Source organism: Electrona antarctica, assembly GCF_951216825.1.
Source record: "Electrona antarctica genome assembly, chromosome: 23".
In the NCBI taxonomy this organism is placed as follows: domain Eukaryota; kingdom Metazoa; phylum Chordata; class Actinopteri; order Myctophiformes; family Myctophidae; genus Electrona; species Electrona antarctica.
In genome coordinates, this window is record NC_136804.1 from 29,999,746 (window position 1) to 30,051,025 (window position 51,280).

Sequence of the window (51,280 nt, forward strand, 5' to 3'; positions counted from 1 at the left end):
TGAATGGGTTCCAGGTGGTCCCCAGCTAAATGATGGAGTTGGTAGCCAAATGGACCCTTTGTCCCTTATATAGATCTTTACCTCTTGAGAGTGTATAATGAAACCTGTGTGTAATCCACGTAACTCGAGAACCGTTCGCCCCACCGGCTTTAAATTTGACACATGCGTGTCACCCCACCGCAGGGGGTGCAGTGCCCGGTGTCGAGTCGGTCGGACCCATGGTTGTCCAGAACCGGCCAAAAAGGCTTCTGCCCGGGCTCTGGACAGGGCCCCTGCCCAGGGTCCATATATGGAGCTGGCCTGTTCTGACATCATTCTGACGTCTGCATATATACTCCATATTTGGGCATGCCTTACAAAGAACTCCATATATGGCATGAAAGGGACACATACATAATATCTGGGTGGGGCATGCATTTCCAACGTGCATCGTTCCAAGTAGGCCAGTGCCCAACGGGTGCCACTGCAGGCCCCACGGGCAGTATATTATAATAACGTTAAACGTGGGTGTACTTTGTTAGGCTGAGTCTTGCTGACACACAGTAACACCATGCACCGCAAATGAAACACACCCACAAATAATGCTGTATACTTTATTCAGCCGAGTTTACCCATCCAAATGTCTGCTTTGAATTTGAAATAGGGTCACTGGAGCTGAAAACCACCCACTGCACCTAAATGTAGTCAGGCCACTACAGCAGTGGTTTTCAACCCTTTTCACATCAAGTTCATTATTTATTCAGCATTTGAGCCACGGACAACCATTTGATGGCATTTAGCCACTCAAAGTCTCAGACCAAAGAGAGACACACACAATTCCATGCTGTATTGATGTTGGTACCATTAGGAGAGATAGCAGGCAAACCTGATCGAAATAACAATTCCTCTTCATTCTCTAATTGTGTACACTTCTTGTAAATTAATTAAAAGTAATGCAGATGCTTAACAACAATTGAAGCGTAACATGAAACCAAATGGACCCATTAGGGCACTCGCAAGAGTTCAAGATCTATAAGGGTCCATTTGGTTACCGACCGAGTCTCCATCATTTAGCATGGGGACCACCTGAAACTCCCTCAAGAACCACTGGTGGTCCCACAGGACCACTGTTTGAAAACCAGCACTGTACTGAGAGGACAACCACATTAGCCCATGGGGTAGCCTCCCTAGCCTACCCACTGTGGACACATTTTCCACAAATCTAAATATGTTTAAAAAGCAAATCTGCCTAATGATGATGTCACTGGTGGGTTTCTGAACTGCCCACAGCCCTCCTATGAGACACAGATTGAGTATAGGGGGGGAAATGGTGCTATTTTATTTCATCATGAACATTAGCGAGGACCAATTATATGAAAAGTGGTGAAGTGGTCCTTTAGTTTACAAGAAGTCTACAGAATTAGAGAATGTAGAAGAATTGTTATTTTGATGAATAATAATGTTCTCCTAATGGTACCAACATCAATAATACAGCATGGAATTGTGGACAAAATCTTATCAAATGACTTTAGTTTTGGGTCAGAGGCTCAAATGCTGCATACATAATGGACCTTGATATTAAAAGGTTTGAAAACCCACTGACTTAGCCTATGGAAGTGGGTCGAATTGTTTTTTTAGGATGTTGGTGTTATGTGTTAGTGTTCATATTAGGCCTCTATGTTTAAATTTAAGGACTGTTTCACATCACATGTCCATATAGTCTATGAGTATTACAAATATAAGGCATTTATTCATTCGTAGCAAAGTCCGGAGTTCCTATATACCAACCCTGCTACAAACATTTGCTTCCTACTCAGTTCCGCAACATTGGAGCACCGTCCACACCTCGAGTCGTAGGCAGCAGGCTATTTCACCACCGAACAGTTAAGCTTAACAAACTGTCATATTTGTAGAAAGAAAGACAGCATTATGCATTCACCTTTTGAAAGCAGTATATATCGAACTCTGCATGCTGCTTTTCCCCATGCAGTAGCCCAGATTAGAAGCGGCCTAGCTCAGCTGTAAACAGAGTTCGACACAACATCGCTTGACGGGACAGTTAATGACCCATTGCAGACAGCTGCCGATAACGGTTACACGCTACTTTTTTTTAAGTTTTGACGTGTTCGATCTTCTTACCTGCAGAGCCGGCGGAGGAGAGGCGCGTTGCGACCGCCCCCCGCGGGCTCGACCGCGCCGTCGTCCGCGATGGACTTCCAGTTGTTCCACCACCTCCACTTCCAGGACAACAAGAAACCCGCACCACTTCGCTGCCGTTGTTGTTGTCCTGACATTGCAAGCAGATGACATTCTCGTTGTGTTCTCCTCCTCCTCCTCCTCCGACTTTATTATTACAGCCAGTCCGCTGCTGCTGCTCCACCGTCCCCGAGGTGGTGGTGGTACCGGTGCCGGTGCCGCCGGTACCGCTGCAGTGCTGCTGCCCGGCCGGCTGGATCTTCATCCCCGTGTTGATCTGCTGGACCAGTCGCATGTCTTCTTCTTCTTCTATGTCGTCTGCGGTTGTGGTCCCACTACTATCCTCAGTCATACTCCATTAACATCATCATCAACCTTCACCTTCTAAGCTATTTCATATACTATAATAAATAATGACTATTGAATTGAATGATTTTTTGCTGACTGTTGTTGCAGTTGCACTCATTCATCTTTACAAAAAATAAAAACACACACGACCACCATGCGTTCTTCTTCCTATCCTATCCTAGGTCATATCAACTTTTCATCGTCCTGTCCTGTCCTGTCCCGTCCCGGCAGCCAGCCCAACTATACCGTTATACCATAGATCCTCTATTCATAATCCTTAATTCGCCCCCCTCTCTCTCCCTCTGCCTCTCTGCCCATGATGATAATGCCGGTAATGCAGTCTAAACTGTCTGACTGCTGAACGAGAGAAGCAGGCGTGGCCGTGCGTGCATTGCACCGCACGCCACGCACGTGGTGTGTGTGCGTGTGCGTGTGTGTGTGTGTGTGTGTCCAGGGGCCACAAGGGGGCGCCCTTCAGGCGTGTGGGTGCGGTGTGTGTGTGGGTGCGTGTGTGTGTGTGTGTGTGTGTGTGCGTGTGTGTGTGTGTGTGTGTCCAGGTGCCACAAGGGGGCGCACCTCAGGCGTGTGTGTGTGTGTGTGTGTGTGTGTCAGTGTGTGCGTGCGTGTGTGTGTGTGTGCGTGCGCGCGGATAGGACGTATAGCCGCCCTACATACAGACCCGAGAAGTCCCTGACTGCAGCCCTGTACAGAACCATAACTCTCTCTCTCTCCCTCTCCAGAGTGCGTGCGTGCGTTGCATGATGGCTGAGTTTGGGGTTGCAAAATGAGCCTATGAGGGAGTGGGACGTCAAATCAGTGAGCAGTGAGCACACACTCTCAATCAATCATCCATCCATCCATCCATCCATCCCTCCATCCATCCAGGCCTATACTTGCTGTCTGCAATGACTGCATTTCAAAGCCTTTCCCCTTCAGTTTATTTTACCATATTGGCAAGGGATGCCAATGGGCGGCGGTGGCTCAGGGGTAGAGTGGCTGGATGCAAGGTTGCGTGTTCAAACCCGGGCTCCCCCAGAGTTAGGGCCGATTCATACTCCTATTTTACCGCTGTTTCGGCGCTGTAGTACCGAAATGATTTCGGCTCGTCAGAAATTTTCAGTAGCACCGAAGAGCCGACTTTAGGACGGTACCCGCCCCCCCGAACCTAAAATGACATCACATTGTAGGCTCTACAGAGCCGAACCGACTTTTATTCGACTGTGGCTCAAGGTAGAGCAGGTCGTCCAATGATCCATGGGTCGGCGGTTCGAATCCCGGCTCCTCCTGTCTACATGTCGAAGTGTCCTTGGGCAAGATACTGAACCCCAAATTGCTCCCGATGTGCTGGTTGGTACCTTGCATGGCTTCCGCCGCAATCGGTGTATGAATGTGTGTGTGAATGGGTGAATGTAATGCACAATCTATGTAAAAGCGCCTTGGATAAAGGCGCTATATAAATGCACCATTTACCATTTACCATTTTATTCGGCTCTAAAATAGGAGTATGAATCGGCCCTTAGTGTCAAAGGGTCCCTGAGCAAGACACTGAACCCCTAATTGCTCCTGATGTGCTGGTTGGTGCCTTGCATGGTTTCCGCCTGTTTCATGTGTGTGAATGGGTGAGTTGATGCACAATCTATGTAAAGCGCCTTGGATAAAGGTGCTATATAAATGCACCATTTACCATTTAGATGCAAGCTAAATTTTGGCCTGCACGAAAGAAAGAAAGTTCGTCGACTACTTTTTTTCACTGACGAAAACTAAATGAAAACTAAGCTTATGATGACTAAAACTAAGACTAAATATATCGACAATTTCGTCAAGAAATAAAAACTAGACTAAAATGTTAGGAAGGGACTAGTGGACAAGAGATCCAGTAGGAGTCATTTTACACTTGGTTGCATGCTGAAAATAGCTGATCTACAAGCTCACAACGCGTCACAGCGCGACGCATTGTGAGCTTGTAGATCTGCTATTTTCAGCAAGTGTAAAATCAGCCATTACGACGGCATCAAGGCCCGCCAAAACACATTTTAGTCGACTAAATCAACCGTAGATTTAGTCGACTAACATCGCATGACATTTAGTACGACTAAAACTAGACTAACACTAAAACATTCCCTGTGACTAAAATGGGACTACACTGGTAGCATGCTACTTAATTGGGACACTGCAGGCCTATGGGGTCTGATCAGCCTCGGTCGGGTCGCCTGGAGGAGTCTGTTGTGAGACCTGCAGAAATTATTCCATGGTTAAATTATAACACTGATGATGGTGATGTGTCCAAGTTCATGCATCAGATTACAGCAGTGGTTTTCAACCGGTGGTACGGCCGGACCACCACCAGTGGTCATTGAGGGGGTTCAATCCAGGTTAACCTGACTCTGCCAGATTGCGGCAGTATTGAGTTCACAAATTCCCTCCTCCTGTGTTGTCCAGCAGGGGGAGTGGTTCTACCAGGCTAGTTCCAGGTGGTCCCCAGCTAAATGATGGAGAGTGTATTGATAACCAAATCCGACCCCTATAGAGCTTTAACTCTTGACAGCATAAAATGAAACCAAATGGACCCTTAAGGTGTTTTGTTTTTAAAACCACCAATGAAAATCTTTCAAATTAAATTCAGTTCCATTCAGGCACTAACTCCAAATCAAATGTCATCTATACAGAAACCAAATAATTGAATTCAGTCAATGCTACATAATGCATTGGATTATATGTCTCGTGGTTAGATCAGGGTATATAAAACTATGCCACTAACTACTTGGAAACTCTCTCTGCGCACGCGCGCGTGCGTGTGTGTGTGCGTGCGTGCATGCTTCAGGCTGCAAAACAGTGAAGGGAGGTCCTTCCTTTCTGCTCAAGGGAAACAGCCTAGATCTGTCGAGTAATAACTCAGATTCGGCTTAGAATGATCCTTTACACTGTTCCACATTTGCAACAGCATGCTGTGCACTGTAGACCTCAAAATTAGAGCGTTTCAGCTGAGCAAGGAAGATCCACTGCATGTCCTGCATGTCCTTGATAATCCCAAACGGTTTGAAACAAAACGAAGGGCTACTACTGCAGCCAGGCACACCTTTGTTCATTTATTATGAAGAGCATTTTGCCATTGCACTTTTTTCTTTGTTGCAAGGTAATTTAATGCGCATTTTCTGAAAGGACAATCTACGTCACGTTATAAACGCAAAGCAGGCTATCCTGAGAGGTCGGTACAGATTAACCACTGTGTTTTTGGGGTGATTTCGTCAGGACTAACCTGATGTCTATACTTACCTTGTCTATACTCTAGTTGCACCATATACTTACTTACTTACTTACGCCTGACACCCCTACTGGGGTATAGGTGTCAAGTTCATTTCCTGTTCAACTCCAAAGGACTAGAGACAACTCGAGATTTCCAACACAATCCAACTTTTTATTTTCCAACTTTGTTGCTTTTGAACTGTTGGCTTCATTTTGTTGATTGGTTGATCAATCAAGTAGGTTGTAAACCTTTGAAGACAGAAAACAAAGGTTACAACAATGCCAAACAGATAATTATTTTTAAACAGCTTATCTCTCAATAAGTTATTTTTAACCACTTGTTTTTAAACATTAACGTATTTTAAGAAAGCAAATGTCTTTTAAACAATCACATGTATCTATTATACATTTGAAAACGTGTGCCCAAAACCAGGAAAGGAACATAAAGTCACCAGCTACTACGTCACTGACACGCTGCAACACGCTGCAACACACACTGCAACAACACACTAACACGACACAGCCTTACCCTCCGCGTCGATCCACGGCTATCTCCTCATGTCGCGCCGCACGCCCGCACTCAACAACACCCGCGTAAAAACTGTCATTGCACTGACACTACAGCCGCCTCCCGTCCAGACTCACAAACAATATCAATATCAATAATAAACACAAACACGCCACACGCACCGACACCCCCGCCTAATTTGTTGCCAGGTCTATGAAAACAAGCCCAGAAAAAATGCCATTCAACACGCTACTTACAACTCGCTTACAATTCGCGGACCTGGCAACACTGCATCCTGTTTTCCCATTGGCTACGCTTGCTACAACACGCATTTGCACTGCATCTTGGGAGCAACACAGCTTAATGTAGGGGTCACCGATTGCTGTGCTACATCCCCCTCATGTTCTCACCACCCCGTTCGGCTACACCACACACACTAACCTACACAATTCTCCACATGCAACACAGGGCCCTTATTGGCTAGCCCCCTCACATGGCGATCCCCACACCCGAGGCGCATATATGGATACGAACAACAACAGCACACGCACACGCGCGCGCTGCAACAACAAAAAGCTACGTACAGTGTGTGTGTGCGCGCGCGCGCGCGCGGGGGGTAAATTGGATCGCCGCGCGATGCAGCGCAAATTGCACTACACTACACAGGGCTCGACAGTGCGACTACGTACTCGCATTTGCTACTTCACATATCACCGTGCAAGTTGTACAATTCACTTTGTAGCACCGGTGCGACTACACAATCCGATCTTTAAAGCTAAACGTTGCGCAGTTTACATCCAAAAGAATGTGTCACTCTCTCGGTTCTGCACCGCTGCTGGAGAAGTATAGCACTGTCGAAGGCAGCGCAACTACTCCCCCCCCCCCCCAGCGAGGGAGGAGAGAGAAGACAGCGAGAGAGAGAGAGTGGCAGTGGCAGCCAGCAGCGATGTAAGATGAGCCTGTGCATTTCACGCTTTTCACCCTATATAACTTTAACGCATAGGCAATCAAGTCAAGACCATTAATTAATGACTGCTGTGTAGGGCTGACGAGTGCGTGATGCTTATATGTACAGGATTCTATAGGTCACCACTTTTGGTGTGACACACACACGGCTCCTGTCTCTGTTTACAATGCGTTGTCAAGATTTTGGAGAAGACTGATCGTTCCTCCTTTAGTAATTACGCTGTGGAAGTATTCACAATACACTACTTTTGGATTTATTGGGATTGGCAATTTGGGGAAAGGAGGAGGAGGAGGTGATCAAGCTCCACAACACCACATTGGTGGCTCAAGGCTGCATTTATTTCCCTTTTTTTCCCTCTCCACGGTGCATGGGATGATGTGACCCCCTCCAGCAGGCTAGGGAGCCCCGCTCAGGTTAGCGGAAAATGACCGCGGGGTGCGGGTTGCCAGGTTTTTTTATAAGTAAAGTATTCAAAACAAAACACATTAAATTCCAAAACATATATATATAATAATATATTTGAATTCACGTCATATTTTGCGGAATTTTGACCTACTTTCTCTGTTCATTGTCAATGGCAAATATTGACACATGTGGGGACTAAAGCTGTATATAGGATAGGAGGGCCCTCACACACATGATTTCAAAACTTTTCATCGTGCTCCTAAAATAATTTGCGTGCTACTTGGAAAAATGCAAAGCGTCGAGCCCTGCTCACACACACTACAACACGCTTAAAACTCGCGGACCTGGCAACACTGCATCCTTTTCTCCCATTGGCTATGTTGATAATTTGTTGCCACGTCTATGAAAACAAGCACAGAAACAATCTACACCTGGCGTGGAACAAACGGGACGAACCAAGGCGCATATATGGATAACAACAACACCAACAACACTACACGCACACGCGCGCACACACTGCAACACAAAACAGCTGCATACAACGCGTGTCACTGTGGACTTCTGTACCTGTGGACTTCTGTATCGCAACGCGGGGCAACGCAACTCTGGGATGAGCGGGCCAAAGGCCCGCGAAATTCTAGTTTTAAACAATTCAATGTTAAATTAAATGACTTAACCTCCAAGCCAATCCAATATTTTAGACAAATTATTAAAGTCAACATTTAAATGAAACACTTCAAATTAACCATTTAAAATCAAGTAACCATTTAAGCAGTTGGCATAAATAAATACGATAAATAGCTGATCCTTGAGCTTGTAGATCAGCTCTTTTCTAAATAGGCATTTTAAACCTTCAACATATGAACCATGAATTGTCCACATTTTTAGTAGTCTTTTAAATTCTTAAAGTAATGTAAATTCTTTTAACAGTTTTTAGCTTTGTCTTATTCTTTTGTAATTTAAACACAAATTAATTAACTTCCAAAACACTGTGTGAAGTTGTGAACACAGAAGGGTGCCCAATTAATACACACAATGAATGTGTTCTAATGTGTTCCTTAAACCAACTTAAGTCAAACCATGAACACATTAAAGCAGCATTTCAAACAAGTAAATAAACATTTCAACAGACCATTGGCATCTTTGTGCTGAACTCCTGAAATAACTTGTAGTGTCTTCTCTGCCTCCGATTGTTTGAATGGCCTTTTATAGTCTCCAGGTGCTCCTAATGAGCAGCGGCCATCTTTTGTGTTGCACTCTGGGAAGGTTAGTTTTTTGAGATTCCCAGCAAAGGTTCATTACTGAGTTTTGACTCAACAATAGGCCGTCGACAAGGGTCCTCCAGAGTTCTACTGGGGTATAGGCTGTCGATAAGGGACCTCCAGAGTTCTACTGGGGTATAGGCCGTCAACACGGGTCCTCCCGAGTTCTGCTGGGGTATAGGCCATCGACAAGGGTCCTCCAGAGTTCTACTGGGGTATAGGCCGTCAACAAGGGTCCTCCCGAGTTCTGCTGGGGTATAGGCCATCGACAAGGGTCCTCCAGAGTTCTACTGGGGTATAGGCCATCGACAAGGGTCCTCCAGAGTTCTGCTGGGGTATAGGCCATCGACAAGGGTCCTCCAGAGTTCTACTGGGGTATAGGCCGTCGACAAGGGTCCTCCAGAGTTCTACTGGGGTATAGGCCGTCAACAAGGGTCCTCCCGAGTTCTACTGGGGTATAGGCCATCGACAAGGGTCCTCCAGAGTTCTCGGTCACTGGCATTCTTCTCTTATCTGCGACCAGGTGCATCTTAGCCTCTTGGTGTCTGCCTGGAGATCCCGCCGCCAGCTGTTTTTGGGCCGGCCTCTGTTTCTCTTCCCCTGAGGGTTCCAAGTCAGAGCCTGTCTGGTGGTGTTTGATACTGGCTTGCGCAGTGTGTGCCCGATCCATCTCCATCTTCTTTGTCCAATTTCCTCTGTTGCAGGGAGTTGTTTAGTTTTCATCCAGAGATCGTTGTTGCTTATCTTGTCCGGCCAGTGAATTTTCAGGATTAAGTTGCACCATACAGTAATGACATAATGCTAGTCCTGTATATTATATACCTTCCAAAAAGTCACATAGCCAGGCCCAGACGCAACCTAGCTATTCCTCCCCAAAATTACACACAATTGGCATACTGTGCACTGTAGACCTCAAAATTAGAGCGTTTCAGCTGAGCAAGGAAGATCCACTGCATGTCCTGCATGTCCTTGATAATCCCAAACGGTTTGAAACCAAACGAAGGGCTACTACTGCAGCCAGGCACACCTTTGTTCATTTATTATGAAGAGCATTTTCTTGCATGAAGAGCATTTTCTAGCATTTTCTTGATGACATCATAAAGATGTGTTTCACCTTGTTAATGATTTTTTTCAGACCTCTAGTTCTAGGAAACACAGAATGGGGGGACTTTTTGATTATTTCCACACAACAGCTCTAAGGTATATTAATGACATAGTAAAATGTTTAAATAGGGAAATCATCTCCATTAACAGTTACCGTGCGCGTGCGCGTGCGCGTGCGCGTGCACGTGCGCCTGCCCGCCCGCCCGCCCGCCCGCCTGCCTGCCTGCGTGCGTGCCTGCGTGCGTGCGTGCGTCACTTGCTGCGACTACAACTGCCGTGGTTTAGGCCTGAAGCAGTTCCAGGTGGTCCCCAGCTAAATTATGGAGAGTTCGTAACCAAATGGACCCTTATATAGATCTTTTTTGCCTTTATTAGTGAAGACACACAGGAAAGTGGGAGTGAGAGAAGGGGAGATACATGCAGCAAAGGTCGTCATGATCAGGACTCGAACATGCGACGCGCTGTCAGGCTAGAGCCTATAGGGCTCCATTGTCGTCACCGCTAAACCCCTTATCCCTAAACTTATTTGCCTTTTTTTACTATTTTGAAAAACATTTTTGAATAGTTCAACTAGCCAATCTACATTGACACGTTGTGAGCTTGTAGACTGGCCATTTTAACTATTCAAAAATGTTTTGCAAAATAGTAAAAAAAAGAAAAAAAAAAAAAGGCAAAGAAGTTTAGGGATAAGGGGTTTAGCCGTGACGAAAATGGAGCTCCAAATGTGGCATGCGTCTGGACCACAAGGCCAGCAGGCGCCCTAGAATTGCTATTTTGGTCAACAGTTATCTCTCCCATACGGTAACACATCAACAGCATGGAAATGTGGACAAAGACTTATCCAAAGACAACAAAATATTATTTAGTTTTAGGTCTGAGAGGCTATAAATGTCATCGAATGGTGGTCCGTGGCGTGCGTGGCTCAAATGCCCAATACATAATGGACCTTGATATGATAAAAGGCACTGCTCTAAAGACCTGTTGCTCATTCAGCAACTCCCTGCCATGCAGGCCGGCCCCATGCAGTCTGTATTTTCCCCCGGCCGGCCCACGTACTGTCCTAACCACTCCCTAACTGTTTGTAGCTGCACTGTAATATGCAGTATAGGAGGGGTCAGGGATGGACATAAAATAAAACTCCACTGGAGTCAAACCTAACATACAAATCAGCAGGTCAGTCAGTGTGAAACAGGACGAAGGAACAGGAGCTGTGTGTATGTGTGGAGAGCTGATGTTTAGCCTACAAAGGTAAGACTGATCTATCTAGTGCTTCTCGTATACTGTACGTATACGTAACAAATATTATGTTGAACGTTGAGTCATGTTTAGTTTATAGTATTCAAATTGAGGATTAGTATAAGACACTGTAGCACAGAAAACACACATGTGAGAGGTCAGCACATTTTGGGCACATTTGGGCAAGTGGCTATATGGCCCTGTTATTAGCCCAAGGAGTGTTTTTCGTGCAAAACTAATGGATTCAGAATCATGAAAAAAAAACGTATATAGGATGTTAATGATATGGTCACATTATAAAGCCCTATAAAACAAATTTCTCAATACTGACAGCCGGTCAGCAAGTGGATTCATGAATGTATGTATATTTTTTTTTAAAGAAACAAACAATATACCAAATTTCCCACTTTAATCCAAATAAACCTGTTGGCTGCCGGACTAACTGGATTTTCTATATTCACTGAGCCATTATTATTATTACATGTAGCCATAACATGTAGCCATTGTGTCTATATTCACTGAGCCATTGTAGCAATTATCATTATTATTATTACATGTAGCCATAACATATAGCCATTGTGTCTATATTCACTGAGCCATTGTAGTAATTATCATTATTATTATTACATGTAGCCATTGTGTCTATATTCACTGAGCCATTGTAGCAATTATCATTATTATTATTACATGTAGCCATAACATATAGCCATTGTGTCTATATTCACTGAGCCATTGTAGTAATTATCATTATTATTATTACATGTAGCCATTGTGTCTATATTCACTGAGCCATTGTAGTAATTATCATTATTATTATTACATGTAGCCATATGTAGCCATTGTGTCTATGTTCACTGAGCCATTGTATAGCAACAATAGTGTTAATGTTGGGACCGGGGCAGAGCATTTCAAGGGCAGTGAAAAAGAACTTGAACTATAAACTAAATAGTACTTTGTGAAAGTGGAAGTAGGGGTATATATTTCAGGGATCACCAACAGACAAACTGTCATGTGGTAAGACTTGGCCGGGGGTGGCTCAGGGGGATGGTAACCGCAAGGTTGCCAGTACGAAACCCGGGCTCCCCCAGAGTTAGTGTCGAAGTGTCCTTGAGCAAGACACTGAACCCATAATTGCTCCTGATGTGCTGGTTGGTGCCTTGCATGGTTTCCGCCGCCATCGGTGTATGAATGTGTGTGTGACTGGGTGAATAGTAATGCATGTATAGCATATGTAAAGCGCATCTATGTAAAGCGCATCTATGTAAAGCGCCTTGGATAAAGTTTACCTATAATTTACCTCTGTGTCTGTGGTACAGACGTTAGCAGTAGTTGTGCAATACAGTGTGCTTACATACAGGAAGGGGTTATCTAATCTATCTGAAACTATTTAGGGAAGCAGTCCAGTCCTTGTGACTGCCATTGGGGATAATGGTTGCAGGGAGTAATCATTGGTGTGGTTTGGGCTTTACTCACGAGTTTGTCAAGGCATATAGCGTAAATATTTGTCGTTTCTATCAAAGTGAGCGGTATTTTACGCTGATGAGAAACAGTGTTGATTTTGACAATGTTTTAGTGTTAAATATAAATGAATATAATAAGATTTTAGTCTACTAAATCTACAGTTGATTTAGTCGACTAAAATGTGTTTTGGCGGGCTTTGATGCCGTCGTAATGGCTGATTTTACACATGCTGAAAATAGCCGATCTACAAGCTCACACAACGCGTCGCAGCGCTCTGTTCATGATCTGTTCTGATCTGCTATTTTCAGCATACAACCATGGGCAAAATGACTTGTCTTTTACTTATACTGGATCTCTAGTCCACTAGTCCCTTCCTAACATGTTAGTCTAGTTTTTATTTGACAAAATTGTCAATATATTTAGTCTTAGTTTTAGTCATCATAGCTTAGTTTTAATTTAGTTTCCATTTAGTTTTCGTCAGTGAAAAAAGTCGTTCGTAGTCGACAAACGCTTTTCGTCATAGTTTTAGTCGACGAAATGAACACTGAAGTGAACCCTGTAGAAGGCATGTGGAAAGCCATGTCTCTCCAAAGGTCTCCTTCTCTGGGGTTGCTAAAGTTCCTGCTTTGAGTCAGTCTAGGTGTAATGTAAGGTACAATCTTTGATGAATTGAGTGCATGCAGGGTAGGTAGTGGTACCCTCACAGAAAACGTGCAGTAAAACTGGTCTCTAAACTGTACCTCCCCCTGGCCTGATGAAGGGGAAAGGAACTGGTTGGAATAACGTGTTCCTTCCACGCTCTACGTCCAACCAGGGAAAGTCCCCCCCTGTCAGGTGAAAAGAAGCAGCTTGGACTCCTCATGCATAGAAGGAAGCATGAGGTCAGTCCGCTGCCAACCTGGGGAGCCAGGTTGGCAGAGAGAGTGTAGCGTCCAGGATTACATTAGATAATTGACACTGGGTGGAAAAAGTGGGTTGCAAAATCGTGGGATTAAAATGTAAGAGAAGAATTGACTGCATGCAACAGGACACCAAAATAAACAAGAAGCCGCAGGGCTTCTTTTCTTTTATCAGACATTGTATTGTATTGTACTTCCCTGTGGGAACCACCCATCCTGTCCGAGGCATAGGAAGGAGAGGAAAGACACAACTGGTTTGATGCCAGGGCTGTGGAAGGGTTGTTTGCTCAGATTTCAGTGATCAAGTAAGCCGCAGGGGTTCTCAACCCGTGGGTCGCGACCCCTCGGGGGGTCGCCAAACTATTTTAGGGGGTCCCCAAATTATTTTCAAAAAAAAAAAAAAAAAATATTTATTTTTAAATTTTATTTTCACTTTTTTTCAAAAATAGCAGACCTACAAGCTCGTAGCGCGCCACTCGGTGGCGCGCTATGAGCTTGTAGATCTGCTATTTTTCAATAGCTAAATTATAACATAATGCTTAAAACACCAAAAGGGGTTCCCGCCCAAAATGGGTTAAGGTTATTGTAGCAGTCAATTTATATTGGGGGTCGGGAGGGGGCGGGGCGGGGGTCCCGAGACATTGCCAAAGCATTTTCGGGGGTCCCCGGCCAAAAAGGTTGAGAACCCCTGAAGTAAGGGACCAGCAGATTCAGTAACAGCTCAGCGGTGGTCACACTCAATGCTGCTAAGAAATGATCTGTTGCTGCAATACATGTTTTTTCTCTGGTGTCTTATAAGTTAAGTGCAATTACGGGTTTGTACAATATAACAGCTGCAATTACTATTATTAGTGTGTATTGTACAATATGCTAAGTGCAATAGGGGTTGTGCAATGACAGGAAGTATGATTGTGTGTTTGTTAGTTTCATATATATTTTAGTGAATTGAAATATGAATTGATGTACTACAATGACAATAAAGATCTATCTAGACACACACACACACACACACACACACACACACACACACACACACACACACACACACACACACACACACACACACACACACACACACACACACACACACACACACACACACACACACACACACACACACACACACACACACACACACACACACACACACACAAGTTTGGAAAATGTAAGTGGGCTGTTGATGTCGGAAGTGGTGGAACTTGGAAGTAAACATGTGAAAGCAGGAGATAAGAGAGGGGCGTCACTGTTGATCGGTGGGCCAGGCGCAAAATTGTATAGGCCACTGTTTGTTGTGTTGTGGCGGGAGCAGAGGAAGGATGCCAGTGGGGTAACACCGAGAACAGTGGCCTGTGATGAAGTTGTCGCTAGGGGGCGGAGGTGTGAGGTTGCACGTTTTCCCATGTAAGTAGATGGGGCAATTTTAATTCACTAATAAAGTTAAATGGGAAAAAGGGGCTTCGTTAAGAACATAATATTATGGTCAATGCCTGTGTGAAAAGTGGGAGCAATTGATGCTGGCAGTGAGGAGCTACGACAGTGTTTCTGACAGACATCCATCCATCCAACCATCTTCAACCGCTTATCCGTAGTTGGGTCACGGGGGCAACAGCTCCACCAGAGAGCTCCAGACTTCCCTCTCCAGAGCAACATTAGTGACTTCCTCCTGGGGGATTCCGAGACGTCCCAAGGCCAGTGAGTCGATGCGTTTCCTCCAACTGCACCTTGGTCTGCCCCGGGGGTCTCCTCCCAGTGGGACGTGCGTCGAGGACCTCCCTAGGGAGACGCCCGAGAGGCATCCTAACCAGATGCCTGAACCACCTAAGCTGGCTCCTTTCCAGGCGAAGGAGCAGCGGTTCTACTCCGAGTCTCTCTCGTGTGACTGAACTTCATTCAGATATTGAGTTAATTATTATAGTATATGATATGATATGATAAGTCAGCGTAATACAAACGACAGTCTTTGTTCCTATAAAGTCAACAAACCGGTTGCCTCTTCACCTCAGCCACACCTGTGCTACCGTTTACTCACTTTAGCCTGGCCAACCTTGGCCTTGACAGCCTTTCAGGGATGTCATCAATAGAGAGTATGCGCATGCTTAAAGTGAATGGCACATCGAGTGGCAAATCGAGTGGCAAAGCAACATGCAAAGTGAGTTTAACATTGTTTAATGTTGTTTAATGCAATCAGATAGGACTGTTCTGTTTGGATGTATGGGCTGTCAAGGCCAGAAAGTAGTTTTTTGCCACTCAGTAGGCCTTCCTGCATAACTTCTTGGTTTGATGATGTCACGCGCATACCCTCTATTATAGAAATGAAACAAACAGAAAATAAATGGCTCTTACATTCATGATTCAACAGCAGCCTGGATTGCTTGATGTAATTGCTATGCCCTATATAGTAGGGTACTTTCAGTGGTGGAAAAAGTACTTGAATGTTTTACTTAAAGGAGCATTCAGTGATTTGGGTGATTTAGAAAACCACCCAGTCCGCCCCGGTAACAAAATGTGCACATGCACGCACTACAGTGGGGGGGAAGTGCAACAGGCCAACAGCATGTAAACCACTCGATCATGATTGGAAGAAGGCCCCTCTCATCCTGATTGGATGAAGGCTTTGCCACCCGCCACCAAAACTGAAACTAGGGTTTTTTGACCCCAGTGGCTCACTGGGGACAGGGAGGAACTCCTTATATGGTCAGCACACTCTATGGTAGGGAGGATTATCCCAAAAAAAAGAAAAAATAAGTGATATTTGAATGAAGTGAAATCACTGAATATACCTTTAAGTAAAAGTATAAATACTGCCATGTAGATGTACTGTACATGTACTACAAGTAAAAGTCCCGTATTAAAAATGTACTCAAGTAAAAGTACAAAAGTAGCGGCATCAAAATGTACTTAAAAGTACTAAAAGTAAAAGTACTCATATTGCAGAATGTCCCATTTCACAAGTTCATGTACAAAATCTTTTGAAAATAGCCGATCTACAAGCTCACAATGCGTCGCGAATCTGCGGCACATTGTGAGCTTGTAGATCTGCTACTTTCAAATGGCCAAAATGTAACTAGTAACTAAAGTTTTCAAATAAATGTAGTGGAGTAAAAGTACAATATTTGGATCCAAAATGTAGTGAAGTAGAAGTGAAAGTATTGGAAATCGGAAATAGTACAAATTCCTCAAAATTGTACTTAAGTACAGTACTTAAGTAAATGTATTTAGTTACTTTCCACCACTGGGTACTTTGCAACAGAGAAGGTGGCCTTGTAGAAATGCAGGCGTTTCGTTTTAGAGAGGTGGTGACAGTGGACTTTGTTGAGAAAATCAATCAATCAGATATTTTGTGGTCAGCGGCTGTGTGTAAAGACATGTGTGTCCATGTCCATGAGAGAGTTTGATGTCAAAGTTCATTCTCATGTGTTTGTGTAAGTGTGTTCCCGAGCATACTGTATCTTCCGAAGGCCATGTCACGTTGCCTCAAAGTCCTGCGTTATCATGGCGGGTTCAGTGGAAAACGTCCTCGAACACGGCCCAGTCCGAAGACACAACAGCAGGTGTCAGGGTAGCCTCTAGCCTGATTATCAGACTGTAGCTTCCCTCAAGAGTCCCTCTTGTGGATCCAGGCTAGGTAGCCTCGGAAACCCAGACGTTTTTATTTCCAGGGAGAAAAAAGTGTCAGGGAGGTGGGGGGGAGTATTTTTGTGTGCTTGTTATGGATTGGATTGAGAATCATGAAAAACCATATAGTTTGACACGTCACATGATACACATGATAGCATAATGAAATTTTGACCGCGCTGCTACCGACTAATAGACAAGGAAGCTTACAGAAGTCATGGTCATGTGACTGGGCTGCACCATGACGCTCTCGGTGGCAAATCTCGCACCGGAATTAAGTTCCATGAAATACATGGCAGTGAATGGAGCGGGAGCCGCCTGGACCAGCTCGTTAACAAACACAATTTTTGAAGCATTGAGACCTTTGTCATATAATCGGTTCAGGAGTATAAAATAAGTCACCCAACCTCCAAGGTCCCAGAATGTTCTCCTCCTCCTCCTCCTCACCACGATAGCAGCCCCATGGAGCTGCCAGGGTCAGAAGCTATCGCCTGAGGACGCTCTGAAGGAACGCTCCTTAAAGGAATCCATCCGCTGGCCTGAATCTCCACACTTTCCTAAAGCTCCTCACTTCAAGCAGACCAGTGACCCTGCCCACAGCCACTTCACTATCCTCCCAGCAGAGGGAGCTGGAGAGTGGCTGGAGGCTCTCATCCAAATCTATGACTTTCAGGGATGGGAGCGCACGTGTGTGCGTCGTGCGTGCGTGGTTTAGGTTTCATTTATTCACACAGGCTTATCGATAACTTCCCCTAATTTGAAGAATCAGACATTAAATATAAACAAAACAAAATAACCAGTAATACATTCAAATAGATATGCTTAAATACTAAATTACATGCAGTACATACACACAGTATATGCATAAGTTATATATATATATATATACACATATTACAAACATTATAATATATTACACATGTAGCCAACTGTGAATTAAACTACTACGTTTTGGATAAGAGTATTTGTTTGTGGTTTGCTTTAAAGACTAGCAGAGATGGAGATTTTTTTCAGTCTAGGATCAACAGCATTCCAAAGAGTAGACCCTCTATATCCGAGAACTGCCTAAGGGAAGTACGACAATAAGGTATGTGTAGGTGTACTGGTGTAGCATATACTTAGTGATATAAGAATATGTATGGACTAGTACTGCTTTCAGAAGTAGGTGTAATGGTGGAAGGAATTTACATTGAAAACATAAAGAACCCAAGAGACTGAAAACTATGCTTATTGATATTATATTATATTATTATTGAAGAGAAGAAAACAAAATAAAATAAACAACAATTCAGATATAAATCAGAGTAAATTCAACCCAAAAGTCGAGGTCAAGGTCAAAGTCAGTTGTTCTCTATCCTCTTAAGAGGATCAAAGTCATTTCAAGGTCAGAGGGGTAATGTGAGGCAGTGTTTGTGAATGAATGGAGTAGTTATGGAGGGAATCAGAGGTCCTACCGTCCAGGTAGGACAGAAAACAGGTTGTCGATCTGGAACTTAGCCATTGTGTTCATCCTCATTCATGGAGTTTCATGGAATGAAGGGAAAAACCTGGACCACAAAAAGGCCAAATTAAATATTTTACAAAAATAATAATCAAAACAGCTGATCTACAAGCATGCAAATCAAACAATCCTTTACAAACGACTGAGAAATTGAGTGGTATTGAGTTTTGTTCTATACGAGACCCATCTCCGAACACCCACGACACCACTGCTCGAATTTGAGCTGCCCAGTAATACATTCTCATATTCGGTAGACCCAGCCCTCCTTACACTTTTGGTTTCAGCCTCCTACTTTCCCAGAAACAGTGTTATTTTACGAAGAGAAAAAAAACAGGAATAACCAGGTGCTCACCCTACTCCTTAAGGGGAAATTGACATCATCAAGACTAGACCTGTATGTGCCCGTCGGCCACCGGCCTACTTGAGAACGAATCTAATACCTGTTGTCAACTTGTCATAGCACCCGTTTTAACTGTCTGTCTGTCTGTGTCCCACATGGAGATCTCTCTGTTGTATCTGCCTGTCTGCCTGTGTCTGAAGAGGGCAAACGGACTGACTGTGAAAAGTGGACTGGTAAAGTAATCAATTGACAGGTGTGTGGTTGCCATGGCAATCAATTGGTTGAGGCAGAGGCTGGGAATTGCACAGGCGAGGGGACTTAGGCTGATTAGGCCCACTGGCAGAGCCTGAACAGAGCCTTTTGTGGTGGTTCTGGAGAACCGTGGGTCCGACCGACTCGTTACCGGGCAATGCACTCCCTGTGGGGGTGTGGAACACGTGTGTCGAATGTGAAGTCGGTGGGGCGAACGGTTCTCGAGTTACATGCATTACAACCGTACACACACACATGCACGCTCGCAGACACAGAGACGTGGCGCACATATAGTAGGACTAGACCTGTACGTGCCCGTCGCAGTCGGCCACCGGCCTACTTGGGAACGATGCAACTTGGCAAGCTAATGATATACGTTGTCATAGCACCCGTTTTAACTGTCAGCCGGTGTCCCACACAGATCTGTGTATGTGTCTGTGTGTGAAGACTGCAAACTGAAAAGTGTACTTGGCAATCAATTGGGCCAATGGCAGAGCCCGATTGTTGAGCCTCAATTGGCTGTGGCAGAGGCTGGAAATTGCACAGGTGAAAGGAGTTGGCCTCATTAGGCCCACTGGCAGAACCTGACCAGAGCCTTTTGTGGTGGTTCTGGAGAACTGTGGGTCCGACCAACTCGATACCTGGCACTGCACTCCCGGTGGGGGTGTGGAACGCATGTGTCGAATGAAGTCGGTGGGTCATACAGTTCTCGAGTTACGTGCATTACAACCGTGCATGCACGCACACACACACGTACGCATGCAGAGACGTAGTGCATTATATAGGCCTATAGTAAAATGTTGAAAATGAGTGGAATTCCCCTTTAAATGAGTCAGCTTGTTTGCTGACCTCAGTGCCCTTTGTGGTGTGTCAATATAAAGGGTCCAGGCCGTACAGGGACTTTAAAGTAAATAATATAATCTTAAAATCTATTCTAAAAGTGACAGGGAGCCAGTGCTGGTGATCTGTTGCTGGTTTTATGGCAGTGGTAAGACTCCCAGCTACTCCCAGGCCGGCCCCAGTCTGTATCCTCCCCGGCCAGCCCCACTGCATACATACGTACTAGTCTGTACTCGTTGCAATATGCAGTAGGAGGCGACAGGGATGGACATAAAATAAGACTCCCCTTTTAAGTCAAACTTAAAATCCAAATCAGCAGGTCAGTGTGAAACAGGACAAAGATGCATGGAGGGCTAATGTTTGACTGGTCTAATGCTGGAGTGATATAGTTCTTGTAGGACGACTAGATGCAACCAAAAGGTAAGATTCTCAGATTAATGTGTCAAGTACAGTGGTGGAAGAAGTGCTCAAAGGTTTTACTTAAGTAAAAAAGTATCAATACTGCAATATAGTATAACTACTCTGTTACAAGTAAAAGTCAGAAATTCTAAATCTACTTTACTAAAAGTCCAAAAGTATTGGCATCAAAATGTACTCTAAAGTACTAAAAGTTAAAGTACTCATTATGCAGAATGTCCCGTTTCAAGTTTACAAATGTATAAAACATCTTTTGAAAAATAGCAGATCTACAAGCTTACTGTGAGCATGTAGATTGGCTATTTTCAAGTGGCCTGAAATTGAAGTGGTTAATGTATGTTTTGCATTAGTTTTGCATTAATAGATTTTGAATAATCAAAATCTACAAAGTAACTAGTAACTTAAGTTTTCGAATACATGTAGTGGAGTAAAAGAACAATATCTGATTTATATGTTACTGAACCCCTTTTGGTGTTTCGCTTAATGTTATACTTTAGCTATTGAAAAATAGCAGATCTACAAGCTCCAGACTACCGCGCTACGAGCTTGTAGATTTGCTATTTTTGAAAAATCGTGGAAACGTGGCGCAAATCTTTGAATATATTCTTTCAGAGCGAGCGTTTTTAACTCAAATCTTTGCTTCTGGGGGGTCCCTGGAACAACACATTTTGAGAAGGGGTCGGAGGCCAATTACATATAATTCTGGGGGTCCTTGACATGAAAATGTTTGAGAACCACTGACATAGAAACATGGGTTTTTCAGGATTTAGAAGGCATTTGTAGAATCGTTCCCAGGACTAAATGGGTTAAGTAGGCTACAGTACTTAGTTACTTTGCACCACTACTAATTCTTATACGGTCCGATCCTACCAAATGGTTCTATAACTGCTCCTAAAGCTTCTTCAACCAGCAGAATGACATTAACGTTCTTTTTAACAGTGAATTCTAAACATGAAATATGAAATGTCCTTGTTGTCAGTCAATCATGCTGTCTTTTTAAAGTATCCACAATCGTGAAATGTCCATATTATCAAATGTCCACATTCACCGTACATAAACACAATGAAATGTCCATATTTTACATGTTCACAAACAAAATAACGATGAAATGACAACACTGTTTACAAACAAAACAACAACAGGTAACGTACCGTGTGCACCTTCTGCCAATTATTTTAGGAGAGTTAATTTTAAATCTTATATTTCTTTAATTAAAGGACTCTTTTTTTACGCTCTTTTTTGACTTTCACCTCTGAAACTCTCTCAATGCTGCCTCACACTAATCACATTAGTCTAATCACCTGGCCTTACAAGTTACAACAGGTCATAATTGAGTACCACAGACGAAAAACTGTCTAAGTCCAAATTTCAGACTGACCCCTCCACGAAAAGGCCTTGTTGTCCTGAACCCTTATCTATCATTTATATATTATGGATCAATAGTGTGGACTTAGACTGTTATTCGTCTGTGGTACTCAATTAACTGAGCAGTAGAACAGGGGTTCTCAACCCGTGGGTCGCGACCCCTCGGGGGGTCGCCAAATTATTTTAGGGGGTCCCCAAATTATTTTCAAAAAAAAAAAAAAATGTTTTTTTTTTTCAATTTTATTTTCACGATTTTTCAAAAATAGCAGACCTACAAGCTCGGTTATTGTAGCAGTCAATTTATATTGGGGGTCGGGAGGGGGCGGGGCGGGGGTCCCGAGACATTGCCAAAGCATTTCCGGGGGTCCCCGGCCAAAAACGTTGAGAACCCCTGCAGTAGAAGGCACTACACCATACATGGGCAACTGGCGGCCCCCACCTTCACTTAATGCGGCCCTCAGGTTAATATTGGGATACTGATAAACTACATTTTTTATTTCAGCTGTTACAATTCCAAACATGGAAACATGACCAGCTTTAGTAGCTTTAATGAGTAGTATTAAAATGTTATTGTCTATGTCCAATGTATTTGTATTTAGTTCATAAAGTTAACATAACTATAACGAAATGTATTTGAAATTAAATTTAAAAAAAAAATACTTTTCAGGATAGCCAATTCAAATTTGGTTTTCAATTCAAATCTAGCAAAAATAGCTGATCTACAAGCTCAAAACGTGTCGCATTGCGACGCGTTTTGAGCTTGTAGATCGGCTATTTTTGCCACGACAGTAATATGCACTGCGGCCCCTCTGGAGTGAGTGTGAAAATATATTGGCCCTCCCCGTCGTCAAAGTTGCCCATCCCTGCACTACACCATTACAAACACAATATGTTACCCAAAACGAAAATACATACAATGTTCACATATTACACATTTTTAGAAAGGTAAGCAATACATTCAAATATTACAAAATTGCCCATTGCTGGGACAGCTACATGTACTGCCAGGCAGGGCCAAATTAGCCATTGGGCCAATGGGGCCGTGGCCCAGGGGCCCTTGGCTCTCTGGGCCCTTCGGGGAAATCGGACCGCTCTGTACTGGGTTTGAGGCCCTGGAAAAAAGGTCCTGGGGACCTTCATTGGCCATTGATTTAGTTAAATTTAGGTCAAAAAGTTGATAAAAACACGGAAAAACTCGAAGATTTTGCGTGCACGCACGCTATGGGGACCCCAAAATATGTACCGGCCCAGGGGCCCTTGTGGGGGTTAATCCGTCCCAGTGCCAGGTATCCTACTATAAATGTGCCACGTCTCTGTGTGTCTGCGTGCGTGTGTGTGTGTGTGTACGGTTGTAATGCACGTAACTCGAGAACCGTTTGCTCCACCGACTTTTAATTTGACACACACGTTCCACACCCCTGCAGGGAGTGCAGTGCCCGGTATCGAGTCGGTCGGACCCACGGTTCTCCAGAACAAAAGGCTCTGCTCGATCAGGCTCTGCCAGTGCAGGGCCTATAATCAGCCTAAATCCCCTCACCTGTGCAATTTCCAGCCTCTGCCTCAGCCAATTGATTGCCATGGCAACCCCACACCTGAATTGATTACTTAACCGGTCCACTTTTCACATAAGTACAGCAGATAATAGGAACGATCTTTCACTTGGTGATACAAGCGTGACATTTGGCATGAACATTCCTCTGGGTCATCTCTTTAACTTTTTAAACCGAGCCAACGAAAAATCCAATATGGTGGTCATTTTTTAAGATGGCCGCCAAATGAAAAAGGCCTTTTGTGGCGGTTCTGGACAACCGTGGGTCCGACCGACTCGAGACCGAGCACTGCACTCTCTGTGGGTGTGTGGAACTTGTGTGTCGAATTTGAAGTCGGTGGGGCGAACAGTTCTCGAGTTACGTGGATTACAGATGTACAGACACACACAGACTTTGAGCATTTATAGTTAGATGTTGCCATCTTGTTGTAGCCCAGGTCTCCCTTCTAAAAGAGATTATTAATTATTATTACATGGCTTGGTTGAATGCTTGATTCTGATTGGTCAATCGCTTAATTCAGCGGTGAGTTATCTCATGATAATGACCGCTCCGCTGTATAATGACCGCTGCCTAATCAAACCCTCTGAGCACCACCAGCTGCGCGGCTGCGCCCCGCTTGATTTACTGCCGTTTCCAACATAACAGCCATGTAAACACACACACTAGTGACACACAATGTAATTTACAGCTAAACATTGCTCTTAAAAATGTTTTTGAAAACATTTGAGCGAGAAATAGACGAAGCAGGACCCGAAAATGGATTATATTTGATCAACTCACTTCCTTGTTTTCTGACAGTGCTGCAGCCCTGCAGCTGGGCAGACGCAGCCAGCGCGAACTTATGGAATACTTTCTTTGTTGTGTTTTGGGTCAATGTATTAATTTATGTTAGTTAGCCATGTAATAAGCGGGATAGTCGGTGGTTAGACTCCCTGTGTTGACAGAGGAAGGAAGGAAGGAAGTAAGCAGGAGTAAAAGGAGATGATGGGTAAGGCGAAGAGAGAGGTGAGGTGGTGTGGGCTAAGAAGTGGTGAGGGCTAAGATAAAGTATATGAGATGTACAGTAAGTATATGAGAGGTAAGGCAAAGAGAGATGGTGGGGGGTGGGGAGAATGATTTGTACCAATGGGCTAGACAGTAGACAGTAGTGTAACAGGTTAAGGTGAGTATAGAGATGGAAATGTTCTAGCAAGCGAAGCCAGTGTATTGAGAATATGGGACACATGTGTCAGGAGTTATTTGTGACAGAAGGCTACCAGTGAGAGGGAAGATGTATAAGATGGTAGTGAGACCAGCCATGCTGTACGGCTTGGAAACGGTGGCACTGATGAAAAGGAGGCACAGCTGGAGGTGGCAGAATTGAGGATGCTATGGTTCTCATTAGGAGTGAAAAGGAAGGACATTATCAGAAATTATTAAATTAGAGGATCAGCCTAGAAGGTTTGGGGATAAAGCAAGAGAGGTGAGGTTGAGATGGTTGAGATGTGAAAAGGAGGGATGAAGGGTACATTGGGAGAAGGATGCTGAAGATGTAGCTGCCAGGTATGGCAAAAGAGGAGGTTTAAGGATGCTGACTGTGAGAGATGACATGAAGGTGACAGGTCACAGAGGAAGATGCAGAAAACAGAACCAAATGGGGTCGATGTGTGGTCCAGCCCTATGGAATGTAAATGCATGCATGTGCTAATGAAAAGTATTTAAAATATTGTTTTGATGCTCATCCTACAACTATAAGGGGTGCAAAGCAATATGCCCATTTATCCGTCCGAATCACTCCCAAATCACTCCGTTAGCACACATCTCTCTATGCACAAAATATTATGCATGCCACAGGAATCCATCTACACTACATTGCATCCATGCAACTGTCATATTTATGACAACTGTCAGATATGACATACTGTTATTGCGCAACATTTCGCTGTGACCCAATTACATTACAATTTCCACATTCACCGACCCCTCCCCTTTTCACCACCCATTGGCATCCCTTGCCAATAGGGTTAAATAAACTGAAGGGGAAAGGCTTTGAAATGCAGTCATTGCAGACAGCAAGTATAGGCCTGGATGGATGGATGGATGGATGGATGGAGGGATGGATGGAGGGAGGGATGATTGAGGGTGTGTGCTCACTGCTCACTCATAATGATTTGACGTCCCACCCACTCCCTCATAGGCTCGTTTTGCAACCCCAAACTCAGCCATCATCCAACGCACGCACGCACTCTGGAGAGAGAGAGAGAGAGGGGTATGGTTCTGTACAGGGCTGCAGTCAGGGACTTCTCGGGTCTGTAGCGCACGCACGCACGCACGCACGCACAGCCTCATCCTGTACGTCCACTTACCTACCTAGGTACTCGACCTGTCATGTCACATTGACCTGTGTTGTTTGGTTGAAATTGTTCCCACTTCCCAGTGTGTGCACTCACTGCACTAGCAGCGCTGAGAGTTGCGATTGCATCATTGTATAGCCTATAGCCTATGCTGCCTTCCAGTTATACCTTAAAGATGGAGTGCCGTGATTTTTTTCCACACTTAAACATGATCATCAGGTGTTAGTTATATAAGGAGGTATAATTTTTTCAAAAAAGTGTACAGCATTTGTTAAAATGATGGTTTTATGTGGACACACCCACCAGTTCATTAGGTATGCGTGAGTTTAACCTTAGCACCACCCACCTAATCCAGTCCCTCCGCCTCCTCCTTTAAGACCACCCACTTGTCCTAGTCCCTCCCCCTCCTTATAAAAGGACAGCCCATGGCTCTGCCCTTTTGTTTACAAAATGACAAATTGGTGTCTGTAATGTAACACAAATGTTAGAAGTTAACACTATTTCTGAGATGTCGGATAAGCACCATTATGCACTTATACTGCCACCATTTTATTCATGTAGGCCTATAATCCATGCATCCATACCATATCAGACCTGTTTTTTCTGATTTGTTTTAATCATTTATTTATTTCCTCCAATTATATTAACCCTATTGTCACAATCAGCTCATCTCATCATCCAATTAAATCATAGTTTCAACAACACCAATCCTTTTAACAACATATTAATCTGAGGGCCCTTCACATGAACCATTGGTCAAGTCAACCACATCTCCCCTGCAAGTTACTTATATGAAAACAAGCCCAAGTCGCTTGTAATAGCCAGACATGGCAACATGCCTTCCAGCGCGACAACAGATATACTTCTAATCCTTGACTTTACAGCCTTGTATAAGTATTAGGCCAGGTACAACAGCCAACAAGAATGCACACTGTGACACTACACTCTGTATCAAAGCCCGGCCACTGTGATTATAAAAGAAACAACGGACAACCTGAACTCCTGTCTCCTTGAGAGCAGCAAGAGCAGCAGAGCAGGTATAAGGCTGGTTTGTGGTTTCCTTGATTAATCCTTTCCTGAGGACCCGACGTGAACATCTACTTGGTTCCAAGTTCCAATCTAACGAAAAACAATCTAATGGACGTCTGCTGACTCTGCTCTGCTGTGAACTGGTAATGAGTGAAATGAAATGTTTGAAAATCTAGCAAACTGCGCCGTTCAGTTCACAGGTGTGTATGTAGCAGGCAGCTCCGCCCACAGAGGTTGTCGTATTTAATAAAATATATAGAGGGGGAGGCGCGTGTGTGCGTGCAATAGTAATACGTCACACTATCAGTGTTTATATCATTGGCCCATTTGACTGTCGTGGCAGCGGTGGCCGAACGGATAGCGGCGCGGTCTAGATACCGGAAGGTTCCCAGTTCGAATCAGCCGTCCGACACGTTAAAATTACCACCGCTGAAATGCCCTTGAACAAGGCATCAACCACTACGATGAAATGTGTTCTATGAGCAGGGCCTGGCTGGAAACAAGTTATTGAGCTTAGCCCAGATACCCTGGGTAAATATAGATTTCATTTCATTTCATTTCATTTCAAGGGTTCAGCCTACAGGAAGAAACCCTAAATACAAAGTTATTACACCATTCCACATAAAAACAACTCCAGGGTGTCTAATGAAGTACTGGCACCTCATAGACACGTGAAAAACTGGAAAAATACAGAAATTGTGGCACTCCATCTTTAAAGTAAAACATTGTTTAATCAAGCTGCTTTTGTGTATTTTTCTACTTGGCTTTCACCTTGACAAAAAAATTATAATAATATTTATAATATTAATTATTAAAATTATGACGTCATGAATGGGGCCTCCCGATCCTTAAGGCCGCCCCTGGACACAGACAGTTAAAACGGGTGCTATGACAAGTTGACAACAGGTATTATTACGTTCCAAAGTTTCCAAAGAAACATAGCTTTTTCAGAAAACTGTCAGGATGTAGAAGACATTTTTAGAATCTGATCTCAGGTCAAAATGGGTTAAAGGAGCATTCAGTGATTTGGGTGATTTGGAAAAACCTCCGGTCCGCCCGGTAACAAGATGTGCACATGCACGTACTACAGTAGGGGGACACGCGACAGGCCAACAGCACATCATGATTGCCGGAAGGCCCTCTCTATTCTGATTGGATGAAGGCTGGGCCACCTAGCTAAGGTTTTTTGACCCCAGGGGTTAACTTGGGACAGGGAGGAAAGGCTTATATGGTCAGCACACTATAGTAGGGAGGATTATCACAACAAAACAAAAAATAAGTGGTATTTGAATCAAGTGAAATCACTGAATATATCTTTAAATTCCTTTAAAGACAAGTAGAATAGTTTTTTTCTTCTTTTTTTCTCTTCATATTGCTCCTTTATTGGCTTCTCCCCCAGTCTCCTGTTAAGTCCCTCTTAGTTCCCGCTTAGAATGGAAGAGACTGGACCATTGCCATAGTTTGCATATCAAAATCCGCACCAAAATTAATAATTCTTGCAATATATAGTCACCAGCATGTCTGCAGTTAGTTCACACTGTGCAAATGTGTTGCCGTAGTGTTGTTTTTGGAAAGCTCGCTCCAACTTCCTGATCTCTCGTGAAGTCTCGCTCAGAACTCTCGTCTCTCTCGCGACTTCCGGCTAGTTGCTTTGTTATTATGAGCTGAGAATGAGCGCTTGTCCAGTGTGAGTGCATTTTCTTTATGCATTGGACGCATGCTGCATGGTCCAGGCCCGGATTAACAATGGAACTTAGTGGAGCTTAAGCGCCACGGCCTGCAGGGCCCTGTGTGAAATGTGAAAGAAAACCAAGAAGTTGAGATAAAAAGTCAGGTCAAAGTCAAAGGTCAAGTGACTGTAGTCTAGACTTACTATGAGATGGATGATTAGTAATAGTCATCCTATTATTGTCGGTTGTTTATTTACGTCCAATAGATTCCTTCTATTCTCAATTTCTCAGTGATGTCATGATATGATATGATATGATATAGTACTTTATTGTCAGTTCACACTGAAATTTGTCTTGCGACACAGCTGCCAAGTATGCAGAACACATATACGTACACACATTTGACATAACACAAAGAACAAGACAATTTACATACATAAAGACATGAAGACGAGCCATATCCACCGCTTAGATTATCCTGTGGCTACTACGACTCCTGATTAAGCCTCAAGGTCGACTGGTGGACAAAGGACCTCTTTAGTCTGACTTTATTGTATGCTGGTACACCATATCTCCTTCCTGAAGGTAGCAACCTATATTCTCCATACAACACATGCTTAGTATTAGAGGTGATATTCCTTGCTAACCTTAGGATGCTGTTATCATACGTGGATGTATAAAGTTTCTGAAGTTGTTGTCCAACAATCTTTGAACAAATGTTCAGTTGCAGCAAATGTTCAGTTGCAGACAAACATCCATACCAGGTGGTACTACAGTACTGAAGAACACTCATAATAACAGAAGTGAAAGTGTCATGATGCAAAGAGAGAGAGAGAGAGCTTCAGATTTTACGGGGGCCGGTTTCGAATTGCAGCCGTCCGTAGGTGCCCTTTGAGAGTGTTTTTGAAGGAATCAAGGGATTCGCATGTGATGTATTTTTGTTTTAGTTGTTCTATTTATAGACTCGGATGGAAGGTGGGTTCGGGGAGTGAGGCCAAGTAGTAGTCTGACCAGTTTGTTTTGGGAAGTCTGGAGCCTTGTTTTAAGGGCATTTGAGGTGTTGTGGTAACAAAAGAGCTGCAAGCATAGTCGAAGAAACCTTGTACGAGGGCTCCTGTTAGGGTCTTCAAGGTGTTTTTGTTGAACAGTGAGGAGATCCTGCATGTATAGGAATCGTGTTCTTTGGTTGACTTTTTTGATTACGTTGGTGGCCATTTTATCACCGGAATAAAAAGGTAGGCTATTTTCATCTTTTCGTGTGATAATATTGTCACCCACTTTAACCAAGAAGCCATCTACCTTGCTGAGATTACTATTTAATCCAAAAAGAATGGATTCAGTTTTTCCCAGGTGTTTGTTATCAGCGAGTCAGGTGCAAATTCTACCTAGTTCAGAGCTGAGGGCCTTTTCAACCTGCAGTTTGTTCCTGTCCGAGACTAGCAGTGCCGAGTCATCTGCGAACAGGAACAAGTTGCAGTCACAAGCTGATGTCACGGTGACTTTAGTAAATCTGAAAAATAGTATATAACACCAGAAGCGGAGCTTTTCATATAGTCTTTCTTCAACCGGACCCTGACCAATGATGAGATTGTACCGCGTGAGTGGCTTCTATTATTCTATAATTTCTAAAGAAAATAGAAAGAGGATAATTCAAGCAACAATCAAGCCAATATTTGATTATGGAGATATTTTGTATATACATGCTACTGACAGCATTTTAAAACCAAACCAACAAAAACTAAACAAAAAAAACGAAAGAAAAAAAACAAAAATGTACTAAAAACAAACCTTCTCGTTGTTTGGTATTATAATATTGGTCAAATATACTTAATATCATGACATCATTTTATAGTATTGAGATGGATATATGAAGTGTATTTCACATCATATCAATGTTCTATATTTATCTACCATTTTTGATCTATACACATTTTTTAATTTGTTTATTGTACTATTTTTTAATTCGTCATCCAATCCATTCCACAGCTAGACCCCTCTAACCGATATACACCCCTCTCTTTAGTGTTTATTCTGGTGTTTGTTTGTTTGAACATGGCAGTGCCTCTTACTGTAGGTTGTAACGGCTCGCTCTACTGTAGGCCAGAACAGCTCCTGGATACAGCTCGGGGGCAGGTCATTGTGTGCTTTACTTCAAGTTATGGTACCAGATCTCAAGATAAGCTTTTGTTGAAGGTACCAAAAACTTATTCTAAACTGAGAGATACTGCCTTCAGGGTGTATGCTCCACAGCTATGGAATATCTGTCAAGACAAGTTGAAGCTGGATATGTCCTTGTTTCATATGCTATTTTTAAAATAATTTGAACTGACCTCACACTAGAAGAAGGCGTATGCACCTGCTTTTTGTAATATGTGGTTTTAAGATTCTGGTTCTGTTTCTGTTTTTGTGTATGTGTATGTGTGTTCGTGCATTATATATTTTTGTACCGTGTGTCTATATCATGTATGTAAAAATCACTGCTGTAAATGTTCTCATTTGTATACAGGGCGCCATTGAAAAAGAGACCTTGGTCTCAATTGGATTCCCCTGTAAAAAAAAAACAAAAATCCTATATAAGCCACTGCCGCCCCGGCCAATGTGAATTAAGTATTTTAAGCCATTGTGTTATTCTAGAAAAGTGTTGTCCACACTGATCATATACATATGGTTTCTCTGGGGTTTTCTTATGTACATATACATGCTATCTAAATTACATTTCATCCTTTGCATATTAAAGCCTGCAAGTGCTATATGGTAATAGGTCAATGTTAAATGGTGCATTTATAGAGCACTTTTATCCAAAGCGCTTTACATAGATTGTGCTAGGTGGAGTGTTGTTAGTTGCTTGCTAGTATTAATTAGTTTAAGACACTATAAGTGTCTGATTTATTTTTCATACTTATATACAATTTAAACACTTGGGCGTTATACTGCGTTTTATCCCCATTTGTTGGAAGGTCAGCTCATTTTCCCGTCGGAAAATGAGCTGATAATGTGGCCTGGCTGACAACATGTTCTACTCCTAGTATTCACTGAGCCATTGTAGCAGCAATAGTGTTAAAGATGGAGTTCCACAATCTTTGTATGTTTTCCAGTTTTTCATGTGTCTATGAGGTGACAGTACTTCATTAGACACCCTGAAGTCGTTTTTATGTGCAATGGTGTATTAACTTTGTATTTAGGGTTTCTTCCTGGAGGTTGAACCCTTGACAGTCAAACGGGCCAATAAAATAAACAGTAATATAGTGACATCACACTATCAGCCCCTCCCCTAACCCCTCCCCTTTATCATACAACTAGAAAAAGTGCCCTTCTGGGCACAGGTCTCCACCAGGAAGATAGGAGTGTGTGTGTGTGATGTTTGGCAAAATGTTTAGGAGCAATATAAACGTGTGTGTGTGTGTGTGACGCGGCTTGGCCTGTTGTAGTGCCACCATGAGGCTGATTTGAAAACTGCCAAGTGGCATTTCTTCCAAAGCCTAGTGGGAATATGCATGCACAGTTTCACCACAATCGGACGCTGCGTTGAGTAGATTTGTACAAAGCGGGTAAAAAGCGGGCTACTCCTGAAAAGTTTAGAAGCCAATCGTAGCCAATGAGGGTGGATTATGAGAAATCAAACAAACCCGTCTTGATCACATGACTATGAAGAGCATGTGTACCGATTTGCGTGAAATTTGGATAAAATCTGAAGGAGTAATATTAGAAAATGGGTTTTACATATGTCGGCCTCCTGGTGGCACTATAAAGAGCAGATGTGAGAAAAAAAATTCCTTGGCCTCTAGGGAGTTGGCATACAAAGTTATCCACAGATCCGTGCAGTTAGAGGTAAAAACACCTTTGGGCCAGTTATAGCGCCACCATGAGGCTGAGTTGAAAATGTTCATGTGGCATTTCCTCCTCGGCCTAGTGGGAATGTGCGTGCACAATTTCACGGAAATCACACAAAGTGTTCATGATTTGCAGCATTTTGTTTGAAACTGAGCACTCCTGCGAACTTTGGAAGCCAATCTTAGCCAATCAGGATGGAGTCTGAGAAATCTGAAAGACCTGTTTTGTTGAATGGCTCTAGAGAGACTGTGTACCAATTTGCGTGATGTTTGGACAAAATCTGTAGGTGTACTGTCCAAAAACTTGTTTTGCACAAAGCGGCCTCCTGGTGGCGCTATAACTGGCCGTTCTGGAGATTTTGGTGCAGAGGTTCATCGTTGGCATCGAGGGAGTGTGTGTGCAAAATTTGGCATCGACCGGGTTAACGGTGCCGGAGATTAGCTGTTCACAGACGGAAGGACGGACACACGGACGGACGGACGCCGGACAGACGGACGGACGGACGGAGTGCAAAACATACTCTCTCCCCATGCCTTCGGCCTGGTGGAGACAATAATGGTAGAATTTATAGAACTTTAATAGACATGGGCTGTGTTGAAGTTATGATCTATATATATAGAACAAGAGAATATATATATATATATGTATGTATGTATATATATATATATATATATATATATATATATATATATATATATATATATATATATATATTATCTTGTTCTTTCCTTGGACATATCACAATGATCTTAAACTAAATAACAGTCTGCACAGGCTGTAAAAGTGAGTAAAGTGATGCAACAGTACTGCATGTGCAGCTCCATTATAATATGCTCCCTGCCAAAGAGCAACTTCTGGGAAAATGTCTATGTTGGATAATTAACTTCTTAAATGCAGACAAAACTATGAATCAAGAAGATTTAACATATAAGTCCAAGCAACATAAAGCAACAAAATGTTTTGTGTTAATTTCATGCTATGCACCCTTCTGTCCTGCAATACAAAACATGAAGTGCAAAGGGGTCCGTACGCTTTTCCGACCAGTCATTGGTCCGACATGCGGAAAACGACCGTATTAAGGTTGTCGAACATGCGTTAAGGTTGGCGACCAGATTAAGGTTGTCGAACATGCGTTAAGGTTGGCGACCGTATTAAGGTTGTCGAACATGCGTTAAGGTTGGCGACCAGATTAAGGTTGTCGAACATGCGTTAAGGTTGGCGACCAGATTAAGGTTGTCGAACATGCGTTAAGGTTGGCGACCAGATTAAGGTTGTCGAACATGCGTTAAGGTTGGCGACCAGATTAAGGTTGTCGAACATGCGTTAAGGTTGGCGACCAGATTAAGGTTGTCGAACATGCGTTAAGGTTGCCGACCAGATTAAGGTTGTCGAACATGCGTTAAGGTTGCCGACCAGATTAAGGTTGTCGAACATGCGTTAAAGTTGCCGACCAGATTAAGGTTGTCGAACATGCGTTAAGGTTGGCGACCAGATTAAGGTTGTCGAACATGCGTTAAGGTTGGCGACCAGATTAAGGTTGGCGAACGGTTGGCAAACATGCGCTGCTCCGTGCTTGCGGTTATGGTTAGGTTAGGGTTTGAGGTTAGTACTGCACCCAATGCAAGCCTTACTTTCTCTACTTTTTATAATCACAGCACTTTTTGTAATTGCTCATATACCAATTTCATTCAAAACAATTCCATTATAACAATAAACAGCTACAGCTGAACTCTTATTCTGCTCATATTTTGGGTATGATGACTTTGGAGGTGTTTAGTTTCCAGCTACCTTCAGCCAACAATATATCCAAATATAAGACAAAAAAAAAGAAAGGATTATAATACAGTACAGTGGACACCGTGGCTTTGTCACATACTAGGTCAGCATCATTGTTCGTTTGTGGGATGTTCCCAACTCGTAACGTAAGATAATTTAACAAAAGTACAGTAGGCAAGGATACAGTTACAGTATATAAGGAACATGGAGGATTTTGGTAGTCCAGTTGGACATATCTTGAAGGTTGGTGCATGCATTTGTTGGATTATATGTGGTAAATCTTCACTTTGTGAATTGCTTGACTCCTGTCATTCAATATGATTTAGCGATTATGATATTGCCATTTCTAAAGCCAGATAGGCTGCGTAGTTTGTGTTTGTAGGACATTATTTTACTTGATTAGCTGTATTGAACTAACAACTAGCAAATAGGAACTGATATCCATCTGTCCATTGATAGTCATACGTGTAGATTTTAGGCTATTAGGCAACAACTATATATATCTAGGACGAGTAATTTGAGGACTTCAACTTTCCTCAACATGCCAAGGCCTATCCTATGTTTCTCTTTGCTGTTCAATTTATTTTTCTCCCCTTTCTTCATACGCCTTTGATGGCAATTGGATGATTTGAGGCATTTTGTTCCAAAAATGTGTTTTGCAGAAATCAACCTGTTGGTGGCGCTATAACAGGCCAATGTGAAAAGGGTGGGATATATTCCTCAGCCTAGTAAGAAAATGTGTGAAAGATTTCACGTAAATTGCATGCTGCGTTCATGATTTGAGGCTTTTGTTCAAAACGGGGCAATCTTGCAAACTGTGAAAGCCAATTATAGCCAATTAGGATGGAATATGAAATATCGGACAGATCCGACTTGAGCACATGACCATAGAGATACTGTGTAACGATTTGTGAGATTTTGGACAGAATCTGGAGGAGTAATATCAAAAAATGTGTTTTACAAAAGTCGGCCTCCTGGTGGCGCAGGCAAAATGACAACATTTCGATGTCAATGCATCGAATTAGTAACAGGTCATAGCCTGCGAAGAGGCTTAAAAAAGATATTAGTAAGTGAGGATCAGGGGGCAGGCCCTTTAATTAGCCAATGTCACAGCCGGCAATAATGAACACGTACATCTGTTTTACACGTGGAGAACGCAAGGAGGGTGGAGGGTTCTCCAATATTGAACTAGGAGCTAGAAGTTAACCAGCACCAACTCACACGTGCAAGAGTGCATTGCTGGAATTTGGCAGAAGTAGCCTGATTGTGGCGGAAAGTACCGCTCAAGGAAATGCCGTTGACGCTTTACAAATCTGTTTACATTCTCCGTGTATGAAACAAGTGTGATTGATTAAAAATATATAACGTATCCGGGGGAAATACATCCGACGGATGTTCCGGCCCGACACTTCCGGGCCGGCTATGCCCTCTCTGCCTTAGGTTGTGACCGGACCTTTTCTCTTCGCAGATGAGTAAGGCTGGGACCGAGGCTAGCACAAACTGGGTTGCTGTCTGGTGTGAATGTGATGTCATTTTACTCCTAATGAAAACCATGATAAACGTACAGTCATTGCTCATGATGACATTTCCTGACTACTCCTATACTGACTCATTTTGGCAGTAATAGTGTTCATATGCTGGGAGAGTGTGCATGGGACCAGAAAGGGCAGGGAAGAAAACGTTGAACTGAAGTAATACTCAAGGGTAGTAGCAGACAAGGCAACATTAGCATATATAGTAGGACACTTTGTTTGGAACCAGTGGCGTGCGCAGACATTTAGCTCAAGTGAAAAAGGGCACCTTGTGCAGTGCGTGGAACCGGCCGGTTGCCTTAATTGTGTGAGATTTATAGATTTTGGGGCCTAAATAATATGTTAGAAGCTTTTTATCAAGAATTGATCAATGTCACCATGGTCTGCATACTGTACAGTGTACACAGGCACATTTGTACGAAATGTGGGATATTATTATTCTGTGGGCAGCCAATCTCAGGGGCAGCGTTGGATCGATCAACGTAAAACACGCACCACCACTTCCAGTAGGCCATGGAAAAACCTCCACACACCAATCAAACCAGCCCTATGTGGCGCAACAACAGGACGATGTTTTGCAAAACACACTTGTTGCTCCTATACTCCTACAGATTCTGCCCAAAACTCGTGCAAATCGGTACACCTCAACTCTGGAATCATAATTTTGATCAAGACCTATCTGACATTATCTTTCATATTTCATTCAGATCTTGAGGGGCCCGTTTTGCATAAAATGCCATGAATCATACTGTCCTTATATGCCTTGAAATGTTGCACACACTTCTAGTAGTTTTTGTGTGTGTGTGTGTGTGTGTGTGTGTGTGTGTGTGTGTGTGTGTGTGTGTGTGTGTGTGTGTGTGTGTGTGTGTGTGTGTGTGTGTGTGTGTGTGTGTGTGTGTGTGTGTGTGTGTGTGTGTGTGTGTGCCTGCCTGCGTGCGTGCGTGCGTGCGTGCGTGCGTGCGTGCGTGCGTGCCTGCGTGCGTGGTCCTTGTGCTCAGTTGGTGGGACAACTGGTCCCACCAGTTTTTAGGTAATGTTTGACTGGCCATTTAATTATTACTTACTGTATGTTTTAGCTGAAGGTCATGACAGCGAAAGGGAATTTCACTCGAGAGGGAACAGTTGGAGATCCAGCAACACTCACTGTCGCCGTTACTGTCAGAATAAACAAACAATGATAACATTAATGGCACTGATCACAGCAATGTCACACTATTACACTTCCTAACAGATGTGAGATGAAGACTCAAGGTTGGAAAAGGAAGGATCTACCTGAATGCCGTCTCACATATGCAGCCATATTCCTCTTCCTGCTGGCTCTGTCATCTCTGATCTTTCTGCTGCGCGACATCGACACTCTGAAGGTGAGAAGAGGCCGTTTAAATTTACGCCCGCTGGCCTAGTGGTCTAGGCGCATGCCACGTAGGCTCTGGCTTGACAGCGTGTTGTGTGTTCGAGTCCCGTTCATGACGACCTTTGCTGCATGTCTCTCCTCTTCTCTCCCTCCCTCTTTCCTGTCAGTCTTCACTTCAATGAAGTGAACTATCAATAAAGGCAGAAAAGCCAAAAAGATTATCTCAAAAATAAAGGCAAGAAGTGTGCGCATCAAAGAATACTACAAACTACCGGACTTTTAAAATACTGATGATACAATAGATAGCACTTTATCAAGTTTCATGTAGGCTATATGGTACACATGTCTTTACAAGTCTTGTGAAATGATTTGTGGTCAGAAAGTGTCTCTAAATTCAAGTTGGCTTTCTTTGCCATGCACAATTGCACAGTGTATAGTTGGTGCTCATCAGACACATATTTTCCATTCCAGACAATTCCAGACATTTTCCAGACCAAAAACATGGCATACATACTGTATATGAAATCTGTTGAATCTCAATGATTCTCACAATATAACAGACACTTAATTTTGTTTACCCCACCTCCCACGATAGAAGTTCAACATGAACTAGACTCAAGGGCGGCCGGACTGAGGCATTTAGATATTCTTGTAGTACTAGTCATAACTCTCGTCATCTCCTAAGCAACCAAAGACCTCCGCACTGTAAACAATTCCGACTAATATTATTGTTTGACATACCGAGTCCAAGTGTACGTCTCTTAACGGGGAAAAAAACACAGCCTAACACAGACTATAGTTTACTTTCTACTACGCAAAGTCAGGCTCATGGCTGTTGCATCTATAAGGACAAATTTATGTCGGACCAATAGTCTGACATATGTGGCCGGTGCACACATATACGTGGCCGGTTATTAGGGTTTGGGGTAGGGTGTCTGACTACTGCGTGTTGGACTGTTGGTACACGTCGACGTCGGACCAAAGATATGCACCCCAAATTCAAATCACGTCTCTGAGGAACATCGCAAGAATGTTTGTACCATTTAGACCTGAGGCCGATTCTTTAAAAAAATGCTCTTAGCATTGAGCTTGTAGATCTGCTATTTTTCAACGGCTAAAGAGAACATAATGCTTAAAACACCAAAAGGGGTTCCCGTCATGAATGGGGTAGAGCACTAACCGTGACGTCATGTGGCAGCCAAGTCTATGGACGTTAAATGTTTGTTTATAGAGCACTTTAAACACAGAGTGGCAGAAAAGTCTATGGACTTTGTTTACAGCACATTACCTGGCGCCCCTCACTTCACACAAGTGTGATTTTTCAGATACCATTCCAAGTGGCCATGACCAAAGTTTGCGGACCCTGCAGGGTATAGACGAATTCAGAAACGGGTCTCATGGTCGCAGCAAACGTAAACCGGCACCTCTTCTACTATAGTGAATGGTAGAGTGACTGATGTTAGTCTGCTCAAACGTTACTCTTTTACCTGCTTTTTACTAACACTAACTTTATAAAGATGCCCAGAACATTGGGATGAACCTGTGTAGTTTATGGCTGCTCCAACAGTAGTGGCAACATTCAACTTTGGAGAAAAACGTAATGTCAAAAAAATACACTGCGGTGGCTGAGACCAGAGCCATAGAGTAATGGTTGAGACGAAGCAGTGAAAGGTCCTGAAAGATACATAACGTCAGTCTTACTCAATACCCAATCATTCTGTTGTATGAACACAAGGCTGCTGTACTTTATACCTCATACTTTAAATGCTTAGTATGAGGTATATTTTTGTGTATTTTTTGACATTCGTTTTTCTCCAAAGTTGAATGTTGCCACTACTGTTGGAGCAGCCATAAACTACACAGGTTCATCCCGATGTTCTGGGCATCTTTGTAAAGTTAGTGTTAGTAAAAAGCAGGTAAAAGAGTAACGTTTGAGCAGACTAACATCAGTCACTCTACCATTTCACTGTAGTAGAATAGGTGCGGGTTTACACCGCAGCTATGTCAGCTCCGCCTACAGGAAATACGTAAGCTGCGACCATGAGACCCGTTTCTGAATTCGTCTATAGGCAACCCGGCCTGGCAAAGACTGTGCTCTGAGGAGCACACTTTTTTTGTGTTTGACGCTCTTGTTAAAGGGACACTTGGGAGAGGTTGTGTGTAAAGACATGTGTGTCCATGAACCAAAAGTTCATTCTCATGTGTTTGTGTAAGTGTGTTCCCGAGCATGTCTTGCTGAGACAACATGTAGTCCAGGAAGTGAGCCCAGTGTCACTTTGAAATACTAAAATATCTTAAAACACATATTACCCACATAAAAACCCCGGGAAAGTGTTTGTTGTCTCCCAAAAATCATTCAAATAAGATCTGGTTGCAAAAGGGGTGTAGTAGTGTCCCTTTAATATTTGTAATGTGGTCTCTTTAAACCCTCTGTCAGACCAGATTTAAAAGTCACCCAACCTCCAAGGTCCCAGAATGTTCTCCTCCTCCTCCTCCGCCGCCTCCTCCTCCTCCTCCTCCTCCTCCTCACCACGATAGCAGCCCCTGGAGCTGCCAGGGTCAGAAGCTATCGCCTGAGGATGCTCTGGAGGAACGCTCCTTAATAGAATCCATCCGATGGCCTGAATCTCCACACTTTCCTAAAGCTCCTAACTTCAAGCAGACCAGTGACCCTGCCCACAGCCACTTCACTATCCTCCCAGCAGAGAGAGCTGGAGAGTGGCATGTAGGGGAACGGCTGGAGGCTCTCATCCGAATGCATGACTTTCAGGGTCAGCCCAAGCTCTACGGAGGTGATTTCCTGCTCGCTCGGCTGCACGATCCGTCGCTCGAGGCGGGCGTGGCGGGCCAGGTGGTGGACCACCTGAATGGGTCCTACTCTGCCGTTTTCCCTCTACTCTGGGAGGGCCGTGCGCAGGTGGAGGTGACGCTGGTCCACCCCAGTGAAGCTGTCAGTGTGCTGCGCAGACTGACGAGGGAACAGCCAGACAGGGTGTTCTTCCAGAGTAGCTTCCGCTCAGGCTCAGTCTCTGAGAAGACAGTTTGTAATGTTTGTCTGCCACCGAGCCAGCAAAGGACGCTTTGTAACTATACGAACCTCCACACGGGGGAACCCTGGTACTGCTATAAGCCTAACGTGCTGAGCTGCGATGATCGCATGGACCACTCCATGGGAGGCTTCAAGCAAAACATCACAACTTACGAAAAGACACTTTTTCAAAGGTGAAGGAAAAGAAAAGAAAAAGAGTGGAGAATGGCGTGAGTTTTATTAACTCATTAGTTTTGCTCAATATTGAATTAATGTTTTTGTCTGTTTTTAATCCCCTGCAGTGGCATCAACATGAAAGTCTCTGTTAAGAACGCTTCAGGATCTGACAGTGTCAGTGTGTTGCCTAAGGAAAAAGGTGAAGACAAATCTGCTATATATACACAGGGTATAATGTGGTTCCATCGATACTTGAGTACAATTTTGAGGTACTTCTACTTTACTGGAGTATTTCTGATTTTCAATACTTTCATATACTATAATATTGTACTTTTACTCCACTGGGAGATTTTTGTACTCCACTACAACATTTTTAAAACTTTAGTTACTACTATAGTTACATTGTACATTTTGGGTTATTATTACAAAACATACATTAACCACTTCATTTTCAGGCCATTTGAAAATAGCCGATCTACAAGCTCACAATTGTGATCTTGTAGATCTATGCTATTTTCAAAATATTTTTTTTTATACATCTAAAAAGTTGAAACGGGAGATTTTGCATAACTGGTACTCAAACTCTGACCCTTTTATATAAATGGACTTGAATTCACACTTGAATTAAGGCTCCTAGTCGAAACGTGTAAGGCCTCACTCAGACCTTTACAACAGATTGATGCATGCTTGCTGTATACAAAGGGTGTGACACAGCTTGCCCCAATGCATTTCCAATGGGAGTCACATGGTCTGACACAACACTTGTGTTGTATGAGGGGGAGGGGCGCAGTCGAAACACAGCCGAAAGCCATACAACAGCTTGTAGTCCAAAATGTAGTCCTCAAACCATGTGACTTCCATTGGAAATGCATTGGGGCGGCCATGACACTCACAACATTCATACAACAAGCATGCATCAATGTTTTAAAGGTCTGAGTGAGGCCTAGGCGTTCCTTTTTGGTGTGTGCCAATAAAGAAATGGAAATGGGAGTACTTTGTCCGCCATGTATTACATTTTTGGATGTGCTACCTTTTTGGATTTTTTTAAATTCCTATTTTTTTATGTAGGCCTATACTGGATTTGGGTTTAGCACTCTGATGCGCAACCTTTTTTTTCCCTCATTTAGGGACATTCTGCATAATCAGTACTCTTACTTTTGGTTCTTACTAAAAGTATATTTTGATGCCGATACTTTTGTACATTTTGAATACAGGACTAGCAGTGTAGAGTATTCCTACACCGCTACTTTTTCCACCACTGAGTCCCGAATCCCGATGAAGAGTTCTGAATGCCGTTGGAATGAAGGAATGAATGAATGAATGAATGATCAAATGCTTGGCTATGTCGTACCCACAATCAAATCTGAGACGGGGGGGAAAAAGCATCGCGTTTTTCGGGCCCTGGTCTTGGAATGACCGATACAAACCAGACTCAAACTGGCTTCTGTGATTCCCCTAGTAGTGAGTTCCAAATGTGCACATTTCCCAGACACTGCTCCTGCTTCGATGTATAGAAAATGTTGTTGCTGCAGTCCTACAGTATATTAGTTTAGTAGCAAACATTGTCGTCCCGTATTTGTTGGTACTGGCAGAGCTGTGTAATATTATTTGCCTCTTCGCTTGGCCAGTTCACACTAATATGTAAAATAAATCTTTTGCTTTCTCACAGGCAAACCGGAGGTGAAACCTCACAGCAGCATTAAGGCAGCCTCTGGGTACTACTACCAGGGTGGTTGGCGAGCCCTGGGCGGCGGGGTCACCGTTGAGCGGTTCCGTAACGCCTCTGCCATCAGCCAGTGTCTGAGAGACAAACATGTCTTCATCTATGGAGACTCCACTGCCAGACAGTGGTTCGAGTGGTTCACCACGTCTATACCAGGTATGATACAACACATAATGACACGCCTCTCTCTGAGACTAATCTGACCAATCCGTAGTCTGCATGCGTTCCCACGGCAACCTTCTGGTCTCACCCCAGCTCACTTGGAACATCGAAGGAGACCGTAATACCATAACAGTCGGGCACTTCTGCTTAAACCAAAATCACACTCACGTGAGGTGAGGGGCGCCCACTGTATTTATATCGTCCAACGTGGCGTCTTATGTCGTCATTTAGGGCCCTAAACAAACATTAAAGTCCATAGACTTGGCCGGCAAACGATTTACATCATAAGTTCTCTAAACAAACATTAAATAGTTTATGACTTGGCTGCCATATGACGTAATCTTCAAAAAGCCATGCATTGGAGGGAATAGATTAACCCGACTACGCCAGATTGAGTTCCCTCCTCCTGCCTGGATCTGGGCTCTCTCTCAAGCAGAAACGATGAACCAGAAGCAGCGGGACAAAAAATATGATATCTCCATAATAATTTCGAGTTGTAGTCCTGTTAGGTTGTGTTTACATCTGCACTGTGGCAGCGCTTCAATACGTCATCAGTATCGCGTTGATCCCGCCTCTAGCGGCCGCATATCTCTCCGGTCAGAAATGGCTCGGAGTACATCGTTTCTGCTCGAGAGGGACCAGATGAGAGCAGGAGGAACTCACTGCTGCCACCAGCTGGCGGAGTCAGGTTAGGGATAGATAGCGCCCCTCAAAAAGAAATAGAAAAACTGGAGCATCTCAAATGTGAGGAAACTTGCAAGCTTTACGTAACTTGCAGAGTTATCGATAAAGATCATTTTGTTCCCATCTTTAATCCCCTCAAAGGTAATCACACCTTAACATTTGACCTCCAGTAACCTCATAGGTTACTAGATTTAGCCTCAGAGACGATGGGTTCTATGTTCATCCATGCTAAACCCCTTATCCCTAAACAAATTTGCCATTTTTTACTATTTCTTATAATTTTTATCCCACGATTTTGTAACCCATTTTTCACCCGTGTCAATTTTTTACTATTTTGAAAAACATTTTTGAATAGTCAATCTACAAGCTCACAACGTGTCGATTGGCTATTTTAACTATTCAAAAAATGTTTTTCAAAATTGTAAAAAAAAAAAAAAAAAGCGAAATGTTTGTTTCATAAACACCCACCATAGACATGTTATGAGCTACTTCTTGTCAAGTCATTCCTTGCAGGTGATTATTTTTCTAAGCGTCAGAGTTAGGATGCGCTCGTTATCAGTAAAGCAACCTCCTGTTGCCTGCTGCACTATGTGCAAATTCAACTCACGAGCACATCTTTACCTTACCTGTTCCGACTGTGAATTGTTACAGACCTCAAGGAGTTCAACCTGCACAGCCCAGCGCAAGCTGGACCGCGCATGTCAGTGGACAGCGGCCGCAACATCCTGGTGAAATACCGCTGCCACGGGCCCCCGATCCGATTCGGCGGCATTTCCGTCAGTCAGCTCCGCTACGTGGCCGACGAGCTGGAGGGCCTGGTCGGGGGACCCAACACCGTGGTCATCCTCAGCATCTGGTCCCATTTCAGCACGTTCCCTGTGGAGGTCTCATGGATTAAAGTTCTCAGTCGCACGCACGACCGATTTCAGTCATTTATGATTCCATGCAAGCCAGCGTTGTCTTCTTTGAAAGCATGTCGTGCACCAGAAATAGCAGATCTACAAGCTTGCAACGTGTTGTGAGCTTGTAGATCGGCTATTTATCAATAGCTAAAGTATAACATAATGCTTAAAACACCAAAAGGGTTCACGTCCTGAATGGGTTAAGTCAAGATGAAAGAGTATTTGAAGTGGTCAAACTAACAATAGAATACATGTTCATTAAGCATCACTTCCATAAACACACATGGTCTCAGAAATGCCATGAACGCAAAAAAGGCGAAAGCCTCAATCTGTGATTTCTTAAACTGGTTGTCTGTGGGGTCGCGAGCCCTCGTTTATTAAAAAAAAAACATTTATTTTATTTTATTTTTGAGCCCCTCCTATATTCAGCCATTAGTGTAGATTTTCGTCTTACACAAACATTGTGTCTGAGCAAATCGGTATTTCCGTCCTACACAAAGATTACATTCCCATTGTCCAAAGCAGTCCCGGGGGTCCCCAGCCAAAAACGTTGAGATCCCCATGGTGGTATAGCACAGGGGTTCTCAACGTTTTTGGCCGGGGACCCCCAGAAATGCTTTGGCCGTGTCTCGTGTTTTTTAATAATTTGGGGATCCCCCCAAAATTATTTGGCGACCCCCCGGGGGGTCGCGACCCACGGGTTGAGAACCCCTGGTATAGCATACTGTACAGTATGTAACATAGCCTACTGTATGTTGAATGATAATTAATTACCAACCTTTTCAGTCATGAATCACGATGACATTTAATTAATATTTTTGCTTCATTCCACGCAGGTCTACGTCCGTCGACTGCTTGGCATCCGCAGGTCGGTGGCGCGCCTCCTGAGGCGGGCTCCCGGGACCACCGTGGTGGTCCGCACGGCCAACGTCAAGGCTCTGTTTAGCCTCTACGAGAGCCTCACCAACAGCGACTGGTACTCCCTGCGGCGGGACGCGGTGCTCCGGGCCATGTTCGGGGGCCTCGGCGGCAACGTGGTCCTGGTGGACGCCTGGGAGATGACGCTGGCCCACAGCCTGCCTCACAGCCTCCACCCGCAGCCCCCCGTCATCCAGAACATGATGGACGTGGTGTTGTCCAACGTGTGCCCAAGTCAGAGGGTCGTCTAGCAAGTGTCGACTAAAAAAAAACTATGATGAAAAATGTTCATCAACTACCTCTTTTCAGTGGCGAAAACTAAATGGAAACCAAATTAAAACTGAGCTATGTTGACTAAAACTAAGGTCACATTCTTCGGTAGACTCGATGCGAATGGGCGGAGAAGTTGGGATTCTTGCATATTTAATTTGCTGCGGTTTGCCTTCACACTGCGCTGTATAACCGCAGCAATTGGAAACGCAGCAGGGACCTTATCAATGTGTTCTTTTGGGCATGGAGGCACAGCGCTGAGCGCATTGAGAACAGACAGCAGCACAAAATGTTTATCGAGATGAAAGTCCCTACTCCCCAGTCCCCACAAAGTGACAGCACTCCATGTTTACAGAATCCATGTTTGACAGACAGACAGAATATTCTGTAGGCTACACTGCAGTGTTTTTATGTGTTTCCTTAAGCAATTGATAAATGTACTCGTCCTCGTTTCGACCAGGGCTTCAGTCTCCTCATTCGACCACGTCTGTCCTTTATAGCTCTATGGTCTATCCACGGTAACGGGACATCTTTGCACTGTGTAAAATATGCCTTCTCCGTCTCCAACTGTGTTTAGCTCCTCACCCGCCACATTGTTTTCTTAATTTCCTTTATTTGCTGCGGATTGCATTCCCACCTGCACTGAATCGTAATCAAGTGCGATTGGAAGCGAAGCGAAACCCCCGTTTTCAGTCGAAGTAGAATGCAGTTCTTTGTTGCGCATTAGGATTCGAATGATGCTTCACACCTGCCAAACGAAGCACACTTTCTGACAATGTGCAGCAGGATTCGTTTTAATCGCAGTAAAGCTTTCTGGTGTGAAGGTCACCTAAGACTGAATATGTATTGACATGAGAAAAGGAGGCACTGGAGCAGCTCAGACAATTTAGGCCCTTAATTTATTAACAGGGTACAAGTAATAAGCGACAACGTTACGATGTTTCAGTTACATCTTCGTCAGGTCAGGTCACTGACGAAGATGTAACTGAAATTGCCTAAATTGAGCTGCTCCAGTGCCTCCTTTTCTCATGTAACCTGTCCTCTGAGATGCACCAGACTGGCCTGCCATAGGCTAGAGGCCTCTGAGATGCACCAGACTGGCCTGCCATAGGCTAGAGGCCTCTGAGATGCACCAGACTGGCCTGCCATAGGCTAGAGGCCTCTGAGATGCACCAGACTGGCCTGCCATAGGCTAGAGGCCTCTGAGATGCACCAGACTGGCCTGCCATAGGCTAGAGGCGTGGTTGGAACTCCCTTCTAAATATATTGACAATTTCGTCAAGGGACAAGAGATCCAGTATAAGTAAAAGACACAAGAGAGCTTGTAGATCGGCTATTTTCAGCAAGTGCCAAAATACATTTTAGTCGACTAAATCAACTGTAGATTTAGTCGAATAAAATCTTATGACATTTAGTCGACTAAAACTAGACTAACACTAAAACATTCCAAGTGACGAAAATGTGACTAAAACTAAATGAAAACTATTCAAAAGACTATGATTAAAACTAAAACCCAAATTGTTGCCGTCAAAAACAACACTGTTGTCTAGCTTTGTTGTGTGGGAAAAAAAGAACAATGTTGTTCTTTATACCAAATTACGTCACGATGACGTCCTCCGGTGACGTTCAGGACTAGGCCAGATCACAGCCCATATCATATGGGTTGGGGATGATCTGACTAGTCTTGGTTTGACGTGATCTGGCCCCAATCGAGACGTCACTAATTCGTCAGGTCAGGTCCTGAGTCCTGACCGTGCTTGCTGGGAGGTTGTGTGTGAACACCCAGTGACCTAGCTCTGGTCCACAGCGTTCATAAGACGTCTCCTTGAAGATGGATGAATGTGTGTGTGAATGGGTGAATGTAATGCACAATCTATGTAAAGCGCCTTGGATAAAGGCGCTATATAAATGCACCATTTACCATATAACAATATGTGTATTTATAGGACATAGGCTATAGGCTACTGTGATTCCTGTCCCGCAGCCTTGTTCTGTTGAGAGAATCTTAATAAAACTATTCAGTCTATTTAAAAGTAGGAAAGATAACATACACCTTTTAGTTGTCAATGTGTGACCACCTTCCTATTTTCCTAGTTTGAGAACCTCTGGCCTACAGGAAAGAATGTTCCTCACAAAGTCTTGTTTACAAGTGGTTTAATACTGAGTTTATGGTATTTGGCCAGTACCACGGTCCCCCTTGTGGCCAAACTGTCAAGTTGAAAACTATTTAGTGATTCTTCATTTGTTTTCAATGGTTGAGATTCAAATTTATAAAACTACAGACATGAGTGGGGATGTACATATGTGAATATAGATATATAAAATATTGAGTAATGCATATTGGGGGTGTAATGGTTGGGATTAGGACTTAAACCAGGAAAATGGATTGTAATATAAATAAATAGTGGGTAATAAATATTGGGTGTGTGGGTGTGATCTTTAGAGTGAAGTCACTAGTACCACAACCACTGCCCTTGCTCAGCCTTCTGATTCCCTGACTGACTAACCAGCAGGCTCGTTCTGCCTTGTTCTGCCTTGTTTATGTTGAATTTGCTAAAACATCTTTTTAACGAACAAATAAAAACAAACATGACATGCCCAGTCACCATGCTGCATCTGTGATGTTCCTTTTTTACTGACACCAAGTTTAAAATAAGAATTGAGTTCACAGAATATCAATATGAAGCAACTGAAAAACATTTATTTGAATGGTAGTGGATGGAGAGAGGATTTTTGTCCAACCACGAAACGGCAACCAATGGGTGCGAAGAGGGGCACAGCCATGGGTGGGACTTGACAAAGGGTTCAGGGAGCTTTTCCAGGTTTGTTTTCAGAGACAACAGCTAAGAAGATATATTGCCTTCATTTGAATCTCTGTAAACATTACTGGTTAACATTACAGTTGAGGATAACATGCTGTCCCAATGGGAGGTGGACGCTGTCCAGACAGGACTAGCGTCTGCTCCCGTGCTTGCCGTACTGCACCCGTCCCAATGACAAAATGTCTATTCAGGGGTCTGTGTTAACCCATTTAGGACAAAGACCAGATTCTACACACCTCTTCTACAATTTACAATTTAGGCATTTAGCAGACGCTCTTAATCCAGAGCGACTTACATTAGGCAAGAACAAAAGTATGGGAATACATCACATATATAAAATGCATTTATCAAGAAACATGCGTAAGCTAAGAACATAACTAGAACATATCTATATAATGACACTATACATATTAACTATACATATATACTATACTATGCTATACATATGTACTATGATGTGCTATGACTACATACAATGCAATTATTGTGCTGTCTACATGACATGCTATAAGTCTGTTTCAAATGCTATCTAAGTCTAAAAAGTGCTATCTAAGGGGGTAGGATAAGTGCTATGGGCCATGATGGAGTCTGAAAAGGTGGGTCTTCAGACTACGGCAGAAGATTGGGAGTGATGCTGCAGTTCTGATTGCAACGGGGAGTGCATTCCACAGTTTTGGGGCCAGAAGGGAGAAGAGTTTTGGACGTGTGGAGCGTTGTCCCGGCGTTTTTAGTGAGGGTACTTCCAGCTTTCCTGCGTTGGCTAATCCTGAAAACCCGATGTTTCTATACCAGTGGTTCTCAAACTATTTCATGTCAAGGACCCAAAAATAGCAGCTATACAAGCTCATAGCGCGGCACTCACCAACATTGCAGCTGTAGGGAAAGCTTGAATTATCCTCTTTCAATCTGCAAAGTTTTTGTTTTGTAAGAATCCACCATAGACATGTTATGTTATGAGCTACTTCCTGTCAAGAAGACATTCCATGCAGGTGATTATAGTGTCAGTGTTTGGAAGCGCTCGTTTTCAACAACGCAGCGTCCTGCTGCCTCCTGCATTATGTGACATTTAGAAACAGGTGGTACGCAGGACCACTGAGTGATTTCCAACGAGTGCTTCCAAACTCTGTCTACCCAGTCTAGATGAGGGGGGCGTGTCCCGTTGGAGAAGGGATGCATGTGCATACTCTACAGCAGTGGTTCCCAAAGTGGGGTCTGGGGACCCCCAGGGGTCATTGAGGGAGTTCCAGGGGGTCCCCAGCAAAATGATAGTTAAGAACCAAATGGACCCTTGTGGGACTGTAACTCTGAGAGTGTAACGAGTCCATTTGGTTTTACAATATAAATTGGGGGTCCCAGAGATAGAAATTCCATCTTTTTTTTAAATGGGGGTTCATATAGTGTAATGCATGGGGTCCATGAAATTAAACAGGTTCAGAATCACTGCTAAGAATCTTCTCTTATGGGGGTCCCTGGCATATATTTTCAAATGGGGGTCCACGGGCTAATTAGTGTCAATTTGGGGGTCCTTCACATGAAAAAGTTTGGAAACCACTGACTGCTGTATAGACCAGTACATAGAGAGAAACACTACATTTGAATTTTATCAATCAACAACAATATTGCCAACCTTGGTGAATAATTCTTCATTTAATTCTGTAATTTCACCTCAGTATATTAAAAGCTCTCATCATGAACGCAGAGGGTAAAAATAACAGCAATGAAAATGCAGATAAAAGTCAGACAGAACTATAAGGCGTTTATGATGCAAATCAACCGTGTTTATTTTTTTTTATATAGTTTTTATCCCCACGATTTTGTAACCCATTTTTCACCCCAGTGTCAATTATCTAATGTGATCCTGGGCTCTATACACACCCTCCGCCAACCTAGTCCCGGGACATGGGGAGAGCAACGGACTTGAACTCATGCTTCCTTCATGCCTGAGTGTCCAAGTTGCTCCTTTACACCTGACAGGGGGGAGTTTCCCTGGTTGGACGTAGCACGTGGAAGGAACACGTTATTCCAACCAGTTACTTTCCCCTCCATCAGGCGCCCTGGCTGGCCAGGGGAGGCAGTGTTTCTTGTGTGATAATCAAGCTTCTACAAGACATTCTTTCTACCTTTCATGTAAACATACGTTTTTAATATTTTCACAATCACTTCATGTTAGATGTCTATGTAGTCACAACAGATTCCGTGTTTAGTTGATTCCTCTTCATATGACTTTAACATCAGCATGCATTACTTATTGGATTGATTACATTTTGCTATAACACACATTAAAGATATTTGGACCACACAAAACTGAACTCTTGGCTGTGATTGGATGACAAAAGATAATGTGGCACTTTTTTTTGTAAAAGATAAAATATAAATACAACTTTACAATCACATGAATGACCGAGACCAGATTCTACAAAATGTCTTCTAAATCAAGACAGTTTTCTGAAAAACCTATGTTTCTATATCAGTGGTTTTCAAACTATTTCATGTCAAGGACCCCCAAAAATTATCTGTAATTGGCCGCCGACCCCCATCTGATTATGTTGTTCCTGCAGGGAAGCAAGGATTTGAGTTCAAAATCACACCTGTGTGAACTGAGTGGTGCAACTCCCCTCTCCCCTCTCCCCCTGCCTCTCTCTCATTAGCAGGCAACTATCTCTCTCTCTCTGTTTCTGGCACAACAGCGCCACTTTTACCCCTACTGGTACTCATAGTAACATACAGTAGTCACAGTCACATAGGTTAAGACAGACATTGCTGTTCCTTGGAGTGGTTGCACCACTCAAAAACTCAGGCCACAACTACAGTATGCTAAAATAAGGACAGACACAGTATTGGCGTTCAGCATGTATTGTAGCCTGTGCCAAACATTTAATTCTCAGGTTCAATTCCAGTCTCGCCACATTTTCAGTTTTTCAAAAATAGCAGATCTACAAGCTCGTAGCGCAATACTCGGTGCCACGCTATGAGCATCATGGACGAATTATGGTTTGTGCCAAGTGTGCACATGCACACCACAGGGGCCCTGAGCCAATGGGGGCCCTTTGATTCAGAATGTCCTTAAAGTCACGCTTCCAACCAGCTTTGAGCTTGTCGGAGCATGACTGGACTTCCAGATATAATGGCCAAAACATCTTGAAAACGGGCACTTTAGCCGATTTTTTATTGACGATTTTTGCCATTGTCGCCCGTTTTTCTTTATTTTATTTTTTAAAATGTTTTATCCCACGATTTTGTAACCCATTTTTCACCCCTGTGTCAATTATCTAATGTGATCCTGGGGCTCTACACACCCTCCGCCAACCTGGGGAGAGCAACAGAGTTTCCCTGGTTGGACGTAGCGGGTGGAAGGAACATGTTATTCCGACCAGTTCCTTTCCCCTCCATCAGGTGCCCCGGCTGGCCAGGGGGAGGCAGTTTAGAGACCAGGATTACTGCATGTTTTTTGTGAGGGTACCTACACTAGGGGACACGGGGAGAACATGCAAACTCCACACAGAAAGGCCCTTTCGCCCACCCCGCCTCGGGTATGGGCACTGATGACGCAGAGGAGAGAGCACGCCGCCAGCACCCACAGC

At 43.5% G+C, this 51,280-nt stretch overlaps 2 protein-coding genes across 13 annotated transcripts in view; one reads left to right on the plus strand and one right to left on the minus strand.

The window, feature by feature from the left end:
* The window catches only part of LOC306916556 (anoctamin-4-like), a 124,075-nt gene extending 121,172 nt beyond the window's left edge, over positions 1-2,903 (minus strand). For 7 of the 8 annotated variants that reach the window (XM_079494463.1, XM_079494465.1, XM_079494464.1 and 4 more), the window contains exon 1: positions 2,119-2,903. In XM_079494463.1, coding sequence (XP_079350589.1) covers positions 2,119-2,527 — 409 coding nt within the window. In that variant the 5' untranslated portion in view covers positions 2,528-2,903. Of the gene's footprint in view, positions 1-1,918; positions 1,985-2,118 lie in introns of those variants that run through there. The other variant, XM_079494469.1, reaches the window with a different exon arrangement.
* An 8,298-nt stretch (positions 2,904-11,201) lies between these two features.
* LOC306916560 (NXPE family member 3-like) lies at positions 11,202-45,762 on the plus strand. Of its 5 annotated transcripts, XM_079494474.1 has the most exons (8): positions 26,535-26,993; positions 36,658-36,689; positions 36,891-37,023; positions 39,451-40,235; positions 40,344-40,417; positions 41,888-42,097; positions 43,439-43,671; positions 44,526-45,762. In XM_079494474.1, exons 3-8 carry the CDS (start codon positions 36,898-36,900, stop codon positions 44,856-44,858), a joined length of 1,761 nt encoding a protein of 586 aa, XP_079350600.1. In that variant the 5' UTR covers positions 26,535-26,993; positions 36,658-36,689; positions 36,891-36,897; the 3' UTR covers positions 44,859-45,762. The 5 variants fall into 5 exon arrangements, with proteins under 5 accessions (XP_079350599.1, XP_079350601.1, XP_079350600.1 ...); XM_079494473.1 differs by lacking the exons at positions 26,535-26,993; positions 36,658-36,689 and adding an exon at positions 11,202-11,260; XM_079494475.1 differs by lacking the exons at positions 26,535-26,993; positions 36,658-36,689 and adding an exon at positions 20,445-20,576.
* Positions 45,763-51,280: the final 5,518 nt, after the last annotated feature.

Excerpts from the sequence above, each read along its gene's own strand:
- LOC306916560 (XM_079494473.1), top strand. The coding sequence starts at position 11,229 with ATGTGTGGAGAGCTGATGTTTAGCCTACAAAG. Across the intron at positions 40,418-41,887 it reads TGTGTTGCCTAAGGAAAAAG|GCAAACCGGAGGTGAAACCT; the intron begins GTGAAGACAAAT and ends GCTTTCTCACAG. Across the intron at positions 42,098-43,438 it reads GTTCACCACGTCTATACCAG|ACCTCAAGGAGTTCAACCTG; the intron begins GTATGATACAAC and ends GAATTGTTACAG.